The sequence below is a fragment of the Acipenser ruthenus genome, chromosome 2 (assembly GCF_902713425.1).
Source record: "Acipenser ruthenus chromosome 2, fAciRut3.2 maternal haplotype, whole genome shotgun sequence".
Taxonomy (NCBI): domain Eukaryota; kingdom Metazoa; phylum Chordata; class Actinopteri; order Acipenseriformes; family Acipenseridae; genus Acipenser; species Acipenser ruthenus.
Genome location: NC_081190.1, coordinates 21,963,287 through 22,025,907, shown reverse-complemented (window position 1 = coordinate 22,025,907; position 62,621 = coordinate 21,963,287). Strand labels below are relative to the sequence as shown.

The following is a 62,621-nucleotide window of genomic DNA, read 5'->3' as shown; positions in this document are numbered from 1 at the left end:
CTGAGCGACTAATTTACTGTGTGCTGAGAAACTGACATCGACAGCACCAGACGGGATGACAGAGGAAAAATTCTCGGCTGTGTCAACTTACCGACCATGAAGCTCCACCTGACACTGACACTGATGGCAGAAACAAAATGTTTATTTTATTGTTTATTACATGTGTTGCTATTTACAAAAATGCTGGCTGGTTTGTGGAGTTGGGGATTACAGCCTGTGAGTGATTAAATAACTGAATTACTACCAACAATAATTAATGTACTCACGTACACCCACACTCTTCACTAAAGTCCTAATTTAAAGACAGTACTTTTCACTGTAGCCCTCAAGATGAAATTGTTAGATAGGTGACTGCATTTTTTTAATTAGCAGTGGGAGAAACCACTTCAGCAAGTACAGTATTTGCTGAAATTACTAGGGTGGATACTAATGAGAGCATAAAAAATACAGATGAAAAACGAGGGAAATGCAGATCTTTTCAAGAAAGCTGGGGGACTTTGTAAATGGATTTGAATGTGAAGGATCGCCTTCTAGTTTGTCGGAGCCACCAGTGAATGTTTTATTACTTTTTAAACGCTACAATAATAGTTGTGATTGTGATAGTTCTAATTGTGTGCCCTTTTGTAAATGAGGCTCTTTATCTCTGAATGCTATTGTGAGTTTGGCATAATTAGTGTTCCACGTTTCCGGTTTATTCCTAATGACAGGCTTTTTTTTTTTTTTTAACTGGATGTCGATTTTTATTGATTTATACCCAATTGTTGTCTATTCAATATTTTGATTCAAATGCTGTTTTATTTTGACTTCGACATTGTAATAAGCAGCCCTACACTATATCCTGGGATAAAGCAGACGATTAGATGTCAGAGGATCAAATAATGTTCAAATGTGGTTCTGTGTCACTTCACAAACACATTATCACCTGATTTATGCTGGCCAATCAAAGTCTGATTATTGTGGCAATTGCTGGGCGTAGTAACTACTAGCTTGATCAAAAACTAAGTTTTGAATATTCATCAGTTTATGAATATTCAAAAGAAAACAAATGTTTCAAAGTATACAAAAAGCAAAACTATCTGAGAGTTTCCATCACCCACTTAATTGTCAGGCATTCTTTTTCCACTATGGCATACTTCTTTTCATTGGGGCGCAACTTCCTGCTAAGGTAAAGCACAGAGTGTTCTTCCCCTTCTACCGATTGGGATAGTTCAGCACCTAAATCAAATTCAGATGCATCCGTCTGTAGAATCTACTTTTTACCAAAATCAGAGACCAATAATATCCAATTACTACACAGGGCTGTCATCCGATTCACAAAGGCCTGTTTTGCTGTCCAATTGACAATGTTTAGAGCTTTAGCTCAATTCAGCTCTATTAACCCTTTGCGGTCCATTTATTCAGCGCGTGTCAGGCGCGTCGAGTCCAATTTATTTTCACACGCGCAGTTTATTTTAGACGCACTGTTTAAAAGTATTTTTCTTCACAGTAAAACAGGTTTAAAAGGCTCTGCATGTCAACAGGACACTCACTACTGCATCCCCAGCCCCGCCCCACCCCTTGTTCACTATATTTTGTACATACCTCGTAATAATAGTACATGCCGATAAATCATCTCCTGATCACTCATAATGTGATCCAAGTCGTTATTTTATTACTATAACATCTAAAAAAGCAGTGTGGAGTAGTGGTTAGGGCTCTGGGCTCTTGACCGGAGGGTTGTGGGTTCAATCCCCAGTGGGGGACACTGCTGTTGTACCCTTGAGCAAGGTACTTTACCTAGATTGCTCCAGTAAAAACCCAACTGTATAAATGGGTAATTGTATGTAAAAATAATGCGATATCTGTATAATGTGAAATAATGTATAATGTGATATCTTGTAACAATTGTAAGTCGCCCTGGATAAGGGCGTCTGCTAAGAAATAAATAATAATAATAATAATAATAAAAAAGCTCTGCAAATGTCTGTGATGTTCTTTGAGCGCTGGATGCGGAAGCAGCTATCTTGTTTGTTTATGTCTGTGTTATCTATGTGGTGTCGGGTCTATCAGTATTCATGAGATATGCCCCTTTTTTTCGGCTTCGCTCGGCTCCTGTCGGTCTCCCTCGGCCATTGAATGGTTTTCTCGGCTTTTTCCGGAGAAAAAACGACTAGAGACCTGTTTTTTGTGTCTTTTTGATGATGTCGGACAGGGTCCACCATTGGACTGGAATGGGAAAATTGCGATGTTGGATCAGGTCCGACATAGGACCGCAAAGGGTTAAGGGAGTTGCTCGAGAAGGAAACTGGGTATGAACTTCCTGTAATAATCTACTGACTTATCTACCTGGGGCATGGGGTAAGCATAAAACTCATTAAGCCTCCTAAAGTCATTACAGAATCTCCAAGTTCCATTCGGTTTTTGAATTAATACAATGGGGCTTATCCATTCACTGCTTGACTCAATCACACCCTTTCCTAACATTTGCTCTACATCAGTCTTTATCTCCTGTCTTTTTGTCTTAGGCCCTTTATAAGGTTTAGCTTTTACTCTTACCACTAGTGGCATTACTATGTCATGGAAAATGACATCAATTTTTCCTTGTCCCATATTAAAGACACTGTTTTTGTTTATCATCTCCCTAACTTCTCTGCATTGATCTCTAGAGTCGGGGAAATATCTTAGCCTCCTGACTTTCATCTTCCTCCCCAAGATTTACCCCTAATATTACCATAGCCTCCCTATCTTTCCACGTCTTTAATGGATTTTTTTTTCCTACAGCGATCAGGGTGTGGAATTTTATAGTTTACTTGACCTACAGCTTCAATCACTTCATACGGCCCCTGCCATTTCACATGGGTACCAGTAACATAACCATCTCCCTGGTGAAATTCCCTCATGCTCACCTGATGATTATATCTCGCTTTCTGAGCAGTTTGAACCTTCTCCATATGCTCACGGATTATGAGTATCACTTGTTCAATCCTGGTCCTCATGTCAACGACATGGTTTATTATATTTTCCCCCATATTCAGCTGTTACTCCCAGACCTCTTTCACTATATCTAAAATACTGCAGGTTTGTCTGCCATACAGTAACTCAAATGGGGAGAACCCTGTGGATGCCTGTGGAACTTTACTGATCGCAAACTTCAAGTACAGGAGCATAATGTCCCAATAGTTCCCATTTTTGCTGATCACTTTCCTGAGCATATGTTTCATAGTCCTATTAAACATTTCGACTAAACCGTCCATTTGGGGGTAATAAACTGAGGTTCTTATAGGTTTTATCTTCCACAAGTCATACAGGTCCTTTATTAATTTGGACATAAAAGGCATCCCCTGATCTGTCAAAACTTCCTTCGGTATCCCTACTCTTGTAAATACCGGCACTAGCTCCTCAGCTGTTTTAGAACCTGTATTACGTAACGGTATTGCCTCGGTACCGCGTTACATAGTTGAGGATCACTAATATAGCATGTCCTTTTGCTGATCTGTCTAGGGGCCCCACTAAATCCATAGCTATAGGCTCAAAGGGGATATCAATGATGGAGAACGGTAGCAATGAGGCGCTGAAATGGCTCGCCCGCTGACACTCAGTAAAAGATGTACAAAATTGTTCAACCCCGCAGCCATTTTTAGGAGTCTGTCAGTATTTTTGTTAATACCTAAATGACCTCCAAACAAATGACAATAACTTCTCTACTTCTATTCCCTCTTTTCGAACGACTCTGTACAAGAGGTAATTTTTGGAACGTAATAATCCCCTTTGCCTTTATTCGTGCCCTATACCAGTACCCCGTCTATCATCACTACTGTTCTCTTTATGTTTTCAAGAGTTGGGTCATTCACCTGATCAGTTCACCACATCTTGTACAAGTTTAGTGTGCAAGCAGTCCGTATTTTTCTTGTGCTTTCCCTAATGCCATTTGTGCAGCTGAACTATGTTTAAAATGACTCCCCACTTTTCAGCATTTTGTTACAACCTCCACAATAAATGGTAATTGCAGGCCCTCGCTGATGCAATTGTGCAGCGTGTGTGCAGTGCATCGAACATGACCCGCATCGAGAATATCTTTCACAGCTTTTACTGTATTAGGTGCATTGTAAGTTAGATAAGCAACTATTCCTCAGCTTTCTTCTACTGCTCTTTGTATATCAGCAATGTGTTCTGATGTATGAGATTCCAGAACACACATTTTTCCAACCATACCCAACTCCCCTCGAATTTTTTCGCGCTTCTCCACTGCAATCTCTGTCAGATTCCGTGCTTTAGTTCAGAGCTGAAATCGGTGTATATCCAACAAACACCGGGGAAATAAAACACTGGAAATGGTTACTCAATTCACATTGACTTGACCCCTTTCCCCATGAAAAGATAAATAAAAATACCTACAATAAAAATTAAATAAAAATATTTCCTTATGCAGTTAGGCAATGTCCCTCCTTCCTGACATCCTCGCATTGATTCGTTCTGAATACTATAAACTGAATACTATAAACTCACCCCAACTGAGTGGCAGCAAATTCCTACATTTCTATTGGAGGATTGTAACATGTTTGCAAGATTTTAAACAAGGTGTTCTTGCTTGCGAGATTTAAAGCTATATTACAGTACTATAGGTAGGATTTACACGCTTGTGGAATTTAAAACAGAATTGCAAATTGTGGCAAAATGTAAAAAACTGCCTAAACACACAAAAAAAACCCAGAAGAATATGTCTGTGACTAAAAGGAAAGAAGGTACAATTGAAGTGTACTTTACTGTTAAGTTACTATACATATTGTGACAGAAAAACGAAAGTAACCGAAAACAATAATTTCATACAGTATATAAAAAGCGAACCCACCCCCCCAAAAAAACAGTTTACATATAACTCAAAAATAGCTAAAAATAAGCACCGAAAAATTAAATTAACGAAAACCAAAAAACAGAAGCCCTAATTCTACTGTGTTTATATTTTAACAGTATTAGCAATAAAAAGAACATCTCTGCAAGTTTTCTGTACAAGATGTATTTATTTTTTTTAATCCATTGATATTGCGATATGGAAATTATCAATATCTTTCACATTTGGAATCCTTAATTGGGAATTTAAACATAACAATTGTATCATCTTTTTATCTGTTAAAACTAGAATATACATTGTTCCTGCCTGTCTTCCCTATGATAGCTGTGTGTGAGTCATTTGGTCTACATTTTCTTTTTTCAATTAAAAAAATAGATAAATGAATAAACATTTTTTTTTACATTTAACCACTGTCTTTGATGTAATGTATAATGTTAATTTTATTGCTGGAGAAATGCATAACAAGCACCAAATACGCACTTTTTTTTACAAAAACTGAGCATTTTCAAATATTCTTTGCATTTTTCATTTTCTAAAATATAGTGCTTAATATGTCTATGCATATAACACATGACATCCTTAGTTATAATAGTTTAAATTTTGTATTGCTTTATTTAGTGTTACAGAGAATTGCCTTTACACAAATATGCAAATATCTTGAATTATAAATTGCACACACCAGAACAGAATGGATACTAACCTTTGTGTTTCTAATACATGATAAAATGTACAGTAATGTCACAGCGTACTGTGTATTTCAGCATTCCTTACATAGCCAGTAATGAATCTAGTCCGAGGGGCTGTTTTCCAATAATCAATCTTGATGTGTCTTTCTCAAAACCCTGTGAGAATTCAACTTGTTCTGAGATTCTCATGGGCATTATTAAGAAACAATTGGGAAACAGGCAAACTAATTGCCGATAAGGGGTAAGTATACAAGTTTTTTTTTTTTTTTTTTTTTATATATACACCTCACGACTACCCCAGATACATACATTTTGCAAAGTTTGTTCTAAGATGCTCTCATAAGGTTGACTAGGTTAAAGTAGCTTTTGGGAAGCAACCCCCTGATTATTGTGTAATTGGCATTTTAATGATGTTATGCTAATTGATTATACAAAAGCTGTATTTCACTCACACGTTCACAAATTTAGACGTTAGAAAACATTTTAATCGTGATAATCAGGGTTAATTGGAAACAATTTATCAAAGTGCTTTTTAAGGGAACACAAATACAATATTTTGGCTATTGTCACTCAACTGAGAAATAAATGTTTTGGAGAGCCAAACTAATTTATGCTGTGTAATTTTACCCCAACTGATGTCTATTGGTCAGCAATCTTCATCGTTATAATTTCTTTGGATCTGAAATCCTGAGCTGTCTATACTTTGACGAACTTTACATGCCTTTAAACTGTTGCATTATAGAAAGCAGCTGTTCACTGCGCTTTTGAATGTTTGATTGCTCTTCTTTTAGTTTCTCTTGTTCATGTAGTACTTCCTCCTGTGAACGAGAAAATAATAAAAACAGACACCAGGGTGAAACTGGTTCAATTAGAGGGAAGTTGTTACAGTTTAAAACTGCATATAGCTTAAATCTGTATGCATCCAATATGGTTTGTATTAATGTATAATACAGTTTGCGATAACCAATTTATATTGTGTATCTGTTATAGAAGTAGGCCTGTCACATCTTGGTTAATCTGATCAGACAACAAAGCTTATGGTCAACTTTCTGGTGAAGTTATTGGCCTACAGTAGGTGTGTAAGATTAAAACCCAGGATTTTTTAATGTCCCTAGAAATCATACTGAAAACACCAGAACAAACCTAACCAGTAAAAAAAAAGCTTTATTACTATGTAATACTAACAAGGGTTTATACAGGAAATGACTGGCTGTATCTCATTTGAAAGAACTAAAAACAAGTGGTTGTCATTATCTTCTGAATATGTTATACTTTACCCTGAGTTTACAGAGTTCCTTTCTTTCTCTGTCATTTTCCTCAGCTCTGGCTTTCAGCCATGCCTCATTCTGGGCCTTGTGTTTTTCTAGCATTTCCTTAAGTTCCTGAAAGGATAAAAATGGTAAAAGCTTCAATTTCCTTAGGCTTTTTATTGAAAGCAGACCGAACAGAGGCAAGTAAACTCAGTGAAGTGGAAATACACAACCTTTCTAAAATGAATCGAATATCTGAGCAAAGCAAGTAACATGTTACAAAAAAGATCTCCCCCAATAATCAAACAGTGAAGCATAAGTAAACTAATGGCTGGTTTCACAGACTCAGATTAGCACTAATCTTGGTTTACCCTTCCTAAATTAACATTAGGTAGTCCAGGACCAGTACTAATCGGTCTGTGAAACCAGCCATTTGTGTTTTGTGGTAAGCCATTGAACGGTGGACATTCTAACTAGAAGAGAGTCACAAGCTTGGCTGCAATCTGTGGCTGTGTGGTCCAGTGGTTAAAGAAAAGGGCTTGTAACCAGGAGGTCCCCGGTTCAAATCCCACCTCGGCAACTGACTCATTGTGTGACCCTGAGCAAGTCACTTAACCTTGTGCTCCGTCTTTCGGGTGAGGCGTAATTGTAAGTGACTCTGCAGCTGATAGATAGTTCACACACCCTAGTCTCTGTAAGTCACCTTGGATAAAGGCGTCTGCTAAATAAACAAATAATAATAACAATAAGTACAAAGTTCCATAAAATTGCATTCTCAAGCATTCTCTAATTCGTATGAATCTCTAAGAATTCAAAATTCCACAAAAACCTTCCAGAAAAAAAAGAAGAAACCGATTTTAATAATGCAGTTGAATAGAATAGCACCATTGTAACCTCCTCGTAAGGCGGTGGAGATTCAAGAGCTAATTTACAAAACACTGACACTGAACTTTGGACGATCTAACTCCTGATGTAGGTGCATTGATATTCTGGAAACAAGCCCCTGTATTTCTCAGTAATGGTATTTCATTTCAAGCTGTTAGTAAAGGAAATGTATCGATCATTGCATGCAGATAATTCAGTGATAAACGACTCTTGAGGTCTCTTAAAGGAACAAGCAGCGATTGGTACTGAGAAGGCAAGACAATGTGTGAAGCTTCTAGGAGTTAAAGTTCTTTAAACGAAAATAAATGACAAACATTTAGACTGTTTTATTTTTATATTTGAAAAAATAGTTTCAGGAGGGGTCGTTGTCTAAAAAAAACCCCAAAAAAACATGCTGAATTGTTTTCCTACAAGAACACTGACTTCAATAAGCACCTAATGTAGACTGCGTTTTTTCAACAGGAAGTGTAGCAAAGAAAATTGTAAAAGAGATTCCCAGCAGTTAACAAATGCTATGACAAAAATACCATTAAAAAATCAAATACATGTTTAACATAATGTGCCCATCTTTCACATAGTAAAATGGGAGACAGAAATACATATTTGATAAGATTTACTGGCATTATTTAGTAAGCTCTGTGAACTTAGCAACTACCCGGTTATCCCCATAGATATGTCTTATGCAATGATTTATTTTCAACAGAATGTGAAATAATTGAAATTGACAAGATATAAAATGATGAAAACAATAAATAAAAGTTAAAAAAAATACCTGCTGCTGTTTTTGACGTTGGGTGTTATAGGCTTCTTTTTCATACTGAAAAGCAATTGTCGCCTGAAAAAGCTCAGACTTTTCACTGTGTGAAAAAAAAAAATGTATTATTAGAATCAGTGTGTTTATATTAGAAAATAAGGTACCATATAAAATAAAATTGGTTCTAGCAACTCAACCATAGACAAGGTCATTCCACACCTTAAAGTAGAGTCCTGCATTGGGTCAGGTTCCCACAAAGCGGATCGTGGTTCCGGTGCGGGTCAGAAAATTTCATTTTTAGGTCAGGCTCTGAATTTGAAATCACCAAAAACGTGTTCTGTCTTTTCAGCGTACTCATCTGTAACCCTTTCCCAAATAAGGTATTAGAAGGTAAATGTGTTTCCTGCACCAAAGCAGGAGACGATTAGGCAGGCGTCAGCTGACTAAGCAGTTTTAATCGGTTTGTTTTGCCACTTGTTTGGTACGCTATAAGATCATTTTACCACGTCTGCTATGTGATATGTCTGTGGATGAGGTGAAACAAAATATAGCCCAGGGTTTATAGTGTAACGTGCACGGGGGTAGTGATCAGGGCTGGCAGGTGACGCAATCTAAACATGAAGACATACGACTGCTATCTGCTCCTGCAAGGGAACCCTGCTCTTTTGTACAGCGGTAGCGGTACTATGCTTCACAGCGGGAGTTCCCGGGTTCACGTCTGACCTCGGCCTGTGAGAAAACCCTGCTTCCGAGAACCGAGACCACAATATCACGTGGTGGCTAATAGTTTGAGAGGTAAATCAGAAGTGTGGAATTCTTTTGGAATCATAGTGAATGAAAATAATGAACATATGACTGTCTTTGTCATGCTTTTGTGCACGAGTGCAGCGTCCTTTCAACTGGTGGCACGAAAGGAATAAATAGGTATTTTATAGTAGAGATAGTTAATGTTACTATGTTAAAATATTTCCACACCACTAGAGGGAGCTACCACGCTGTATAGCCTATTATTGTATAACACTATGTAACACAATTTTTGTTCCTGGGTAGTAAGTGTTATTTCCTAATTGCTTATGCCTCAAAAGTATAGAAAATGGCTATTATTCCCCACAAACTTTGCTTTTGTGACCAGGACAGTGATATTTTGAAATTTACCTATTTCCAATGAGAAAACGGGCGAATTTGTGTCTTTTCGTTCACATAAAGTCAGAAAAAAACAACATATGAATCCAAATTAACATGTATTTATACTAAAGTAATACAAAAATGACTACAAAAGATTTAGAAGTGAGTAGTTTTTCGAGATTTAAGATTATACTGTAAATCACTTTCACGAATCAGCCCCCAAATGTAGTCTCCCATCATGTTCTCGTTATACTGTCCTTGGTAGCGGCGTTCAAAGTCCAGTATATCCTGGTGGAAGCGCTTGCCTTGCTCCTCCGAGTACGCTCCCATGTTCTCCTTGAATTTATCAAGATGAGCATCAAGGATATGGACTTTGAGGGACATCCTACAGCCCATTGTGCCGTAGTTCTTCACCAGAGTCTCAACCAGCTCCACATAGTTTTCGGCCTTGTGATTGCCCAGGAAGGCCCGAACCACTGCGACAAAGCTGTTCCAAGCCGCTTTCTCCTTACTAGTGAGCTTCTTGGGGAATTCATTGCACTCCAGGATCTTCTTTATCTGTGGTCCGCGAAGACACCGGCTTTGACCTTTGCCTCAGACAGCTTAGGGAAGAAGTCTTGAAGGTACTTGAAGGCTGCCGACTCCTTATCTAGAGCTCTGACAAATTGTTTCATAAGGCCCAATTTGATGTGCAGTGGTGGCATCAGCACCTTCCGGGGGTCCACCAGTGGCTCCCACTTGACGTTGTTCCTCCCCACAGAGAACTCGGTCCGCTGTGGCCAGTCCCGCCTGTGGTAGTGCGCCTTGGTGTCCCTGCTGTCCCAAAGACAAAGATAGCAGGGAAACTTGGTAAAACTACCTTGGAGACCCATCAGGAATGCCACCATTCTGAAGTCTCCTATGACCTCCCAGCCATACTCATCATACTTCAAGGCGTCCAGCAGCCTCTTGATGCCATCTCAGAAAAATGCAGATATGTATCCACTTAGGCAGCTGGAACTAAACTGAACTGGTGGGCTTAAGGCCCCTGTATTTATACTACTATTTATATTACTGGAAAGTTCTAGAAAGTTCTAGAAGTTACTCCAGACTTTACTCAGCACTGAATCTATCTGGAATGTTCTGGAAAATAGGCAAATTTCAAAATATCACTGTCCTGGTCACAAAAGCAAAGTTTGTGGGGAATAATAGCCATTTTCTATACTTTTGAGGCATAAGCAATTAGGAAATAACACTTACTACCCAGGAACCAAAAAAAAAAGAAATTGTTACACAGTGTAATCTGTGGAGAATGGTAGAGATATCTGTGTGTGAATGTGAGAGCGTGAGTAAGGCCCTGTCCACACTATGCCTTTAAACCGTATTAGTTGCATTTAAGCTGGCTTAAAAGTGCTAAATACGGTTTACCAAACTACATGTTTTGTGTATCCTCCAATATCCCAAATTGCTTTGTGGTATGTTTGGCGAAATACTCAGAGCAGGCGCCCAAAGGAGTTGCTATCAGTGTACACTCCGCACTAGGTATTCATTTTTATGCTTCAAAAAATCTTTCAGGACATCTCTGTTAAACTAGTGGGGAAAGTCGTATTTTTCTTGAATCGTACTTGTACTTGCTAGAACCAAAGTCATTGTATTTATCTTGCTCTTAACCGTATTATTACTTGTACTGTGATCTTTGAAATGTATTTTTGTTTACGACTGTAAGTCGCCCTGGATAAGGGCGGCTGCTAAGAAATAAATAAATAAATAAATAAATAAATAACTTAATAATAATAATAATAAATAACAAAAACACAGCGTTAAATTAGGCGACTGCAAAAATGAAATGCGAGTTAAAAGTAGGATCGGGAATGAACAAATTACGTAATTTGTCAGCTCTGTTTGAAACAAAATTAAGAGGACCAGAATTAGACTCAGGCAAGATATGAAGGTAAAAACAAAGATTGTTTTGTAATTAACAGCTTTTTCTGAGTTTAATTATAAAACAGAATCAGCTCAATTTGTTTAAAGGGACTTCACCTGATTAAAAATAAAACCTGAAAACTTCAAGCCCTGTGTGTGTGTTCGGATTTACTTTTTCCGCAGTACTTGTAATATTTAATTTATGCAATATGGACCTCTGTTAATATGGGGCATAACACATTATTTTAAAATAAAATACAGTGCATGGTGGGATACTATCGTATTAATTTCCACGGTTCGTTGCGCTGCTGGGAGTTGTAACTGAACTATTCTAATGGTGTGTGGACGCATTAAGCCTGACTAAACATGAAATGGTACTTCAGTGTGGACGTTTTGAGCTGGATTAATTAGAGCGGTTTCGAGTACGGTTCTCGAGATCGGTTATGTAGTGTGGACAGGGCCTAAGTCAGTCGACGTAGTTTCAAGTCGGGTCCAGGTCGTAAAAATTGGACCCGCGCAGGACTCTGCCTTAAGGACTAAGTTTTGGGATCTTGCCCACCTCACCGGCACAGATTCTTTTGAAATCGTATAGGAATGTATTGTACCTGGAAGTGTTTTAGGAAGAATTCCAAAATATTAGCTTTCATCACATTAAGTGAGCTCAAGCAGACACCTGCATAGCTAGTGCTCCACTGTACTAGCATGATGAGGACAAACTGTCCCTGTCAGTTTTGAAAACATAAACACATTTAACCTAATAGTCTGCAGTTATCAAAATCAAGAGCAGGTACATAAAGCACATACTTATCCAGCTTCTGAAACGCATTGTCCACTATAGCAAAAGCTCTGGTAACCATTTCCATAGCTTCATTGCGAACAGTATTGAAATCTCTGTGGTGTGCTACCTAAAGAACAACATATCTTTTAATATTTATGAAAGAAGAAGGAAAAAACAAGAAGCAATGAAATGACCAATGAAGATTATAATAATGAAAATAATGTTTTAACATTTTGTGTGAACACAAAAAATTGAAACCCTTTGAGTATTGCTATTCAGATCTGCTTATTGCAAACATTTGTATTTAAAGAGTTTGAAGTACAGCGGAATTGTAAATCATTAGTTCTATCATGTGTGTAATTATCACCGTTTTGTCAACATACTCCAATGAGCTGACTCCAGACTAGAGATAGTAAATGTACCTACAGTTAATCCGGATGAGTATATTCATAATTTCTTCTATTGTTTATAATTCTTAATAATTTTGTACTGACCTTTTACTATTTTATTGTTGTTATCACAGTGTTTTAATTGCTATTGTTTAATTCCATTCAGATGATTTGCCATAATGGGTTTTAAAATAATACTTTATGTTATGTACACGTTCATAATATTTTTTTTTATTTTCTTACCTGTTTAAAATCATTGTATGTGTTTTCTGTTAATAATTAATTTACCATGCTTACTAACTATTCCTACAAAACACAGTTTTTCAACCACTGTGTCTGCTTCTGGAAAGACTTAAAAAAATATATATTAAAATTCAGCTTTTAGGTTTTTTCAGGTGCGGCCCCCAGTAAGCCTGTTATATAACGGTCTAAATAAAAACAGAAACAGAGTTATTATAATGTCATTTTGATGTTATCTTAAAGTCTTCCAGTTAAAGATGCAGGGAAGTTTCCTTTAGCTCTTCTGTGCAATCACATGTAACAGTTTGAAAGCAAAAAATACTGTCCATGGTTCTACAGGGTGTGTGGTCAAATACAGAAACAGAAAGGTTAACAGGGACAGCTTAGTATAAACTGTTTCAGAAGTTTGAAGAAAAAAAACATTGGACACTAGTGGTTAACTAAAGGCTGCTACACACCAGACGCGATGCGACAAGCGAAACTGCAGCAATGCGACAAAATGAATAGAAACTATACTTTTGATAAGTATCTTTCACACCACAGGCGACATGACAGACGATACCAGGGCGACACGAAATAAATAGAATTGAATCCTATTTTTGGTGATTTGTCATGCGACAACTAGGGAATTGACCAATCAGAACAGCTTCAATGGTCCAGCAGGGTGAAGCCGTATCTAAAATGACGGAGGAGAAAATAATAATAATAATACTTGCTGTGGAAAAATACCCAGAGTTTTATGACAACAATCATCACAATTATGAAGATACAGATTTGAAAGGTAATATGTGAGAGTCCATTTTGAAGGCACTTGATAAGCCTGGTATGTATGATTTATTGCCATATATTGAAATACCATCAGAGAAGGCACACATAAAATTACTACATCATGTTGACAAATAAGTACCAGTCTTGATCATAGTTTTGTCAACAGCAATTTATTATAGTTTTATTGATTGGCAGTTTTCCAATCTGTCGCATCGCCTCTGTGTCACTTCTAGTGTGTGTGGTCATGTCGCTGAGAAAGTATTTTGTTGCCCAATGAAAAAATGCATCGCATCTGGTGTGTGGAAGCCTTTATAATACAGTAACCACTTACTTGGATGGGAGGAGGGGAGTCAATTCTTGCTGGAAAAGGAGACTCTGTTAACTCATACTTGACTTTAGGAACCTTTGTAGGTGCAAACCTTATGGAAAGAATTAGAAGTTTAAAGTAATTCCTTTATTTATTATTTATTTTAATCCTAAAGACAAGGGGCCAGAATACTGAAGTTATTTTTGCCAAAGTGTACTTTGTTACTAGATACAGCAAAACTGTTAAGTGTGACATACATACATAAATGTCAGAACAATTTATTTAGGATAACATTGACTGATTTGGTGTGGCCCTGGAGCAGGCATTCAACCTGAAAGGAGTTGCCCTCCTGATGAGGTGAGACTTATAGCTGGCAGAAGTCAATCATGACTTGGACATTTTAGAATGAGAGCATTCACAACAAACCTAAGAAATTTAGCAACCTGACTAGGATAACATAAAAACAGGTGGCCCTTGACATTTACACCGCCAGGTTTTTCACTGAGAGAAAAGCTGGTATAAACAAGGTCTGTAAGTGAATCGATAAGTCAAACATCTTACCTCAGTCTAGCACTCTGCTGATGTTAATAGTGGAAGCGGATGAATAAGCTAATTACTCATCTATTCTGATGTCAGAAATGTTTGAACAGGAACTGTTCAATTCAGTTAACATTTTAACACAGTAATTTTAGAGCAATATATTTGTTTCGATTCAATTCACCCATCATTGATGATGTGTTAATTGAATCACATAAATGTATTCCACAATGGCTCTGCTAATGGCATGAATATATGATTTTCCTCAACATTGCCTACCAGCATAAAGATTTACTGAATTGTTTGGTTACATTCAGATTCAGTTTGGATTAATCTGGCTAATTTTCTTTCACCAATCATCCACAAACAGCAGCATTTAAAAAATGTATAGATTTCTTGATGAGTAGGTGGAAAGATCATTAACTGTAACCCTGCAACTTGCCTAGACACATGCAGCATTTGGAATTGGAGGCTATATTTGCACTCCTGCCTGCCAGTAATTCATTTAGAGATAGACAGCTTTGCAAAATGAACATTAGCCTTTTTATGTTTTTAACAAAGCACCAATTTAATCCAACAGCCATAGCGAGATTCTGTAGTAAACTAACCTTTGTGAAAACAATTGCTACCCAGTGCTTTTTAGAAATACAGTACTTACCCATTGCTGACTCCTTGGATTCCAAATTCTGACAGGATTTCTTTCATTACTTCAATACAATAAAAGAAATGAATGCATGAATCCAGTGACAAGTTTAAATACATTGTAAATCTGCTTATTTTAAGCAGACAGCACTCTTTGGATGGTTCCATGCAGCATAATTTTATGCCATCTTCAAATCTTTTTATTCAGTGAAAATGTCTCTCACCTTACTTGTTTTTGGCGTTCACGAGCCCTGGTGTATAATTATGTTCAAGCCCCCTACAACATTTATGATTGACATTTAGTGATGTAATTTCCTCCCAGCCCAAATTCAGACTTTAGAATTCAGGCCAGCCCGAGGAGTGAAATAGGACCAGGGAATATGGGCTCCGCCTGAATTGGGAGCCAACTTGAGTAAAATAAAACCATGGGAAGTGGAAGAGGAAGGGGAAGGGAAGAGGGGAGGGGAGGGGAAGGGAAGGGAGGAGGGGAGGGGAGGGGAGGGGAGGGGAAGGGAGGAGGGGAGGGGAAGGGAGGAGGGGACACTCGAGCACGTACCTGAGTTTTGTTGTGCATGGAAACGTGGTATTAGTAAAGCTATGGCCAAATGTTTTACATCACCCTATAGAATTCACTAATTTTGCTTCAGAAAGGTTGAATGAAACCAGCTGAATAATGTTGCGTTAACATATTGAATTGCATACCGCTTTCCAGTTTTAAACTAAATACATTTAAACCAAAAAATATTTTCTGGGTCCTACATAATAATAAAAAAAAAAACCCAAACAAACATGCATGCAAAAGATGCATTGGGATATATTGTCAACGTGTAATTGCAGCCTGTAATTAGCTTCTATTTTTTAAAAGGAGATTAAAAGTTGCAAAAAGAGAAACAAACTAATTTGTGAGAATGCTTAGGTGAGCTTGGATTATAGGACCAGATATTCAAAAATGTTCTGAATTTATGCCGCTCTGCTTGTGAGTATCTTGCATATGCATATATTTGCAAGTCTGTCAAATTCAAAATAATTTGCAGGGAATTTGCTGATATCGCAAAGCAGTGGAAATGAATACATTTACATGAATCTAAACAGGAAATTAATGGCAACTCAGACTACACCCAACTGAAGCAAGTGTATTTGCATACGAGTTGAGAAAATGGCTCAAAGTGTTCAAAAGCATAGAAAGGGCAACTTTACCCAACAGGATATTATAATAATAATAGATGACAAAAAAGAAAAAAAAAAAACTAAAAATAAAATTTGGCCCGAAACAATGTGAAAAGTATTAAAAACTATACCACATGATTACTCTCACTATAGTCTTCATATTACAAAAATGTTCATTACAAAACCTGTCCAGACATGGCACTGAATCAATGAGAACTCATATAACAATAATTCCCTTTAATATACAGAGGCTGAGTAATCGTGTGATATAGTTTTCAAGACATTTCATACTGTTTTAGTGCCCCGTTCGGGAAGTTTTGTCTTTGCCTGGCTTTCACCCACTCCCCAGATAATGTGAATGCTGTTTCAAGTGTTTCATGTAGATGATATAAAAAAATGGTATTACGATTTGAAATTTGAGTTAAAGAAAAACTCAGATTTCAAAAATCTGCCAAATCTACTGTCCAAGGACCTGCTTCAGAGCCAGTCCCTTTAACAGAGAAAAGGTGACCCAAACAATTCCCACAGAGGATGGAAGCGCTCCAGGCACAGCTAAACAGCCAGTGCCAGCAACTGGACCAGTATCTGAAACTGAGAGCTTACCTGGAACATCAGTGTCCTCTGATGGTGCAGTTGGATCTGCAAACATCTTAGAAGGAATGTGTCGAGACACAGGTATTTATTTTTTGATAATTCTTTACTAGGGCCTAATGAATATACATCTGTATGTATATATATATATATATGTATATATATATATATATATATATATATATATATATATATATATATATATATATATATATATATATATACTGTGAAACCCGCATCTCTGTTGAATATCTGACCCATGTTATCTAGTTGATTTGTTCTAGATTTGTAAAATGAATAGATTTCTTTTTCCTCCTTTTAAAATTTAGAAATTAATAAAGATCAATTTTTTACCTAGGTGAGTACATTTTTTCCTCAATTTTCTTTTTGTAATATATACATGTTTACCAGTGTCTGGATCCATGCTTTTATCATGCTCATCCCTGATCTCTGTACTTCTAATTGACACAATTGATTGCTCTTAGTTTTGTTGTTTCTTGCTGGAACATGCGGTTTAGTAATGGCTCCCTGGGTTGGCGCCAGTTGTAACATGTGCTATAATTGACTCCATACAAAATTAGCGCAACTATTTTTGGGCACATGAAGCTTTCACTGAAGGAAACAAAATGTACATATGTCACAGTTGTGACTCAGAGTGACATTCTTGCTTAAAAAGCAAATAATTTTAGGGATGGTTAACAGTTTAAAAAATAAGTCATAAAAAATATCCAGTTTCTGAGTATAAACAAAAATATTTGTTTTATGTGAAAATGTATTTTTCAATAAAACATTTAGTTATTGAGTTAAATAAAATGTGTTGTTAGTTATTGAATTATTGTTCACAGAATGTTACAACTGACCCTGGCCACATTACATTTGAAGCTCACTTGCTGTATGTATATGAGCTCTTAAAACTATGGGAATTGGTAGTCTGGTCAAACTAACTCAAATTGTCTGTGCATAATGGAGAGAAAGGTAAACAAAAAAAAAAAAAAAATTACATCTGTCCCCAGTCTCCCCTACTCTATTTTTGAACCACATTGAAAAAAATAAAAATCTTACTTGGTTGTCTTTCAGAAGGATTTATTAGTTTCATCACCTTAACATCATTAAACTCCTGTTCTTCATTAGCTCCTCCAATGATATAAATCTGAATGAAGTAAACATGGTATATTTACTGTAACTATGATTGCATTATGCAAAGCACACAACATCTGTATATGTATGTATGTGTAACGGGACAATGTGGGGTTAATGTACCGTGACCGTTCACCAACTGTATCCTCAGGGAGATGACAGTTTGCTTAGACTTAATATGACAGTTTGATATTTGCTAACACTTAAAGGTTTGCCTTGACTACCTCTTATTTTTGAGACAAAAGTATAATTATAGTTGTTTTTGTCTGGAGTTGCGGGGGTGCGATCAAATTCATTCTCTGTAGAGCAAGGACATTGCCCTGGCAACTGGTGGCATTACTTTGGCAAATGTGACGTCAGTATAAACAGGGGCTCTTTTTGAGAGCATTGAGCAACATTTGCAAGTTGCCTGTTGGAGTGCTGTCCTTGGTCATCTTGCTGGTCAATACTTGGGTGAGAATCTTAAATTCTATATCTGTAATTGCTGCCTGCTTTAATAAACAAGACATCATTTTCTTAACTGTATCTGAGACCTTTCCTACAACATCAGTGATTGATTAAATTTAAGAAGACCTGATGGCCGATCCCTGGTAAGTGCAGCTAGTATACACATGGTAATTAATTAAAGGTAATGTCTATTTAGGTAACGTGTATGTAAGCATGTATGGTGAAATAACATAACTTTGCTGCTTTGTTTAATGTAATCAGTATGTGACAAATATAACATTTATTGTGTACAAAACCAATTTAACAATCTTATTGACACTATCAAAGACTACCAAAACAAATGGCCTTCAAATTCTCTCACAGATACATTAATTAAAGAGCTTAATAAAGACTCCTGTGGTTTATTATGTCACCAAAACTATCAAATGGGACAGTTGTTTCCATTGGAGAATATTAGATGTCTAAATATCCTTGATGCCAGTTTAAGTTCTTTTGACATTAAGTGTATTATTTATTCTGTTTAAGTATGTAAAGATTTCCCATAGAAAGTCATGCTGTCTCTGACTATTCAGAAATAAATCACACTTCATGTTTAGTTACCATTAACATTATTCAAAGCAACACATTCTGCACTCACGTGACTGTGGAGAATAAATGCTGCATGACCATGCCTGCGAGCTGGAGGGATCCCTACATAAAGCGGCACTTTCCATTTCATCTTTGCTGTAAAGAGATTGCAAAATTATTAACACGCATTCTTCTACAAACGAGGGAGGCTTTCATTGTGTTTGCCGCCTTGAAGCTGGTATTATAAACCCCTTTAACATAACCTACCCAGTTCTAGTAACAGAAAATAAACACACAACATATTGGTCTTTTCCACTAAACAGACAGCTGTCCTGAAAAATACAGGTCTAAAAGCAATTATTTTTAAGCCAACGTGCTGCTTTATTCATTCACATCATAAAAAAATCAAAAACAATGAATAACCTACTGTAAGGTATAAAACTGTTTTACTTTACACCATGCAAATGACCAGGTGTGACTTTGATCATGATTAAAGGCTGCAGGATCTAAGGGATATCCGAGGTCTGGTCAGCCGTTCCAAAAAAATATATATATATAAACTCATAAATTAAATAAAAGGGAATCATGGTGCAGTAAAGCCTTCGGAATATGATTAAAATATCTAGTTCAAATTAGCTCAGCAGCAAATCTTACCAGTATCCCTTTATACTGTATTCAACCAGAATGCAGCTTTGTTTAACACTACTGTTGAACACTTTATTAATATAATCTAGTAGGTATTATCACAGAAAATACTGTACTGGTCTTTTTTAATAGCATAGGATGGACTTTTGAAAGTCACAAGGAGAATTCTCTTTTTGAAATGCAGGTAATACTGTACTAGGTAAGGTAAGGTAAATACTGAGAAAGACAATTCCGTGAAAATGCTGTTTACCTTTTCTTTTTGCATTCCTGAAGATGTTATGATTGAGTATTTGAAGTTATGAATGAAATATGTAAAAATGCTCTGCATTACAATGGTTCATCAGCATCAGTTTGCATGCTGCCCCCCTACTGGGGGTCACTTTCTCCTCTGCAGAGGAGTATATGGCATTAACACTTTGCTGCAGGAGATATTTAAATCATGTATTTTCAAAGTCTGTTTTTATTAATATAATGAAGGTGTACTATCCCATTATCTATCACTTTCAAAGTGATGTATAATTACCTCCATTAAATAATACAATCATGCGGAATATAAAACATGTCTTGCTTATTGTGAAATTCTACCAGCAGGTGGTGCCAACCACACCTATGAAACCCAGTTAAAGCAGTGTGTGGTGCAGCAAAACAATTTTGTCAGCAAAACTCAATGCTTATTCTACTACATTACTAACACATACCGATGCTTAACTTTTGTATTTCATTTGTTGTGGTGCCATTTTTGCTTTCACATCTACCTCCAAATAAGTAGATATCCTATGAAAGAGGAGATAAAAGAACGGTAATTAAGAGGTTAGGGTTTCCGGTGTAACCAGTTCACGATCATTATCATCATCATTATTATTATTATTATTATTATTATTATTATTATTATTATTATTATTATTATAACTTGTAGTTGAGCTGCTAAAAAAAATATCTTGGTAAAACAAAAATGCGTACTCCTATACACATAAACACTTATTCTATTTTGACGTCCCATATATTTCTGTCATCTCTCAAATAATATATTACTGATGCTGTGAAAAACAGTGTGTCTAATCCGGCACACTGTCTAATCCAACACACTGTCTAATCCGGCACAATTTTCCGATCCCAAGCGACTCTGGATTGGATAGGTTTTACTGTACATGTTATGACTTAATTTATTGTAATGTGTGGGTTATTTTGTAAACTATACATTTTGAAGTGGTGGAAAGTTACCACTTGACAGATGTGTTAGTTTTCATTTCTTAACAGCTCCACTCCACTTTACAATCACGTCAAGCCCTTTTCTCCTAATGGTGGTTCTTTGTTTAGACGTGACATCTCCCTTGATCTGGAAGTGCAGCACTTTATTCAGACTTATTGGGCACTGATATGTACTCATCCCTCTGATCAGCATGTTAACTTATTTTATCACATAAAATGGATATATTTTGCATGGGATTTGTTTTATTTAGTTCTTATGTAATTGCTGAGTTTTTGCACTCAAGAATCACTAGTACAGTATGTGTCAAATTGTGAGATGCAAAAGAACCTGAAAACCTAAGATGCTTAAGGTAACATTAGCAAGGAAACCCTGTGGAGTAAAGTAAACATGTTTACTTTGTCTTAAATTGTACAGTTAGAGTGCATGTAGAATACTACATCACTTACACTCCTGCGCACCTCTCTGCTGCACCAGGAACAATGGATTCTGGCAAACTAATAAAATAACACCACTGGCAAATTTCCACCATTGGTTCAAACTCTGTAAATATTACAAATAACAAATGACAGGATGTTTTTTTAAAAAAAAAACAACTTTGGGCTTCACCATCTTTTGTTTCTCTGTCAGATCCTCTTTAATGTGTTTACAGCATTAAACTACACAACCTGTCATATCTTGTTCTGTCTATAGAATATAGAAATGAACCAACTAATGTTCTAAGAGACAATGCTAATAAACTAATGGTGATGCAAAAATACATTGGCACAAAAAAAAAGAGAAAACCTCATCAAAGCTTACAAATGGCCACGTCAGGGCCCTATCACAAAGCTTTAACTCGTGCATGAGCTATTTAAAGGATTACAATTTTATTGAAGCTAATAACGGTAAGGACAATTGATTTAAAAGCCTTAGGTGCTACAGTGCATCTTTAAGGTTAATTCCGTTATACTTACCTTGTCATAATGGGCAGTGAATGTCTGACTCACAGACCCACTTGGCGAATCTCCCTTAACCTCGCACTTCTGCCAGGCCAGAGTCCCTGAAGTGAAACACACATGATGCGAGTCATATGTTCCCTCCCAGCTTCATTTTATTAAGCAATAACACCACATATAATAATATGTTCAAAAGAAACATAGAGTTATTATGGGCTGTTTTCTTTTAAGCCTGTGTTGAAAATATAAGCTCTTTCCTGTAAAATATTTTCAATATACAGGGGTAACAAACAACGATTTGCACAGACAAACCTGTATCTCCCAAACTGAAACTACCTTTAGGGAATACAAATAAGCAGCATCAGAATATCTGGTGTCTGACTAAGTGCACAGAATGGTAAACTATGGAATAATGTAACAGGTTACCCATGAAACACTGGATTTTTAAAAGCATTTTTAAACCGTTCCTATGCGTACAATACTGTACATCGAATCAAGCCTGCTGATAAAATATTAGACTTGATACTCATTTATAATTACCTGTATCAAGAATGTAAATATCCTTGTAATAGGAATCTTCTGCTGAACTGCCTCCAAACATGTAGATCTGTTCACCAAGTAATGCAGTTGTATGGTTAAACCTAAGAAGAACCATTATTTAATGTATTGCAGTAAATGTTAATTATAATGCATTTTCTGTCTATTAAACATTAGAATAGTGGCTTGTGGTTGTGGTTTACAGACATTTTTTTGTATCAATATTATTGATACAAAAATACTTATTAATTTCCCTTATACTTTGCTTTATCTTGCCATAAAATGCCTTACCATTAACTGCTCTTATACAACTCTTTACATGTTGCTATACTTTTACCACAGAAAACAAAAACTAAGGTTTATTGGAACAACCAGCTAATCTAAATATATCCTTTTTCAGTTATATCAAACACAAAACTGCTGAAGTATATTGCCCACAGTTACATTTAACAACTGCCAAAATATTAGATTTATTTAATATTTAATAAAGTTGCAGTATTATTGCAGAGTTACTCTAAGCTAATTCTGTACATCTCTTGTAATAGGATATTATATTGAAATCTATACACAATCCACTGAGAGGGAAATGCACTACCATGTTGTGTTATCATCAGCTTTCAGAAACACACTAGGCTGAAATATAAGTATTTTAATTGTCTTAGGTTTTTGATTCCTCTTTATGTCTGATGGAAAAGGATACTTTCTGTAACTCAGTTGCATAAATTAAATGTGTAATATAAAACCTGTCCCTTAGAGCAAAATGGCAAGAGATGAATAAGTAAGGAATTCCCCTTTGGAATAAACAGATAATATTTTTCAAAAATGTGGTTAAGAAGGGGGACATTTCGAACAGTAGTTTGCTTTGACTTGATCAGGAATCATTTATGGTGATGCCTGCTTACTATACTAGTGTAAAAATCTCCATCAGTATAGGCCAATGTGTCTTTTATACCCTCTTTACACTAGCCACTTTTAAGTTAGCATTGAGGTGGCTGAGCTCTTAGGACGGCTTTTTTTGTAGTAGTAGTATAAACGCAGGTGTCCTAAGTTCAACCGTCTCAAAAGGGAGGCTCTGCGATGGCTTTGGTCTATTTTTACTCTACCGTGAATGCATCGGTACCTAAGTCAGCTCACATTTGCCACGTACACTTGTGGGCAACGCCCCCCATTGTCAGCATCAAACAGGCACAGACAACAGCAACAGGAAGTTTGTATTGTTACTCGGACAACAGAACCAAAAAATATATTGACAGAACGCTGAGAGAGACAGAGGCAGAGGATTCCAAAGTACAAACAGGTTTTTATATTTGTGCTATAATGTGAAAAGACATTTAAGCATGTATAATTGCCAGATAAAGGTTATTTATTTAACATTTTTTGAGTAGGCTCTGCCTCCTGTTGAGTTTTTGTAAACACTGTTCTGGGGAAGGGAAATGTCTTCACGCAAGGGGTGGTCAATATGACTTCATCAGGCACGCACTACAGTTCAGGCGCTATGCATGTGCATACAGGACCAAAGCCAGCTTTGGACTGTGCTCAAGTGTAAACAGGTGGCTCAAATGATAATAATTTTTTAATCTGATCAACCGTAAGCCAGCTCAGGCATGAGTTGTAAGTGTAACCCCACCTTTAGAAGTAAGAAACAGCAGCATCTAGTGATCTACCACTTTGGCTCAGGTTTCTCTTTGTTGTGCTTGCTCTAAACAGCAGCGTTCTAGATGCTGCTGGTGCTTACTAAAATACTGAAGCAGCTCCTGAGCAAAAGAAAATGCTATTACAATAAGAACTACCTAGAATGCTTGCAAACATCATAAAAAGGGGTGGGGAAGCTACTTGAGAACCACAAACTAGACCAAAGCACTAACATGCAATAACTAAAGCAAGTGAGTTACTGAATTATAATGCCTTAGGGACACGATTCTTTGCTGAATTAAACATATTCTACATAAAATCAAAAGTGTCTATCAAAAGTGCACATATTTATTTTTGTACTTCGCATTGCTTGATTTCTCTGCTGTAATGTATAATTTAAACTCAAATTCCAAATAAATAGTAATTGAAAAGTTTGGTAGTTCATTATAACCACATGGATTGTGTTCTATAAAATACATACAGGGTAGACCTACAGTACACCACATACAATTTTAAATAAGACTTAATTTTGCTCTTTGTGGTAATAATATAGCCTTTAGAGAGTTCAGTTTTATTATGAGAGGCTTAAATAAGTATTTAATTGATATGCAATTACCACTTATTGAAGTTCAGTGTTGTACAAATCAATAGAAATGCAATACTACTCACCGCTTCAGCATTTGTGCTCATTGAACATGTTACACTTGTTTTAGCATTTTGGCTTCTATTAAAAACTAGTAATTGTCCAGAATTCACTGCACTAAATCAAAAGCGCTGTATTGTTGAGCTCAAGAGCCGTCCATTGGTTGAATAGGCATTCTTGGTATTATTCTCAAAACATGATAAATTATATTTAACCATGCAGAGAAGCTATGTACAATAATTATAACTACTAATGTAAGTGTTAAACACACTTAAAATAAATATGTAATATACAAAGCTGCAATGGCATACACACAGACAAGCACCTCTATTGCTACCTATACACTGTTTATTAACATGTGATTGAACTTCAATAAATGTGTATTGCATATCAATTAAATACTTATTAATATCATGCAAATAAATTATTACCCATTGTGGTTTTCTTTCTGTCAGTAAGAAGAAAAAGAGCTCTCAATGTTCCAGGTACTAGTGGGGTTCACATAAAAGGTGACAGATGGTGACACGATTAGATTTCACTTGAGAATGCTACTCTGAGGATTGCTGTTATCATACCCTGGCAGCAACATGTGGTGCACGGCATGTACAGAGCAGACAGGGAAAAAAATGCCTAGCATTACCAATGGAAAATATCTAAGGATGTTAAGGGGAATCTACTTTTTAACTCTGACATGAATATTAGAAATTAAGACAACACTAAATTGCTTTTGGATGGGTTCTTTTTACAGGTTGAGCCTTGCTGTTGTGAAGTCTCTTAAGACACTAACAACTGATGTGCACTCAACACGCACCCTCTATAAATACACTGGCAGTTGCAGTATTTCATGCAATGGCCAAGCATATCAAAGAACCATTGTAGCAAGCTAAAAATAAATCATACAATGGAAATTTAGGGATAAAATGTTTCACTCAAGCTTGCCTAAAGTATTTAGGTTTTATATGGGTCTCTGGCCTATTTAAGACTTCACCTTTCCAAATACTAGAGTTGCAGGAAGTATGACAATGAATTTACTTCATATGAACCAGATGTTTCTGTGGTTCAGTGCTTTCTTTTATGCATTTTCCAAAAAAGGAATTTTCTATTTCGCTGGTGTATGCTGAGCAACTTACCTTGCAGATGGAACAGAGCCAGTGGTTTTGACTGGAGTCCATGTCAATGCCACTGAAACAGAAAATATTCCAGTTATACCATAACAGAAAACAATGAATAACAGGGACATTTCAACTTGCTTATTGAGTCAAATGTTTATAATGTTGCTGTGTGCATGTAGTATGCAATGACTAATGCCATGACTAATTCCAATAAAGCAACGTAGAGTTTGAACATTATTGATGTACTCCCTACAAGCTTGACAAAATAGACACGGATTCCACCACTGTACTCTGCATTCTGTTGACATAACAGCCCTTCCACTAACTTGGTGAGATCTTCCCTTTGACACACAAATTAAGTTTCTGGTTTATGGTAGAAGTATTTACTGACCTGTGTTAAACACAAGGAGGTCATCACAAGCATTGCCTTTCAATATACCTCCAAAGACATAGATGTTTTCCCCAACAACATCTGAACTGTGCTTCAAACTCTGCACAGCCCTTCCACTGGTCTTTAACTTTTCCCATGTTAATGTTCCTGGCAAAAATTAAAATTTTGGTTTTACTCTCTTAAACACTAAATATATCGCAACAACGACTGTCTTTCATATTTTAATAAACCTCTGATAAAGTTATTGCCCTGTGAAATGAAAATAGAAACATTCTCAGCAGGGACCACGCACTTTATTTGGATACTTTATTTTTGTGTTTTGAATAACAGTAAGAAAAGTATTTGCTTAAACAGTAACGATGACAAAGAACGGGAGACACAAAATGTTTTTTTAAAGCATGAAAAGCTGTACAGCTTTATAAATGAAATCCGTCAGTGCAAGTATTGTTATATCATGATATCAACATATACCAAGCAAGTGCTTTAAAGACCTAATGGGTGTAAGCATAGAATTTAAGTTGATGCTAAAATGCTAACTTTTACATTTTTCACCCAAAGCTTGTTAACTGCGTTTTCTCATTTTAAAAACAAAACAAAAGTGGGACTAACAAAGTACCCGCAGCAGACTGCTTCAGTAAAGATTTTTAAAATTTATTTTCCAATTCAAATCTGCATCTATAAATCCTATAAATATAAAATAAAAACCTTAAACTTGTTTCCTCATTGATGCCTTTCAAGATCATTAGATGATGACAAACAAAATTACTTTATATTGTTTGTACAATTAATTTGCAGGCTGGTACTTACAAACAGCTAAAGTGTGTGTAATACATAGGTGTGCTTCGAATTCCTCATATCTCACCAATGTCAAAGCTGTACACTCCAGGAAGACATTCTTCAGCTTGCGAGAAGGAAGAGCCTCCAAATAGGTAGAGTTTGCTCTTTATCAAACTATGGAGTAACACAATGTATTCACTTTTATTTTGAGGAGAAAATAATAATTAGTATGTTGAGAAAAAAAAATAGTTTCACTAAGTGGGTTTTCCAAACTTTATCTTTCTGTTTATTTTAAATATCGTGGGGATATTGTAGACATATTTCATACATTGCCTTATGTTTAACAGAAAATGGGTGGTGGGAGTAGTCCTTTCCTTGTGTTACATATTACTTTTGTGTATTTGTGTAACCTATTACCATGGAAGCACACTTACATTGACTAATGTTCTATAAAAGGCTAAACAAAAGTAACTGTAAAGCAAACATTTTGAACACACTGTATGTGTCCATGCCAAACCTTACATTGAAAAATAATTTGCAAAAGAAAGCTTAAGAATGTGTGAGGTATATATAATAATGCTTACACTATATCTGTGGAATGTTAACCATGCAAATAATATTGATTTACAATTACTATTTAAGTACAGTAAACACTCTTTGACAATTATTGCAAGCACTATTATCATAATGCACAAGACAAAATAAATTATTAGAATAATCATACCAAAGTGAATGCCCTTCTCTTGCTGGTGGGATCTGTCCATTTTGGGGCATCACTTCCCAGCTCACATCAGAAGGAGAAACTATGTAATTATGTAAGTGTGGTCAAGATTGAAATCGAATAAACAGTAAAACATATAAAAGGCAATACAAAAAACGGATAAACCACAACATAGTCAAAGATAGTTTATAATAAATCATATTTTTTTTTTACAACAATGTCTTGAAATTGGTTATTGGAATTACCATAAAAAATATGATAATATGGTTAACTGTGTTTAATCTTCAATTAAAAATAAAATACCAATTAAAATTAAAATTGTAAATATGATTACCTGTCAAGATGTAAAAATCATTGTGGTATTTTGGTTGACCATCCTGGAAAGAACAGGAAAAGCACTGAAAAGGGTTGTTTTTGCTAAAAAGACAGGACAGTCAAGTTTATTTACATTCAGGGTCCCAAGTGGCTTATCTAGCAAAGTATTGGTGATCCTTCAAGTACCAGACAGAAGACCTGTCAAGCTGAATTCTTGCCTTCAGGATTTAGTAATTGTCAAAATCTGCTGCTTAGGCAAGACAGCTTACAGTGATAATACAAATTTGAGAGATCATGCTCTCTCATTGCTCAAGGACAACAATGTAATTTTTTTGTTACTGAACGGTTTGCAGGAATAACCTATTGAAACAATTCACAATTCATACCCCTGTCTTCTTTCTTTCTTTCTTTCTTTCTTTCTTTCTTTCTTTCTTTCTATTCCACACTCTCTTTCTCTGTTTCTACCAGCAGTACTACCCTGGGTTACATGGCCACAATTTCATGGTGTATTTATGGCTTTAGAGGAAGAAGAAGCAGAAATCGAAGACATACAAATAAGAAGAAAAAGAAGAAAAAGAAAAACAAACAGTCTTTATGCACCAGGTGATCAAAGTTTTCATACATGAAAAGCTACAAAGAATAGATATAAATCTTATTTATTCAAAGCAAGAAACAATTAAATGAAAGCGTTTATCTTGTTTACTCACAGGAGAGTTCAAAGTAGAAACACCTCCAAACAAGAATGCTATGTTTCCAGCCACGGCCAGTGCATGTCCGTACCTGGGAAAATGTGAACAGTACATAAATTCTCAGCCATCATGCATTTATCTTTATACCTGTTGTAACAGGGTGTCAATCTTTTTTACAAAAGTTACCTGATGTTACCTATATGCAGTGTAATATATATATATATTTTTTTTTAAGTTTGTTAATTCATACAAAAATATAATGGTTTGGAATAAGGTTGTGGGTGTTGATATACAGCAGGTTGATATTCTATTAGTGTCCTCAGTATTAGTGACCCTATCAGCAGGCTCGCATGCAAGCATAAGGCAATTTCTACAATCAAACATGCAGAACTAAACACAAAGTCACAATATGATAAATGGGGCGACATTAAAAATGCTATTTTCTTGGATACTGTAAATGTTCAATAGAAGCCCTTTTCTCAAAACAAATAGCAAACTTTATGTAATCTATAACATTGTACCAATATAACAAATGTATAATTTAATCTGTGTTTATCTATCTGAGTGTAACGTGCAGTGAAGTGTGACACACTGCCATTAGGGATTCGGTCCCCTGACAGTGAGATGAGATGAAGTTTAGAGCTCCAAAGCCACACGAGCCTGGCTGCTTTGCATCATGGTTAAAATGCTTACTTGCAGTGTGCAGGGTCGCCCATCTGCGCCCAGCTTCTGCCCGGTTACATATTTTGACACATCCTTGTCATACCAGAATAATTGTTAATTGTCAACAGATGGAAAACATAAACACAAACCTGAACCCATTGCCAAATAATATTATTACAAAGTACACTACAGTTCATAAAATGTAAATACAAAGATTTAAATTGCTGAATCAAAAGACAAACATGCAACCACAAGTACAGTATGTTTCTAAAACAGAAACCTGCTTGATCATTTACCTCGGGCTTGGTGGATGTCCTTTGATCTCCTTGTCAACCCACTGACCACTTGCTAATGCCATTTCCGTGAAAGAAAAAGTGCTTTCTTTTGAGTGCACTGCAATAAACTAAGCAACTGCACTCTGTGATCTGTTTGCTTTGCACTTCTGTTCTACTAGCGCACATGTTGCTAGGATACATTGATACACAGACACCTTTCCCACGGCCAATAAAATGCCATTTCCGGGTTCAGGAGATAATGAGGGTGGTACATATTCTGACCCTGACCAGATCACTGGCCACATAAGAGCAAATACATACTGTAAGTCTGTACTTCAGCACAATACACACCACATTCAAGTGTGGACTGAACACATGTGCTCATCCACTTCTTATATGTTGCATGTGTTATGCCTTAACAAAAATGTATGCATGTAGAAGCAAGAACAGGTTGTAAAAAAAAATAAACAAAAAAAAAAAACACAATGTTGACAACACCACACAGTTTAATGTTAAATATCTTTGTCATTGCTTAGATCATATCACATTCCCCCACCTTCGGGGCAATTTTTGTGTTGAACAATTTGACAAACTGTCCGAAAGGCTCAATAAAGAATATAATTTGATATATAGTGCCCTGTTCACAAAACTTTAAGCAACTGTTTTAAGCAATGTTTATAATAACTGTTATTTGACAAGTGTTGATAAACAGTATGTTAGATTAAGAATCAATGTATAACCTTATCTAAAAATGGTTTGGCAATCCGAATTGTGATAAAACTACTACTCAGACCTCCAATAAAGCATTGCAATTAGAAAACAAAAAACTTATTCTTTGTTAACATGCCAGTAAGCCATGGAGTTTCAGGCATCTTGTTTGACCTCATTGGGAAACCTGACCACTAACAGTTCTGAATTATTTTTAGCTTGGTGCGTTCCAGTGTCAGCCACAGAGTGCTCTGCCTGACCCTGCTCCATGGAAGCTCTGAATGGGTTATTCTGTAGTCGCCATCTGTGGTGCATTGAGCTGAACCCTCTGGGTCTATGGACTGGGTGAGGACTTGTCACAGCAAACAGATTACTTCTCCTCAGCCCTCAGGCAGTAATGACCAAGGTGAATTTTCTTTTGAAATGCTGTTCGGACTTGCAGGTAGCAATCATTGTTTTTTGTAATAGTAGGATAGAAAGAAAGAAACCACAGTTTCCAGGAGTAACGTTGAACAGATATTATGGCTGACGTGAAGGTGTTGTCCCTCCAGTTACTCCTTATTGTTTAATTTAATTAAAAGATTAACGACCCTACTGTACTAGTATGTCTTCAATGATTACAAAGGAATGCCTGCTTGGCTTTATGCTGTTTGATGATTAACGTCACTCACTACCCGAGTGACGCTATTTCCGGCTGTGTCAAAGGCGGCGGCAGGAAGAGAGTGCACTGTACGTTCAGCTGAGAAAAGAGAGAGAGAGGAATCCATAATAACGCAGTTACACTACAAAGTCTAAACAGCAAACAATAATAAGACAACCTGGAAGAAGCGGATATACCACCGATATCGACGCAACATGGATTTTATATAATTCCGGAAAGATGTGACGAAATGAATCAAGAGAAAAAGAAGAAACAGACCGACCGCATCATGTTGTTGGTCAAAAAGATAATCATGAAAGATGGGAGCACGGTAAGTGCTTGTTGATAGATCAAAACTTGTTAAAGCTGACTAGTATTTTGTATTTTTTGTTTCTGAAAAAGAACACCCCGTGCACTGTAGCACCAGTCTGGGGGGCAAAGCAAGTCCAAGTTTCGATTTTACTCCTCACTTTAAGTTTCGAGTTATTGAAACGGTGTTTCTGTCTGGCTGCCAAAAAAAGGTAGGTCAGACTAATGCCGACACATACACTTGTAGATAACTGTATTAGTCAATTATTTTTGTCTTTTGAAATTTAGATAACTGTATTAGTCAATTATTTTTGTCTTTTGAAATTTTATATTTGCAATAATGTGGTATATTATTGTACCACAACATTTTGTCAAGTTGTATTTTTTAACGGACGTGTTTTGTTTGTATTAATCACTATTTTTTGCATACTAGGGCATTTAGTATTGTTGTTGTTGTTGTTAATGTTATGCACCGTTTTTTGCAAATTGCATTTTTTTTTATTTATCACTATGGTAAATAGTTAGAAAAAGACTCCATACTCCGTTAACATGTCGATGTTATTCCAACTGCCGTAGGCTACACTATCTGCAAATGAATGGAATGCCGATGACGAATATTATCTTGACAGTCTTCAGTTTGTTTCTGTTTTGACTCGTACACGTAACACGATAGTAGTAGCAAGAAGTTGTTGTTGTTGTTATTATTATTATTATTGTTATTGTTATTGTTATTATTATTTTATATAAAGATTTCAAGGAAATTATGTAAGTAGGAACGTATAGTGTTGGATTAGGTTACATACAGTATGTGAATGTTCACAGTATGCAGTGAACACCATAACCACGTTCTGAAATCCCAGTCATAAAAACTTCTTCTAGATAACATCTAAAGAGAATGCTTGCCATAGACAATTTCCTCTTGTGTTTATTGTTTGAAAAAGAACACCATATTTAAACTGCTGCTATGGAAACCAAAATTGTTCATGTATGCCTAACTTACACTAACTTTATACCAAAAATGCAGCATGTTTGGCAAACGTGGGAACTAAAGCTAGGTTTTTGTTTAGTTTTCTACAAGTACCTAAGCTGTGGAATACAGCCATGCTTTAGTGCAGTCATTAATGAACATTGTTGGTAGCAATGCAGTGAACTCTTTGAGCCCTCCCACTTACCTTGGGGAATACTCAATGGTCATTATCACAAGTATGTTCCCCCATTTACTTTGAAGATACATTGTCTGTTGCATTAAGGCAGACATTGCAAATCAAGTCTGAACAAATAAATTGAACTCTAGTTGTAACATGCCCTGAAATCTATGAAATCAGAGCCTGCTGGATGGAGTATCTTGAGCAGAACCTTTTGTAAATCCTTTCGGCAGCTATGTTTGTTTCTGGTGGCTTGTGGTAATTCAGGTGAGGTACATTATTGTTATTTATCTTATTTATTCATTTCTTAGCAGACGCCCTATCCAGGGCAACTTACAATTGTTACAAAATGTCACAGTTGAAAGTATCACGTTATATAATGTAAGAGCGAATTTGAAAGTACAGTGAGATCAAATTTACTAGCAAAATGAAGAATACAGTAAGGTATAAGTTAGAGCAAGTTTTGCAAAGAGCAGTTATAACTTATAGTAAGTATTTGCTTATGAGTAAAGTCCATTAAGATGTAAGTATGATAAATGGATGAGAATAATTTCCCAGTAAGAGCAAATATGAAAAAAAAGAAACCAAAAAAAAGGGTTATGGTTACCAATAAGTAAAGAGTAAAGTCAGATTTAAGATACAGTTATAGTTAGGAGCATTAGTTGAATGGGGCACGGTATGGAGCAGTTCAGTGCCGATACAAACTGATACAAGAACTGGTACAGTTGGGTGCCATATAGTCCATTATAGTCGAGAGTTGAGGTTTACAGATGCTGTTGAGCAGGTGTGTCTTAAGAAGGCCCCGGAAGGTGGTCAAGGACTGAGCAGTCCTGATATCCATGGGTAGGTCATTCAACCACTGAGGGTGGAGAAGGATGGAGAAGGAGCGGGCTCTGGAGGTTGGGTAGCGGAGGGTGGGGTACAGCTAATCTGCCGGAGGTGGAGGAGCAGAGGGGGCGAAGGGGGGTGTAAGAAGAAATGACAGTCTGGAGATAGGAGGGAGCAGAAAGGTCAAGACAGCGATAGGTGAGTACAAGAGTTTTGAATTGGATGCGAGCAGTGATAGGGAGCCAGTGGAGAGAGCAGAGCAGCGTGTAGCATGGGAGAAACAAGGAAGGGAAGAGACAAGGTGAGCAGCAGAGTTTTGGATGAGCTGGAGTGGACAGGTAGCAGAGGCAAGACAGAGATGCAGTAGTCGAGCCGGGACCGTATCAGGGCCTGAACTAGGAGATGGGTGCAGTAGTCGGTAGGGAAGGGACGAATTCTGCGTATGTTGCTGAGGAAGAAGCAACAGGAACGAGCCAGTTGAGATGTGCTGAGAGTAGGAGAGGGAGGGATCAAGGGTGACACCAAAGTTCTTGGTAGAGAGGGTGGTGGATTCAAGTGGAATAGAGATAGAGAGATCAGCGGTGGGGAAGGACGAGGGGTGGAAGAAAAGGTCTGATTTGGAGAGGTTGAGTTTGAGATGATGCGAGTGCATCCAGGAGGAGATGGCCGAGAGACAGGTAGAGATACGGGAAGAAATGTTGGAGTCAGAGGTGGGAAAGGTGAGGAAGATCTGGGCATCATCAGCATAGAATTTCATTCTATGACCCCAAGGTATGACTTCCCTGAGCATTAACACAGTCCTGGCAGCATAGACGCATAGACCTGATCAGTCTCTGGATAGACTGCTGTGGGATGTTCCACCACTCTTCCTGTGCAGCTGCAGCCAGCTGGCAAAGGTTGGCTGGTCGCGGTTGTCTCCTGTGGATGGCACTGGCGATTTGGTCCCACAGATGTTCTATTGGACTCCGGACAGGAGAAAAAGCTGGCAACGGCAAGACCTTGACATTGTTTTCTTGAAGTCGTGCAATTGTAATCCTAGCACTGTGTGGTCTTGCATTGTCCTGCTGGAAAATTGACACTTCTGGATTGGCTTGCAGTATAACGCTCACCACGACGTCTCCACACACGTTGGCTTCCGTCAGGTCTGTCAAGGGCAAAACAGCATTCATCGGTGAATAAAACACTCCACCACTCTCTCTGTCGCCACCTCAGATGTTCTCTGGCCCACAGAAGATGGCGATTTCGTCTCTCAGCTGTCAACATGTTATCCGAGCATGCAAATCATTTTCATGCAGATGGCGAGCTACAGTCATTCTGCTGATGCGCGGGTTATTTCTTCCTGGAATTTCTCATGCTGTAGCCACTGCAGTCTGAAAATGATTATGGAGATGGATAAGTCGGATGTGACGGTCCTAGGCCGGTGTGGTGACCCTCTGCCTTCCAGGATGTGGCCTGACCCTCACAGACCCGGTTTTCTGGTTTCTCTGGACTAGTCTGCTGATTGCTGAAGCAGAACATCTCATTCTCCAAGCAACTTCTCTCACAGACAGGCTGCATTCAATCATGCCGATAGCAACCAGGTGATTACTCAAGTGGGGCATGGTCGTATCTTTTGCTGTTCCTTCGTTAAAGTTAAAGTCTTTTCAAAGGGCTATATATACAGATTCTTTATGAAATCACATGACTTGGGCTCAGTATTTTGCTATCCCAAGGAACAATATTACTCAAACAATCAACAAACCTATTTACTATTATTCTCACTATTTAAAATGTAATTAACATTATGTATGTGCCCAATGAGCTGTTGATGTAAAACTTACTGTTACGTTTTCATTGTGAAAAAAATCTTTTCCAATGAGCATGCAGCGAGGTTACGGTCCGTGACGGGACGGTTGACGTGAGTCCATGACCACGCTCAGGCAGCGTGAGTTTTGCTGTCGCAATGTCCGGAATGAGGCGCTGGTGATATTCTTTTGATACATTGTCATATGTGTGTAGTCAAATTCAAACTTCATTTGTTGGAAAAGATTTATATTTATTGTCAAAAAGGTTAAAAAAAGTGCTGGAAGCCTGTTCTGTCTACCAAACAAAGTTCTTGAACACTGCAGACTATTGTCTGGTAAGCTAGTAATCCCTTTAATCTTTACACTACCTCTGTCATCCAGTTTATATATAGATATATAAAAAGTAGTTAAATATTAAATTGATTGAATTAAATTGTAGTTAAATATTATATGCTGGAGTTTATAATCTTTTATCATAATTCATACAGAGAGAGTACAATGAAATCTGTTTTTCTAAAAATAAAAAAAATCAACAAAATATTTTTTTTTCCAAAATACATAGCCGAACCAAAAAAGGGCAGGATAGAGCATTTATTTGTATGGTTGTGAAGGAATTACCATCAGTACCCTTGATGGGTTTATGAAAATGCTTCCTTGGTGCCAGCAGTGGAGTAGTTCCTTGTGTTCAGTACCTTTCTCTGTCTCCTCAGTTACCAGTGAGTGTACCACCAGCATCTGCCCCTCAAGAGAGACAAGTAGGTGACAAATTCAACTATTCTGCTTTGAAATCTCCAGATGTACTGCAGTAAACAATAATATTCGTTTTAGGATAAACAGATGAGGTGCAACTAACCCGATGAGTATCGAAGATTTATTTTCTTTTAGAATACATTTTGAAATAACTTTATTCTGAACTAGTAGTATTGGAGTAAAGCAAGATACATTTTTTCTAAAGCACTAATATATTACAGTACATGCAAGTTTATAGCAAGTTGCTCCTAAATTAAAATGCATCAAACTGCATCCCTTAGACATCCACTGATCTTTAAGTTTAGGCCTTACTTTAGCTGTGCAGTTTGGACACACCTTTCTCTGCTTTCAGAGAACTGACCCTTTAAGACTTGAACACAGAGAATGGCATGATGCCCCAGAAATTTCCATTTGGATTTAAGCCAACGCATTCAATTGTCATGACACAAATAAAATACTGACCTTGTAAATGAAAAGATAACGATTACTACTCATTTGTAGTTTTATATACAGTTATACTCCCTGGGTCTCTTTTGACTTAAACTTTTGTTTGTTTTACTTTGCTGTTGTTTTTACCTGAAACCTCTGTGAATTAGGGAACTGCACAGTGTAAGCAATATTGGTTCCTGGAAGCATAGCCTGACATGCATGGCAGAGGAAACTTACTAGCTTCTGGTTGTTCACTTCGTTTTCAAAGCTACATTGTTTGTAGAACAAATGGTTATTGTACATACAATAGACACAATGTAAGTTTTTTAAAAATGATACCCTGCACATGTTTTCCACATAATTGGTACAGTACTCTGTACAAAGGAGATGACATGCATGTGCATTAAAATAACAATATTGAAATATGGGACTGCATTAGCCATATGAATTTTTACAACAGAGCTTAGCAGCCATGTGTATGGGACATGTTTTTATTGGTCAATCAGTTAAATATATTTTATTTTTGCTCTGGATTTAAATCCAGAGTGAAAAGCTTTTTATTCATTTAATCTCCATCCAATAAACTCTTATTTACCAGCTGAAAGCAGGGACATAAATAGTACAGTAGAGTTGCAAAATCTAAACTGAAAAGTTAAAGGTGAAGCACTCATAGTTTTGTTCTTGTTTGGGGTGGGGTAGGGGGAGGGGTTGTGTGAGTAGTGCATATATTGTACCTCCCATTTTAATGAATTGATATTGCCACCACACACAGCAAAGGATTTGGGAGACGGATGGGTGGACTGTTTTTTCAATTTGTCCCTGGAGCCAACTACAGTGTAACCCTTTCCTAATCTGACATGATAAAAACTGATTGACACTGCAGATGTAACTGGTGATATAACTGAGAAATACAGTTCTGTGAAAGTAAACCAGTGATTACACAGGATGTACAAAAAACACATCATATGCTTGACCTAACATTACATTCAAATTTTAGATTTTACCTTACTGTATATGCATGTATAAATAACTCATGAATGTAACTTTTTTTCTTTCCATAGCAACAGGGAATCGGTCATGCTACCGTTACACATGCAGTGGTTGTCATTTTCTTAGAATTCTTCGCCTGGGGTTTGTTGACCACTCCGATGTTAACCGTAAGTTTCACATTGTTAACATGACTTGCATAAAGTAACAGTTTTACATTAGAAAATGGAGGCATCAAACAACATAACAATAACAAATATTTAATAGCGTTTGTTTAAACAAATGGTATTGTTGGTGGTGCAGACCTGTTTTGTATATCAGGCCATGTGCAAGTCATTTGCCTGTCATGTACAGTAGCTCAGATTGTGCAGGTATTATATTTATAGCATTTTCACAATAACCTGTATATTACTGTATGTGGTAACTAGCATCCAAATGATCCATTTGAATCTAGCTATACAAAACAAGCAAGTGCTTGTTTAGCCCCTTATGGATGAAAAAATGTCCAGATTTACTAAATGCAGCTTCACATTTTTGGTTAGTTTTAAAAAAGCATGTGTATTTTCCTTGAAGGGTTTTTAAATTGCAAATGTTGTAGTTTGTAAAGTTTATTTTAATAACTATTACGTTTTGCTACTGTAACAGTTGAGTGTGTGCTTGCTGTCAGGGTACAGCCTATATATATATATATATATATATATATATATATATATATATATATATATATATATATATATATATATATATATATATTATACACACGTACTCTGCATGCCCTGTTCACAATACAGTGGAGTACACACATTGGAAGCAACAGTTTTCTTTAATTATCCCTTTTATTTACAGTAGTAGTTGATTGTCTAAAGCTTTCTTAGCTTTCAGAAATCTAACCTAACATAACTATTTAAAAAAAAAAAAAAAGTCTGTAATTTAATTGTATTACAATGTAGAATATTTAGGTTGCTATTTGATGTGTTATTTTATTCTGTTGTGTTGTGTACTGTGCAGGTACTGTGGTACTGTAGCTTTAACTAGAAGACCGACGTGTACTGTGACGTTGCTGCTCACTGCTTGTGTTTTCCAGTGATCTTCAGGTCGGGTTCAGGTTAAGTGAATGTTCTGCACTGCGATGAGGTCATTCACAAGACAACCGCACCCCGAACACAAAGATTTCAGGGTTCTAAAAAATAATTAACCCCAATCTAGATGGGGGGCGTATATCGGGTTGGGGTCCTAATACAAATATTTAAATCTAGTAGTTTGTATTTAATATTTAAATCTAGTGGTTTGTATTTTGTAGTTAAATCTACAAAATGTAAATGTGTATATAGCATTATCTAAATATATTCTAATGTGTTCTAGGTTCTACATGAAACATTTCCTCAACATACGTTTTTAATGAACGGTCTAATTCAAGGTGTAAAGGTAAGAATTGCATTTAATTTAATTATTTACATGTTTGTATCAGTACAGTAAAGGAAGGCCTGCTTTTATATTGTGAATTAAAATGAACTGTTTAAAGATAGTTTAGATTACTCAGAGGGTCCTTGTCACCATGGGGTTGAAGCAATATGTTTGTTCTAACAGTTTGCTTTTAACCTCAAAACCTGTGGTTGACACTGGCCTTGAGGTCTGTACTTTCTAAGTTTAATAGAAAATATATATATAAAAAAAAAATGTTGTACTTATAAATTGATTTAATGTACCAGTATTTATTTTATTAAGCACAGTTGATAATCATTTGTAAACAGGAGCAAACTATTGTCTGGATTTTCAAAGAAATGTATAATTGGCAAAATATTACAGTACAGAGACTTCAAATAAAAGACAGCTTTGGTAAATTTGGACTGCTTTTAGAAACAATGGGGCATGCTTATGGGATCAAGGCATAGCACACATTCTGTTTGCATGTTTACCTGTTTGGATATTTCTATGAAAGCTTATGACCACCTTGTTGAATTGATCTGAACTTTTGTTACAAATTGATACCATAGGAGTACCCCCAAAACACCCCAAAAAACCAACCAATTGTTATTCATAAGGGGGGTGGTGACACCAGAAATCCACACCTGTACGTTTTATTAATTTACAACACACAATATTCTTGCATTAGCTCTTCAAACATGAAAATGAACAGCACGGAGCATGTGAGTGTGATATTATTTTATTTAAAAGAGATTACATTTTAAGAATAACTAACTACGGTAGAACAAGCATGGCCCTTAACACAGAAAACGCCCACCCACTGGCTGGTAATACATCTGTGAGCGTATTCTTTTGTGAATGCACATTGGCATGATTTGGCCTTCTATTGTAGTTTCACCCAGAGTAGGGAATACATTTCTAAATACATTTCTTAGCTTTGAGAGCCGTTCCCACAATACATTCATTTCAACCAAATCACCAGCATTGTTGTAGGAGGGAGAATGAACAGGATACAGTATGATGATTGTAAGAAAGATCTCTTTCTCTGGAAAACGCTCCCAAGTAAACGTTGACGGATGTATTGCTGCAGTATGGACACGCGGGATGTGTGATAAACGTGTTGAAAACGGGATTGTCATTACCTTGGCCTTTTATGTACAGCATTACTTTTTACTCTTATGAGTGCAAACTTTAATTGAGAGCTACTTTAGTAGGTGAATACAATCCTACTTCTGTTAAACTAAATTGCATAACACTGTAAATTTTTTTTTCAGAGAAGTCCAGAGTTTTTATTCTTGATAAGTACACATATAGAGCTTAATATTTCTAGACGGTTTGAACTGCCTATTTATTCAGTTGTTCCACCAAGAGTCATGACGTTTTCTGCCTAATCAGAGCATGGTCAAATAAACGTGTAGGCCTGCCTAAACGATACATGTCGAAGTTGGATGAAGCAATCTGATGTTTTTCTGAAGAACCCTACTTTGCTCATAACATAACAAAAGGGTTACTAAAAGTTGGTCATTTTATTAAGAAACTGAACGCCAAAAAAAAAAAAAAAAGGAAGAAAATAAGGGGCCATAGTTGTACAGTATTGGTTTGTTCCAGCTCAAGTGAACCAGGGAGGGCTCTACTTCAGTGACTTGCATCAGAGATTTATTTGGAAAGCATTACAGTTGTTTTAATGTTATTTTTAAAAGTGAGGTCAAAGGTCATCAACATAACTAGTTTTACCACCTTTTCATGGCATCTACCATTAAATGTTTTTTTTTTTTTTTTTTTTTTTTTTTAGAAACACATCCCAGAATTTGGTTAAATATAACTATACCACAGTTGGCTTACAATACAGTAAAGCAAGTAGCATTGTTAAAAAATCAACTGCAAAAATGGAAAACGAACCAATTTTACAGTGGCACAAAAAATCAGGCATGCCCCCAGAATCAGCTTTGCCAATTAACATTCCTGCCTGTACTTTTAGAAGTGTATGCAAACCCAAGTTCTGTTTTTGCCACATCAGCAAAGTCTTCACAGTGCCAAACTATGGTTTCTGGGGTGTACACAAGTGTGAACAGGTTTATGAATAAGCATGAAAGGGAACCATCCAAAGCAAATGTAGTGAAATATATGATTCTAAAATTCACAGCAGTGCAATCTGAGATTCTGAGGCAGGCTCACAGTTGGTACTGTAGCTGTTGTCCCTCATTTCTGTCAAAGTGAAATATTGTATCAGGAGCTACAGTAACTAAAAATATTATTGATTTGACACTGCTTGATGTTTTATTAGTTTTGTCATAATTCACCATGTGACTTGCTACAGTACAAGGTCTTTTGCACAGTGGCGTAAATTAGGCATGGTGCTTGCAAAACTAGAGTTCTACAGTGATATTTTATTTTTAAAAATAATTTCTGTGCATAGAAACAGCTGTCTGTTTCAAGAATTGCTGGTAATATTTTGTAATATTGTAGTACTCCAGATAACCCACAGAGACTTTATATCAAAGACTGTGCTTAGTACAGTAGTGTAAAAACAATGTGTAATGTGTTTGAGACTTTTCCAAATAGTTTCTGTGTTTTCCTCAATTATTAAACTTCCTTTACCTCCTGTTTGAAGATCTTAGACATTGTTATAGGACTGAAATGTATTCAGAAGAGTACCATGGTTAACTTACTGGCAGCAGTACATTATTCCTGGTAGACACTCCTTAATTAAAGTCCATTCTATCTGGACCTATGTCAGTGTAGTCAATAAAATAGTAAACATTAAATACAATTATTCATTCTTCCCAACAAATTACAGGTTTGCTTTGTTCTATTTAAAATGTAGTTAATTTGATTGCTCAGCGTTCTGGCTGAATTTTTGGGGGTGGAAAAAAACCTTTTTATAAACTACTGAATTTCTCTCATGTATTATCTGGTGCTTTTCGTAAGAACTTACTCATCAAGAAAAAATAAGTGAGGTAACCTTTGATGTTTTTTGCTTAAAACCTAACCTTTTATTTTTATTCTACTAGGGCTTTTTATCATTTATGAGTGCTCCTCTAATAGGGGCCCTGTCCGATGTATGGGGGAGGAAGTCTTTTCTGCTGGTCACCGTGTTCTTCACCTGCGCCCCAATTCCTCTAATGAGGATAAGTCCCTGGTAAGAGGCATGAGCTGGAACCAATGCTGTGTATGTGAAGTCACATGTCTCATGTGCAAGGCCAAGCTGAAAATGCTTTTGTGTAGTATGTGTTTCAGTGATTTCACATTGGATCATTCTAAACTATGAAGAACTGCTGAGCGTGAGACAGGTCTACGGTGAATCCGGTTTAAAACAGTATTATTATTCAGTTGGTGAATTTTCAAGCTACAGTAGCTCCGAACAGTAAACGCTGTTGTGCCTGACCATTGTAAAATTTTGTAATTATCTAACATTTCTCATGTGCAAACTAAAACATCTATATACTGTACTGCACTTGATTAAGAATACATGTCTTTGATTAATGTTATGTCAAATCTATTGAGATAATGGCAATGCTCATACGTCTTTAGAAATGCAGGTTTTGTTTGTGAGGTGCTTCAAAACAACTAGCATTTGAAATACATGCTTTGTGCCATGTAACACTTGAGTACGTACAGTGCTACTTGAAGAGTCGTTTTGTGAAACATGCTTCGTTAAATTGGATGCTTTGTTAAATTGGAAGATTTGTTTATTTGGAATGATTTATGCTCTCTTCCCTGGAGTGTGTAAGAAAAAAGGGATTTTTTATTTATTTTTTATTATTAAAATCTGAATCACATTGCCATTGTTCACTGCTCTTTGTCAAAACACTACAACATAAATGCAATTATAGGACTGATACTGCACCCCATTTGTGTCCCATTGTGAAATCCTACATTTGAAAACTGCTTGTTCTGTGTTGTGGAGTACTGCAGGTCAATGTATTCATTGCATTTCTGCAACCCATTTGTATGCATTTAACTGCAGTACATTACATTGCTGTGTTTCTATGAATTTCAAGCTTGCTGACCGCTTTTAATATTAAATGTTTTCAATAAATACAGATATTCCCACACCCTTTTAATAGCGGAGACTGGTTAATCCAAAGATCGCTAATCAGTTATAAAATTGGTACTCCAGAAAGCGTTCTGGTTAATCAGCTTGGAGTGGAATTTATATATGAGGGATGTCCTTGGAAAAACTTGATAACCTACATTTCCTTTAAATGACCTATTACCAACCACATACAATTTTCTGAAAACTGTGGTGTTCGTGGGTTAGAGTTCTTTTCTACCACATCATTTTTTTTTCTTTTCATTTATCCAGAAAATAATGTTTTTACAGGACATCCCTTGTATATCTACATATCTTAATATGTATTAAGATATCTATACATCTTAATATTTTAATGTAATTAATATTTAATGTCCTACCTGTTCTGTATCCTGGCACGTGTGGCCTCATTTTTGTTGTTTCAGTTTAGTTAATTATTTCCCAGGTTTACAAACTAATGGACAGAAGTACAAAGAAGTCTGGGTTTTATTTTTCAGTTTGACTGTTGGTTTGAAACGCTTCATAAATGTATTTGTGTTTAGTTCATAACTTGTGTTCATAGAATTCAGTGCAGTTACAGAGTCATTCCAAATGTTTAACTCCTTTTGCTTTCTTCTTTTTTTTTTTTCTAGGTGGTATTTTGCTATGATTTCTGTGTCTGGAATCTTTTCTGTCACCTTCTCCGTTATATTTGCTTATGTAGCCGATATCACAGAACATCATGAAAGAAGTACAGCATATGGGCTGGTAAGGAGACTTTTTTCTTTTCTTTTTATTTCTTGCAAAATACCATATCGGGTGCTAATTCAGTTAATTAGTTACATTTGAGAAGAAGTTTAAAATATTTATATGAAATTCTTATGATTATGCATTTCAAAGGGGAGGGAGGGGATGGGGGACTTTTTGGAAGTCCTTTAGTACTTCATAGATTTCTGACCTCCTGGTATTTGTAAGAGTTTAACCCCTTTACTGCCAAGCATTTGTCATAGATGTCACCTCACAGCCAAACATTTTATGACCATTTTTATATAGTGCTATAAAAAATGTATTGGAGACAGTAGAGTTATCAAAATTTGTTTTTATTTCCATCTTTGCCAGAACAAACTACCACATTTTTTTTTTTTTGGTAAGATCACAAAATGTAATTGTCTATTTTGTACCTGTTTTTAGAGGTATTTATTTCAACAATATAATATGTTTTTATATATATATATATATATATATATATAAGTTAGAAATAAATAATAACAATATAGCTGAAGTGGGCAAAATTAGTTAGTTAGTTAGTTAGTTAGTTAGTTAGTTAGTTAGTATCCGGGGTTGGTCGGTAGCTCCTCATCTCCTGACATTGTGCTGCTATGGTCACCAGTAAGTTCTCCCAGTTCCACAGTCAGCCTGGGGGGTAGCCCCTTATTGCGCAGGCAATGCACAAACTAAGAGGTGGAAAGGAAAAGATTAACAGTGTTATTTAAAAATTAATACTTAATTGCTAAACAAGGTAAACCTCTATAAGTCATGGAATTCATATGCAGTGAAATGAAGGAGGCTGGTGTGGATGTAGGAGACAATTACACCAACAGAAAGAAAGCCATTGAATTAGGTGTGAGGCAGAAGTCCTTAGACGTGACATCAAGGAATTAGGTAGTGGATCAAGGTTCATCTCTTTTAGCTGATGGGAGTACATAATGCCATCATTGAACAGGAAACTGTGCTGGTTAGGGTTGTCAATGCAGGAAAGCCCTATAGAGTATTGGCAGATCTTGTTCCATTGGAGCATGCACATGCATTAGGTGTCCTAGATGGTATTGTGCTTTTTTTTTTTAATTTAGTTGTTGCCATTTTTTTTTTTAACCCATTTTTCTCCCCAATTTAGAATTGCCAGTTGTGTTATCCCGGTTCACCGCTGCAACCCCCCCCGACGAGTCGGGGAAACGGCAGCTGACACACGTGTCCTCCAAAACGTGACCCTGCCTAGCTGTTTTTTTCGCACTGCGATTCCACAGCAAAGCCACCAGACCTATAGTGCCGGAGGACAACCCAGATCTGAATGGCTCCACTGCAGACCCGCAGGTGCCCTATCAGACACAGGGGTCGCTGGTGTGCGGTGAACCGTGGATTGCCCTGCCGACCTAAGCCTTCCCTACCTGGACGGCACTCGGCCAATTGTGCGCCGCTCCCTGGGAACTCCGGGTCACGGTCGGCAATGACATAGCCTGGATTTGAACCTGCAATCTCCAGGCTATAGGGCGTATCCTGCACTCCACGCAGAGCGCCTTTATGCACCACTCGGGAGCCCCTTAGATGGTATTGTTAACAGAATCCAGAAGTTGTCTTTGGATTTGGCAGATTTTAAGTCTCCCAAGAAACCAGGTCCAACATTAATATCAGTGAATTTTGATGGTGCAGCTGTTGCAGCGCTACTAAAATAAGATATCCCATTTCTACTCCCATTCCACTGTGTAGCTCACAAGCTTCAGCTGGCAATTCTAGATGCAGTGAAAACCTTACCTGTCATTGCTCAGTTTGAAGAAACTCTGAAGTGGATTTTTACATTTTACTGGAATAGCCCTAAAAGGAGAAGAGATGCAAGAAATTGCAACAGTTATAGATGAAAATTTTGCCCACTTCAGCTATATTAAACAGGCATGATGGCTCTCAAGCAAAACAAGAGCCTTCAGTGCCATGCAGCAAAACCTGCAGGTTGTAGTTTTGCATTTGGTTCAAGCTGGCAGTGGCAGTGATGAGTCAGCAGCTAAGGCAAGGAAGTTCCTTGCTGAAGTAACTAGTGTCAATTTCATTAAAACACTCTACAGTCTGAGATATCGTAGAGCCAGTATACGGTCTTTCAGAATTCTTTCATTCTAATGACCTACTGTTGCTACATGTCTAGTCTGCAGTAGAGCAGTGTGTCTTAAGGTTAGTAGAACTCAAGAATGACTCGGGTGTACACATGCAACAGTTTCTTAAGATGTACCACCCAGAAGAAAGTAAGTTTGGGGATGTTTCAGCTGAGATCAAGTTGTCTGGTCACTGCCCCCCAGCAGCCAGTGTAACAAGTAATGTTAGACTTATTGGCAGCATGGACAAATACGTTGATGAAAGGTTTTCCAACTTCAACTGCACACCAGCTCAGGGTAGATTTTTATGAAGGATAAGTAGATTTTATGAGCATTTTGTCCCTTGGACAAGTTTTTTTTCAGAAATTGGCCACTCCTGATTGTGATTTATTATTAAAGCATTTATACTTCTAAAAAATGCAGAAAGATTGTGCTTCACTGATTTTAGTATCCAATTGTACTACCAGTTGAAAACAGCAAAGTTCATGAGCAGCAATACCCAGTTGTTGTTAACTGAGATTATATAGATGTTTGTTTACTCGTAACAGTAAGTGATAGTTCAGTTATGTTTATAGTCTGTTACAGTAGCTGATGTGTTCAGTAAAAAAAAAATACATGTCTGGTTATAGTGGATCTGTAGACTTTTAGTTAATATGAACTGTCTCAAACTCTGCATCATAGGATAGCTAGTATCTTGTGGTTAAGATCTGTTGAAAGAAAAAACCTTACAGATGGGGGTTGATCAATTATTCATGCTTCAATTAGAACGGCCTGTTTTTTGTTTCCATGCTGTTATGAGGTAAGCACACTTGAGTTTAATTATGCAGAACACCTTTAGCTGTCAAGATTTATTTACCTGAATTGAAATGCAAATTTTGCTGGTACTGTAGTTGAGTAGAAAAATAAAACGATCGCTCTTCCGAAACTGGCTATTGCAATCTACTGTATGAATCGTTAATAGATTTTCAGTTTTATGAAATAAAGAGTATTTACAAACTAAAAAAATAGCAACGGATATAATTGAGTCCTTGCCATTCTGTAAGCATGCTGCAATACACAATATATACAGGTGTACATCTTATAAGTGCAGGACTGGGAACAAAATATGTGACTTGTTTTCATAGTCTATTCTGTAAATAATACCAAAAAGCCTGTAGGCAGGCTGTGTTGAAGTGAGGTACCATACAGACTAGGAAAATAAGAATATTTCTTGAAAGGTGCAAATATAGTATGGTATGGTACTTGAGAGCTTGTCTTCCAAATGTGCCCGTCGGGTGAATTTTTAATGCACATCTTGTGGAGGACAGAGCCATACTGTATTTCCAGTACTGTATATAAAACTACAACAACATTAAATTATTAATGAAAAACTGTACTTGTACATCTATTTCCATGTTTAAGGTATTATGGAACCATGTTGTGGGAGTTTGTTATATGTTGTGTTTGGTGTAGAACATCTGGCCTGTTCCAAATGACACTATGTAAGCATAATAATTGGCGTGGAATGCTACAGTAGGTCTAAATTCAGATAATACTGTGTGTGCACTTTTTCAGACATTGTATGCAAATGTGGTTTTAGGACTGTAAAAGGGTAGGCTACATAGTGACCTTTTGAGCAGAGGTTTGATTGTAACTTGCATAATTTACTTGTGTTCATTTGTAGAGCTAGTTAATTTGACTTTAGAAGCCAATCATATACATTGAATAAAACATTCACATGTTTTAAAAAAAATACTTCTACATTGAACAGTTATCATGCTTTTTTAAATACCCATTGTGTATGTTTGTAAGTGATGCTACGTCCTGCTCTGTATTCAGTACCATATTAATCTTGTTTTTCAGGGGCATGATCTTGTGCAAATGAACTGTAGCTGACCTATTTAACATACTGGCAAAGTAATAAACATAACAAAATTGAGCTTACTCATGTCAATTGCTCTTGGTTGTTGCTTGCACAGTTTGCACTCTATTTTGGGCTCATTTGGGCATTACACAAAATATTCCTAAACTCCATGATGATGCTTTGCTTTTGTTGAGTCAGCAGTTGATGCAGAGAAGTTGATGAGAAAATGATTTAGCTGCAGCATCTATCTGTCCATCTGTTGGGTTGTGTAGAATGCCTGTAGTGTTCATGAAGCACTGCGTACACCACTGTGTCTTTGTCCCAGAAGGTTGTGCTACCATCTGAGAAAAAATTGTGCTGTCCTGCACTAGTGGCCATATCTGTATAGCTCATGTAGTTCCTACTGGTGTCATGGATGTTTTGAAATGGATCTAAAGGTTCAATTGAACATTGTGGCCTGCTTGCGATAAAGAGCATTTTGTGCTTCGAGTTAACCTTTCTCTTTTATCTCATTCAGGTATCTGCCACTTTTGCGGCAAGTTTAGTAACAAGTCCTGCCATTGGAGCTTACCTGTCTGCCAATTATGGAGATAACCTAGTGGTACTTGTGGCCACAATCATCGCATTGTTAGACATTTGCTTCGTCCTCCTGGCAGTGCCAGAGTCGCTGCCTGAGAAGATGAGGCCAGTCTCATGGGGAGCACCTATCTCATGGGAACAAGCAGACCCTTTTGCTGTAAGTGTGTTTGGAAGAACTTTTTTTTTGTCTAATAAGTACATAAATGATATACGATACACATCTTGGTTGTCTGAAGTATGTGACTAAACTGGCTTTGGAAATTGGACAATAGGAAACAAGAAACACAAAAGTGACAATTTTTCATGAATTAATAATTGCTCTTCATAGATAGTTAAAAGCAGCATAACAATTTGTGTGTGTGTGTGTTTTTGCTGTATTGTTTACAGACTTCTAATTTTATTTTCCAGTCTTTGAAGAAAGTTGGGAAGGATTCCACAGTGTTGCTCATCTGCATCACAGTGTTTCTGTCTTATCTGCCAGAGGCAGGCCAGTACTCCAGCTTTTTCCTTTACTTGAGACAGGTAACTTGACTTTGCTAGTGTTTCAAGAGAAATATTTTATATAGATGTTGGTTAGTGTTAGGAAAATGCCTTATTAGTTTGTTGTAACTTCATTTGAAATTTAAAAACAAACAAACAGATGCCTTATCGCAAGAGGAAATGCTGTGAGCAGAAACTTTCTCTGTTTCAGTGCTATCTTTAATTCTTAAATATCAGGACCGTAATAATGCAAAGTAAAATTTATATCCAGCTTTTTAGTAAAAGGTTACATTTTCAAGTTTGAGATCTTTGTGAACCACCTGTGTTTTTTGGATCAGTTTGAATTTGCAGTAATGTGGAAAAGATTTCCCAAGTAAACATTTGAACCTATTTTGAACAAATAGAGCTGTGCTTAAAATAAATGAATGAGAAGTCAGGATTTTTAACAGCTGAAATATTAATTTCACAGAGTCTTGTTAGGCATTTCAGTAGGATACTTGCCAACAAAAGCATGAAAGCTTTTGAGTCGAGTTGTGTGTTTTTTTTTTTTTTTTTGTAGGTCATTGGTTTCTCATCTGTGACCATAGCAGAGTTTATAGCTGTTGTGGGGATCCTTTCCATTATAGCTCAGGTATGTATAATATATGTTTTTTTGGAAATGTGTATACCTAACAGAAGACTGATTTGTAATGTGTTTCAAATCGTGTGGGCAATATCAAGGGATACTGTCTTTACAGTTGATAAACTACTGTTTTTCAATAGTTTTAATGTTAAATTGTGTTAGTTGAATATATCTATAATTCAGGGTTTCCAGTTTTAGGTGTTCATGGGGTGTTTTTTTTTTTTTTTTTTTAATATTTCAATGTTTATTTTTAACCAACTTCAGTCTCGGCAAAATTCAAGCTTTATTGGTTATATATGGCATTTTTATTTTTTAGCAAAACGAGTTGTAGTTTTTACAAAAAAAAAATCTGTTGAATCTGTTTTTCGTGTTAATTTGAATAGTTCTATCCTATACTGTATCTCTTTTTACAGCTTGGATATGTTTAGGGGGAAAACCAATCCTATTTTAAATGAATTTTTGAGTTCATAGTTTCCATGATGCGTGTGGCTGTCTTACCTTTTACAATGTGCAATATTTGCATACCAGCACCTTGATCTCGAAATGTCCTCTGCTAGGCATTTTACAATATTTTCACTACATGTTAACTGTACAGTTGGATGCAATCTCCATTAGTGGTGGGAGAAACTCTGCAAAACAAGATCACGACCATTTAGAGCCGGGGGGGGGGGGGGTACAATCAACACCAAACATGAAGAAACAAACTATATATGAACATAAAAATATTACACATTATACAACTAAATACAATATTAAATTATGTAAGGAACTCTTTTGCAATATTGGTAAAAAAAAACAAAAAAAAACATCTTAAACATTTTGGACAGTTCACCCACCCACCCATCAGTGTAGCGACTACACAAATGTCAACGTCACACTCCTTCGATTTTACACTGCTTAGCATTTCTTGTGTGAGCAATGTATGTGATGATGGACACTTTTTTTTTTTTTTTTTTTAATTGTTAAACTCTGGTTTGAAGACTAGCCTTTGTGGTGTTTTACTGGTGTTTATAATGTAAAACCTAATTTCATTTTTTTTGTGCCAATGGTGTTTTACCGGTTAAAACTGGGAACCATATATATATATATATATATATATATATATATATATATATATATATATATATATATATATATATATATAATTAACTAAAATGAGAAATACATAAATAAATAATAATTCTCAAAGGTACTTGTAATCTGTAATGTTGTTGTTGTTTCCATGTCTTATTCCCACAGACTGTGTTTCTCAGGGTCCTAATGAGATCAATAGGTAACAAGAACACTGTACTACTTGGACTAGGTTTTCAGATGCTGCAGCTGGCCTGGTATGGGTTTGGATCTGAACCATGGTAAGGATAAGTGGCTTTGCATGCTGTGAAGCTGATCCTTTGTAGCATATACAAATATATCCTGTGCATAGGGCTGTACAAACAAAAACAAAAAGTTTGGAATACATTCTAAACCAAGGTCTGATCTTTGAAAACATCTGCATGTTGTTTATTAACCACTTATTAGTTATGCTATAGTAATATTGTTATTGTGGATCCATTTGTATCCAAATAGAGAATTATTGGAAATCATTTAACATTTTAAAATATTAATTTATTTCCTGGATGCTATTCTATTGGATATGTATTTTCTTTCCTTTGAATGTTTTGTGTCTTCTGCTATTGTCATAAACAAGAAATTACATAATACAAATGATTTACATTTGTTTGCATTAACAAACTATATTTTTTACATTATAACCGTCACTCGTGCAACTATGTCCTCAAGTTGAATCGGCTGCTATGTGTTGTTAACCATTCAGAGAAACTAACAACGCTACAGACTTTCAGTTTTACTCTCTTTTTATTAATATACATGAGATGTCTATAGATTATATTTATCTTGCAGTATCTGAACAAAAACACTTCTAAATATACATATACACACACTGTATTTGAAACAGTCTATGTAAAAAAATATTTTCCTGGCACCTTTGCCCTTAAGTTGCCCACGTTTTTTCTACAAAAAATTCCATTATTGATACAAAAATTCCTACCCAGTGTCAATTAAAATCTTAAGGTTCACACTGCTACTCAGCAGATAGTTTTTCACCAGCTGTGGTGTGCCGCAGGATTTAAATAAAGTAACAGAAATATTTCATTTTACGTGGTAAGAGACAATTTGTATACTGCTGTAGCAGGGCGGCAGTAAGCCCTGCTGCTTTAAATGCATTTGTTTATTTTGAGAACGGGGTTCCCCCCTCCGCCCCTGGGCAGATTAGTTTTGTTTTATGATTTATTATTGTATTTGACGGCGAAGCGCCGTGTGTTTTTGTTTTTGTTTTGAAAAACAACTCGTGGGAATGCGTGACTGTCAGCTAGGTATTATTGAATTAGCTGGCAGTCACGCGTAATAATTGTACCCGTGCAGATTGTGGCCGAGGGGTAATAGAATAATTGCCAGCTAGTTAAACCCCTCGGCCACGGTATGTAAGCCTGCAGCTCTCTGCGCTCGGGGGTTGTACGAGAGGAGCGTAGAGAGCGAGGAGAGAGAGAGAGAAAAACGAAACTTAAAAAACCACATAGGAACAGTGAAGGCAATCTGCCCAGCCTGACCTGTGTATAGTTTATTTATTACTTTTGTGTTCGTGATTTGTTTTTGTTTAACTATTTATTTTGCTCTGTGAGCACAGTTTCTTTTTGTTAAAACCTTTTATTTATTTTTGTTATTTTTGCTTAATAAAACGGCGCGCCGCGTCTTTATTATTTGAAAACTGCAGTCTGGTGTCAGTATTTTTACCTTCCTGATTCTGTCTGACGTCACCGCCCAGCCACCCTGTCACAACTGCTTATAACATTGGACACACCTTTTTGAATTCATGATGGCCAAAAACATACCTTTCAGCCTCTTCGAATACATACAAGTGTACACACACACACACACGTTTCCTGCTTCTGAATATGTTAGTAATATATACTGTACATTTAATTACAAAACCCCCTATAGGGCAACAATACTAAAATAATATCGTCGATATATTGCTAGATGGTGTAGTGCATACTTCTGTTTTTACAGTGTTGTGTGTTTTTTTTGGTGTTTATCACTTTTTTGCATCATGCCCCAGGGTTATATCAGGAGGTGACCCATCTTCCAAGAGCTGTAGATTTTGCTGGTTATTTATCACAGTATTACAGTGCCCCCCTCCCCAATGGATTCTTGTATTAACCCACAGCTTCTTTCTTACAGGATGATGTGGGCAGCTGGAGCGATTGCAGCAATGTCCAGTATTACATTCCCTGCAGTAAGTGCACTAGTTTCTCGAAGCGCAGAATCTGATCAGCAGGGTGAGTAAATCAGAAACTGTTGCAGTTAATTGCCTTTTAAATTCAAGATGAGTTTATCAGATTTATACTGTCTAGTGGTGCAGTTCCAATACATGAGATATTGATAGTTTTATATCCAAAATTCTGTGAAGAAATACCATAGGCAGGTTAATGGAGAGTCTGGAACTTAACTGGTCTATGTGTAGTCAGCAAGATTTAAAATAACTTTTTTTTTTCCTATAATAACACTAAACCTTTTTACAATGGCAGTAACACCCATCATGGTGTGTGCTGTGCTGGCATATCACTGCTTCCTGACTTTGTGATACAGAGCTGCCTAATACAGTCTTTACCATCTAATAAAGAGCTGTGTCTCAAGGTCAGTCTTTGTTTGAGTATTTACAACATCGTGGATAACGTAATTGCCTAAATACATTGTATAAAATGGATTCAATTTGTTTGCAAGGATGGTCTTTTTTTTACTTGACATTTAATAACCGTTATCCTAATAAAATTGATAAGATAATGGAGAATACTAAATGTACTACACACATTGAAGCCTGGTCTTTTAGAAGGTTCATCACAGCATTGTTTCAGTCCATTCTTTGTATGTCTGCTTGCAACATGGTAACAGGATTAGGGCACTTTAAGTTTCTATTTATACATCTATAGGTGCCATACAATAGAACACAATGAAAGGGGAACTCATTGTTAATGCAATCTCTGCACTATCCACAACTTGGAAATTGAAACCACCACTTAGACTATTCGTTTCAATGTGGCCTTGTTGTATGGAGCTTAAATTCTGATTTAGTTTGTAACATGCTTTCTTAAATCGGGTTTCTGTGGGGGGGTGTTTCTATATAATATGTTGACAAGTCCTTCAGAACAGAGTCCTTGCTCAGCTTTTGCATTTAAACATGACAGGCTGTGTTTCATAAATGCAAAGCAGTGATTTACAATGGTCATTGCACCATCTAGTGGTGCTAATTCTGCTTTTACATTGGGAATTACATGTACTGTATTTGTTTTTGACATGCTTTCTTTTTTTAAATATACATTTTTTTTGACCAAATCTATCATCCTCCACAACATAATCTATAAATTGGCAATTATCTTGTGTGTGTGAAATATATGCTGTAGATAGTATCTTTTAATTTACAAACCTAGATATTTGTCCGGAAACACCCCCACACACACTCTTAGTCAAAAGATTAGGAACCTTTTCCATATGAAAAAGTGAATATGTCATTCCAGCAGATGCCTAATACAGTAGTTTATTAATATTACATGGGTTGTCTGCAGATGTAGACATATCCATCAATCATGAATAGTGTATTGGGTGATTTTAGATACACAGTGGGTAGTGTGTTCCTTTTCAAGTACCAAATGTAACCATTACCGTATGGGTGTTTACCTCCTAAAGACCCCAAAACCTGAATATTTTATACCAAAGCCGCTTGGCCAAGCCTATGACGCAGTCATGCCCGCCCCCGAGGGTATAAAGGACTGCACACACAGATCTCCGTGCCATTTTTCCTTTGAAGAACTGACCTGACAGGTGGAACCTGGTATCGGATAAGTACTTGTTGCTTATGACGTGTGTAATTTTCGCTAATTATTGTGTTTTACATAATTTATGTGATAAAGTATTACAGCATAAATACATTTTTCATTTGTGCGTATGTTGTGCACTGCAACCTGTTTTATTACGTCCCGCAGCAGCCTTGTGCCCTGCATGAAGCCAGCGTCTGAGTCGCTCCTTCCCAGGGACCAAGCAACATAACTCGGCTGACTTGTGCTCTCCTCACAGGCTGCTTGGCTCCGGCTGGAGTTAAATTAAAATTATTGTTAAGTTACGAGACGTTTATATTCTGAACTGTAATTGTGTTATTACCGTTTTCTGTGGAGAAATATTTCTCATTTTCTGTGGGGGGTGTGTTTTTTTTTTTTTTCTCACAGCTGCTGTAGCAGCGCTGAACTGGACTGAGATGCGTGCTTCAGATTGAGATTGCTTGCAGTATCATTCCACAGTGTCTCTGTGCCATTTTGGTGACTGCTTTGCATCAACATTATGAAGGCTGTTAGTACCTCTAACAAGCAGGCTTCCCTCAGTCTCGTGTGGGTACTGACTGTGTGGTTTTGCAAGTAGCTTGTACAGGTGGGCATCCCAGTGCTACCCATGGTAAAGGCGAACTGGTGGACCTGTACCGTACCAGTACTGAGGTCACCGAACCTGGACCAAAGTTACCGCACAGTACCAAACCGACCTGGTACCATCCTGTTTTTGACCCGCTACCGACCAGAGCTTACATCCCCGGTCCGGTACTAAGCCGTTCTTGAACAGCCCTGTTGCTGTCTTTAAGCAGACGGAGGCAGCACTTGTACAGTGTTACTGTACATTGCATTGCTACTTGTATAATGCCTGGGTTTTATCCCTGTGAAACATGCAAGGCCAGTCTGCCTGTAGAGGACAAGCACGGCAGATGCTCTAGCTCAGTGGTGTGCAAACTGGGGGACGTGGAGAGTCAAAGGGGGGTGCAACTATGACTAGAGGCGCGGAGAGTCTAAGGAGGGTGCAACTATGACTAAAGGGGCATTCTGTAATTTTTTTTTTTTTTTTTTAAAGGATAGAACTTTTTAAATAAATACATAAATGACAGCTAATTAGGCCAAGTTCTTACCTTTTAAATGAGCCGTTGACGATCACTTTAGGACTTGTAGAACCGGAGAAATTGTGTTTGAAGTGGCGAGTGTGTCAGTGAAACTGCAGTGAACAGGGGCACAGGAAGTGCACAGGAAGTACCTGCGGTTTGTCTTTCAGAGAACAGTGTACGAGTTCCGGGTCTTGCCATTTGGCCTCTCTAGCTCCCTGTGTCTTTTCGAAGTGCATGGAAGCCATCCTGTCCCCATTGAGACAGAGGCATCAGAGTACTCAATTATCTGGACGACTGGCTCATTTGTGCCCAGTCTCCAGCACAGGCAGACGCCCACACGGAACTGGTCACTGGCCATCTTCAATGGTTGGGACTTAGAGTGAATCATGCTAAGAGTCCGCTCATGTCTTCTCAGACAGCCTCCTATCTAGGAGTGTGCTTGGACTCCAGGTCCGTGCTATTCACGATGTCGGACGGCAGAGTACAGAGAACAACCGCCTGTTTAAGCGCTATTTTGGCTCAACAGAGTGTTCGCAGTAGTGACATTCCTCGGCCCGTGTTGAACCGCGACCGTCTATTGACAGTCTCTTCACTGTCTAAAAGCACTCTCTTGGTGGAAACGACCTGTCCATCTACGCCTCAGTGTAGCACTGGACAGTGTCACCAGAAGGGAGATCGTCACCACGTACAGACAACACAACAGTGGTGGCTTACATCAACCACCAGGGCGTGGCCCACAAGCTTTTGCTTTGGGCACACAAGAACCTCCTCTCACTGTACTGCCCGGGGTGACAAACTGGGCGGTGGATCTCCTCTCGAGAATTCCCAGCGCCCCCGAGGTGGTGAGCCTCATTTGGGAGAGATTTGGGAGAGGTTTGGAAGAGCAGGGATAGATCCATTGTCTCCTGTTGCTCTCCATAATAGGAGAAGAGGAACCACTGGCAGTAGATGACTTTGCACACCAGTGGCCGAGGCAACTGTCCTATGCCTTCCCACCACTTGCCCTGCACCCACTGTGTCTGGAGAAAATCAGGCAGGACCGGGCCAAGGTGCTAGTAGCTCCTTATTGGCCCAGGAGACTTGTTTTCAACCCTGATGCAGCTCCTGAGCGGCAAGCCATGGAGACTGTCCAAGCGTCGCGACCTGCTCAGTCAGGCACAGGGGACTTCATGGCATCCCGACCCATTGAGCTTGCAGCTCTGGGTCTGGCCCCTGAATCATTTGAGCCGTCTGGGTCTGTCCAATAGTGGCCGAGGCAACTGATATATGCCTTCCCACCGCTTATGGCAATGGTTACATTTCTTACTTGAAAGGGAATTATTATTATTATTATTTATTTCCTAGCAGACGCTCTTATCCAGGGCGACTTACAATAGTTACAAGATGTCGCATTATTTATTTATTTATTTATTTATTTATTTATTTATTTATTTATTTATTACATACAATTACATTATTTTTTTACACATTATTTTTACATACAATTACCCATTTATACAGTTGGGTTTTTACTGGAGCAATCTAGGTAAAGTACCTTGCTCAAGGGTACAGCAGCAGTGTCCCCCACCTGGGATTGAACCCACGACCCTCCGGTCAAGAGTCCAGAGCCCTAGCCACTACTCCACACTGCTGCCCCAGTTAGGCTAGTCTGGGATGTCCACATGGTGGTGGTTCATTTTCATGACAGGTTTTCTTTAATTTGCTGTATATCTTAAGATGTTATCAGACCGATGTAGCTTTAAATAAAAAAATTATGGATTAGGTAAACTACATTTACATGACATGAGTTGGGTGGTCACAAACTGTTGCCAAGAAAATACAATAATAATAATAATAAGCGCGGGATTGCGGGAATCGTGCATTTTCCAAGTTGCACCTGCATATCTGCAACTTTCAGTGCGGGAAAATCCTGCAGAGATATTTGAAGACACCAAGCTACTGTATTTTTCACCCAATTTAGAATGCCTGAAATGCTACAACAATCTCTAAGGAAGTGGGTGTCAGTGACGAAAGCACTATGAGCCGCATTTTGAGGAATTCTGGTTAAAATAAATAAATAAATAAAGAAAAGTAGTGCTGGATATTTTAAGTGCTGCGAGACTTTATTCTCTTGTACGTGATTCCTGGCCACTATCTTTAAGGATTATAGAAACTCAGTACACTGCAGTAAGTCAACAGTTTTAGACATAAAGGGGCGGTATCGTTGGAAAGCTTAGAAGGTCAGCTGCCCCCCCCCATGTTAATTTCATATTGATTCATTTGATAAGTTACATGCATGCAGCACAAACTATCCACTAGTTAAACATCCATAAATGAAAACAGTGAAAAACAGGTGAAAATAGGGCTGAATGTAAAGAGTTAAAGAAAAGCACCTTTTTTCTTCTGCTGCATGCAAAAACTACATGTCAGGCAATGGCAAAAGCAATGGAGAGTGCTCTGTGTCACAGGGATGAACAGCTGTTAGGTCTCCTGAAAGCAGCTTATTTTAAAGCAACACTAGTGTGAATGATGATGCAGTAAAATATATATTGTTTTTTGGCTGCAGCATAGGGGGGAAATCCCCCCAGCACACACAAATGAAATTCAAGCCCTGATGTAAATTTCAGAATTGAAGTAGTTTCTGGTGGCTGTCTGAAATTTATAATTCTGTAATTCACTTAAACCACTGTTGCTTTGTTGTAAATGACTTGCTGGCAATAATATATGTATATATTAAAGTTAATAAGATACTTGGAATAGTATTTATTTCCACTGATTTTGATAAGATAATATGCACAGACATGCATTCGTTTTTTAATTCCTCAGTAAAAAACATTAATTGTGGATCAAATAACTCCCTTCATATGGCTATTCCCTGCAGATTAAGTTATTGCCTCGAAACAAGAAAGTCTTAAGAATAAGCATTTACTTGTTTTCCCGGAGACAATTGGGAATATAAAACAAAGTGTGTGTATGTGTGTTTGGGGAGGGGGGTATTGTAGAAGACATACTTTGCTAGCATTTGACAAAGTGAATAACTGTTCTGATTTAGTACAGCATGTGGTTAAGTATTTGCTTTATTTCCTTCCAGGTGTTGTCCAAGGAATGGTAACAGGAATTAGAGGCTTGTGCAATGGCCTTGGACCAGCCCTCTATGGCTTCATATTCTTTTTGTTTCATGTGGAACTGAGTGAGTTGGGCACAATTGAAACTACGCAGGATCCAAATAAGGTATGTGACAGGACACACACACACATTTCATTTATGAATCTCTTTACTCAAGTCACATTCCAAAAGTATTTGGTATTAATAACAAAGGTGTGGAAAAGCAGAGATTCGGTGCGTTCTGGACCTCTTTTTTGTGGATGGACCGTCTGCGTAGATCTGCGGCACACATGACCTGCCTTGCAGCAGCATCTCAGACACTCTAGCGTGGATGTTTAAGCATGTTAATAAAACTAAAAATCTACCAGGCTATTGTATTAAATGCACTTCTATATGGCTGTGAGACCTGGACACTCTATAGACATCATGTAAAGGAGCTAAAGGATTTCAACATGCAGCACTTAAAAATCCTGTGCATTAAATGGCAGGAGAAAATCACCAATACCAAAGTCTTGCAGTGAGGTCAAACTATTCATTTTGAAGCACAGTTTATCAAGGCTCAACTTCGATGGCCAGATCAAGTGCTCTGTATGGCTGACACAAGGCTGCCGAAACCTGTCCTTTATGGAGAGCTAAAGTTGGGTAAACGCTCCGTGGGCAGACAGGGGAAGCGCTACAGGGACACTTGAAACACTCACTGACTCACTGGGAGGTAATGGCTCGAGACAGATCACTATGGCGATGTTAATGACGACATTTGGCAGCTGAAGAGAATAGAAAAGCAAGGAAAGCTGCTTTTCAACATCAAGTGGCAGCTGCATCAGGCCTCACATGCCCTGTATGTGGACGTGTATGTGCAGCATGCATCAGACTCCTCATCCACTTGAGAAAACATCATTTTAAACAAACTCGAGGTCAGTCGTCGTCCACTCCAACACGACAGCCAGCAACTCTAGCGTAGATGTCTATGACTCTAGCGCCATACGCCCAAGTTAAACTCCAAGTAAACTCTTGTGACTGTGTGTGTTGATGGAATTCTGATATTAACAACTGCACACCGCTTATTGACAACTTTATTACAAGTTGCCAGTGCTACAGAGCGCACTTGCATGATTTATGCACATACTTCATGCAGCTCTTATAACACACTGACTTCACAACTGTGTATTTCTGGCAGACTGAGGCAGAATCGTGGCTTTGAAACTGGTTAAGAAGCTGCACGCAAAATTGAGATGGACTTACAGTGGGAGGTGGTACATTGTAAAAAGCAGACAATGTTGGAGAAGTTATTATTTTAGAATTGTGTTTTTAGAATTGATTGTAAGTACAACACATTTTTTATGTTTTGCTTTACTCATTGTAGGGACAAGTGTAGTACATTGTTGTGTAGTACTATTTAAGCCTACTCTTTTTTGTGTTTTGTTTTACACACACATGAAGTAAACAGTTCTAGGTTTGGGTTTTTAATATGAGTCAGTCAAGACAATAAGTGAGGCAAGGTTGGATTGTAAGTATGACTTTTTATATATTTTGTTTAAATATAGCTGCTGCAGTAAAATAAATTAAATAAATGACAGAAAATGTTTTTAAAGTTAATACCACATAGTTGCGCTCTCTGTGCGGGTTGCTGATTGCTGCATAATCCAGTTTATATCCTGGCCGTCATATTTGTTTAGCCTACATCGTCGAGTTGAATTTGTTTGAATTTCAGAAAGTCATATGACAGTGGCGATTTAATCACCGTTTTAGTGTTTGGAGCATCTTTCTTTTGTAGTATGTTTTAGCAGTTTAGTATATTAAGCAGTCCCGTCCCCCCCCCCCCCCCCACATCTCCCCTGCATGCCTCACAACAGAAAATGGTGTTGCTTTGAAAAGGGGTGGGATTGACAGTAATGCGAACCAATCACATGACAGAGACTATTGCCTGGCAGAGTAAGGATGTTAGGGCAATCTATTTTTCCTCCTAGGATGAGGTTTTAACTAATCACAGACCAGAATTTCCAACCACTGACAACCTCAGTAACCCGTTACTGCTTTTCCAATGACTTGCTTATTTTCGATGTATGTACAATCTAAAAACAATATAAAACACAGGATTAACATAATTCTAGTAATTCATATTATGCAAGATTTATTGTAATTGTTTTGTAAGCTCCATTCACATTAGCATATTACACCAAGAGCCCAATATTGCTTTATATTTAAATGTCTTTATTTTTACTTACAGAGTTCAATTATCCCTGGCCCACCATTCCTGTTTGGAGCATGTGCAGTTCTTCTTGCTTTCCTAGTTGCCTTATTTATTCCTGAACACAATAACCTTGCTGTAAAGACTTGCAATACCTGGAAACACAGCAGCAGTGTCGGCAGCACCCAGAGCATGAACCCACTCCCGGGCAGTGACGAGGACATTGAGCCACTGCTGCAGGACAGCAGTGTGTGAAGGCAGTTTCAGACTGTCCGAGATCTATTACAGGATGGAAGCATCAAGACTAAAGAATCAGGTTATGGCTGAAGGCAGAACAAGACTGAGAATGTATTCTGAACTCTTTGTCTAATCAATATGTCTTACCTGCAAATCTTCAGCAATGTTGAATTGTTTGAAAATGTTGTTATATGGAAATCTTTCTGAAACTTTCTAAGGTTAAGTGGTCTGTAATTATTATTATTATTATTATTATTATTATTATTATTATTATTATTATTATTATTATTATTGTATATTGTTACTATTTTTGTTTTTGGGGAAAAAATAAACAAAGGCAGGTGGAGCAAGTCGACATGTACCAGTAGCAATCATTTCAACTATAGACTTAATAGGCTCTTGTGGTTTGTAACAGTTCCCTAATATATTACATTTTGTAGGGATTGGCAGTTAAGATTTGCACAGGAGCAACTGTAAAACCTCTTTATAAACCAAACTTGTCATTTTTTTTGTTTAGTTTTTTTTTTTTTTGCTGGAATTTGATACATTTTATGATGCTTATTGAGGTATAGGTTCTGCTTGAACTTCTCTAAACTCCCTCATTGCGATTGACAGAACACTGCCACTGTTCTATTGTTATTGATGGAAGCCAACATATGTGTGTCTTTATACGTCCAGCTTTAGCCTTATAACAAGTCTTGACTACATTATATTTTAATTTGGTTTGTATGTAAGGCTCCATATCAGCAATGTATTCTGCAGCTAGAGAGCACTTTAAAACACAGCTTATCAAATGTGTTTTCTGATGTATCGCATCTTGTTTCTTTCTACACCTTGTCCTGCTTGCTGTGGAGTGAAGAACATTCTGTGTTTGCGATGATGGTACAGATGGTTACATCAACATATAAAACACTATGCATTATTATCTACCATTGTATCAATCAATATTTATATTGAATATTCTACAGTGATGACTGAAACCTAATTTTTTTTTTGTGATTTCTTTTCAATTGGTCTCTTATAAGCCACCAACTCTAAACTGGAAATATATATAATATATAATTAATAATAATTAATAATAATTATATATATATATAATTTAAAAGTACAGAGACAACAGCAGCTCAAATACATCTAAGAAACTTCTTGCAGAAATGTGAGGTTGTTGAAATGTGCAAATGAGATGCAGTGTGTTTTGTAGCTTTTAAATACTAACACACAAACATTTTCTTTTCTTTTTTGTAAATGGTAATGTTCTGATGTTTTTGGAAGAGTTTTATATTGAGATGTTTTACACATGCTCAGTCTGGATCACAACTTTATATATTTTACTGTACTGTTTTTTCTGATGATGAAAGGCTTGATTTCCTGCGGAATAAATGCTGTCAAGTTTAAAAAATGTTTGCCTTTTTTTTTTTTTAAAACATATACATGCACAATATCTTAATATATACAACCCTAGTGTCTGGCTTACTATCTCAGTTTTTTTTTTAATCTTTAGTTTTCAATCTCTCTTATTTTTGAGTATGTGAAATAATTTGCAACAAACTCTGGCCAGCCCCAATTTTCAATGTCTCCACAATAAAACAATTTGTGTAATATCTGTGCTGAGAGAAAACAAATAAACAAACTAAAAAACCCTTGTGGAACAAGAATATAGCTCTGCATTTGCAAAAGTGATGACTAGTTGAAGATAGCAGGTCCTGTTTTTCTTGGTTTCACTCTGTTCTGGAATGGGTTTTAGTGGGCAGGGTAAATGACACTTTACTTTTTATTTTCTTGTGTCCCTGTACAATCCAGTGGTTCACCAACTTCCTTTTTGTAGTCATTTGAAAAGGAAATGTTTAGGTTTAGTGGGTTATTTTTCACAGATGTTTTGATTGTCAGACAAACCTCTGTAAAGCACTGCACTACTTTGTTTTAGGGGTTTTAGTCTATTCTTGCATTGCTTGCATAGTCTCCCATGAGTGTAATTAGTGTAGTAAGGCTGTTGGTGAGTTATATTTTTCCTGAGCTACACCTGGGAGCCATAGCATTCAATTGCTCCACCCCCCCACCCCCCCATAATTAGTTGAAATTTACCAGAATTGTCAATCACTTAATTGGGTATACAGGTACTAAATGCCCATAGGAACTATTGCAGGAATAATTGTGCATGACTGCATACTGCTTTATGGAGGAGTGATGTCTCCAGTAT

The 62,621-nt window shown here is 37.0% G+C and overlaps 2 protein-coding genes across 3 annotated transcripts; one reads left to right on the top strand and one right to left on the bottom strand.

Moving 5' to 3' along the window:
• Positions 1-4,930: 4,930 nt before the first annotated feature.
• Positions 4,931-29,729, bottom strand: LOC117408840 (rab9 effector protein with kelch motifs). Its single transcript, XM_034014185.3, has 18 exons — positions 29,567-29,729; positions 28,626-28,698; positions 27,938-27,980; positions 27,607-27,685; positions 26,968-27,056; positions 26,106-26,252; positions 25,733-25,784; positions 22,331-22,431; positions 21,809-21,894; positions 20,344-20,419; positions 19,071-19,156; positions 17,912-17,999; positions 15,108-15,156; positions 13,937-14,024; positions 12,235-12,335; positions 8,422-8,506; positions 6,792-6,896; positions 4,931-6,332 (listed from the first exon to the last, which is right to left on the bottom strand). Exons 1-18 carry the CDS (start codon positions 29,626-29,628, stop codon positions 6,228-6,230), a joined length of 1,515 nt encoding a protein of 504 aa, XP_033870076.3. The 5' UTR covers positions 29,629-29,729; the 3' UTR covers positions 4,931-6,227.
• Positions 29,730-30,897: 1,168 nt separating this feature from the next.
• On the top strand, positions 30,898-61,823 carry LOC117971934 (hippocampus abundant transcript 1 protein-like). Of its 2 annotated transcripts, XM_058991959.1 has the most exons (13): positions 30,899-31,224; positions 35,670-35,714; positions 37,200-37,295; positions 38,488-38,550; positions 41,562-41,689; positions 43,216-43,330; positions 47,781-47,999; positions 48,251-48,364; positions 48,882-48,953; positions 50,184-50,296; positions 52,182-52,279; positions 57,986-58,125; positions 60,227-61,823. In XM_058991959.1, the coding sequence occupies exons 1-13, from the start codon at positions 31,144-31,146 to the stop codon at positions 60,440-60,442; spliced, it is 1,500 nt and encodes a 499-aa protein (XP_058847942.1). In that variant the 5' UTR covers positions 30,899-31,143; the 3' UTR covers positions 60,443-61,823. The 2 variants fall into 2 exon arrangements, with proteins under 2 accessions (XP_058847952.1, XP_058847942.1); XM_058991969.1 differs by lacking the exon at positions 35,670-35,714 and having other exon boundaries at positions 30,898-31,224.
• The last annotated feature ends 798 nt before the right edge of the window (positions 61,824-62,621 follow it).

What these genes read in the sequence shown, in the direction of transcription:
- LOC117408840 (XM_034014185.3), bottom strand. Translation starts at nt 29,628, where the DNA reads ATGGCATTAGCAAGTGGTCAGTGGGTTGACAAGGAGATCAAAGGACAT. An exon ending in GGACATCCACCAAGCCCGAG is followed by an intron (nt 28,699 to 29,566) that starts GTAAATGATCAA and finishes ACATTTTCCCAG; the next exon opens with GTACGGACATGCACTGGCCG. An exon ending in TCACTGCCCATTATGACAAG is followed by an intron (nt 20,420 to 21,808) that starts GTAAGTATAACG and finishes CCTCTTTCATAG; the next exon opens with GATATCTACTTATTTGGAGG.
- LOC117971934 (XM_058991959.1), top strand. Translation starts at nt 31,144, where the DNA reads ATGAATCAAGAGAAAAAGAAGAAACAGACCGACCGCATCATGTTGTTG. An exon ending in GGGTTTGGATCTGAACCATG is followed by an intron (nt 50,297 to 52,181) that starts GTAAGGATAAGT and finishes TCTTTCTTACAG; the next exon opens with GATGATGTGGGCAGCTGGAG. An exon ending in CGCAGAATCTGATCAGCAGG is followed by an intron (nt 52,280 to 57,985) that starts GTGAGTAAATCA and finishes ATTTCCTTCCAG; the next exon opens with GTGTTGTCCAAGGAATGGTA.